Genomic DNA, 60,948 nt, shown 5'->3' on the forward strand with positions numbered 1-60,948 from the left:
ATAGAGAAGATGATGAGCCGAAATATATTTTTTTGTAGAAATGTTTACATATTCTAATTCCAATTTTTAGGTTCCAACCGATTTTGAACCGATTCTGATTGATTAGATTCGGAATCAATCTTTCTCATAGTACCTATGTTCAAACACAACCCGGCCAGCGTAAAAAGACAGGTGCATCCCCCTGGAAAGACGGAAAGGATCAGGGCTGTGTTGGTCTTTTCGTGCTGGATGTGTAAGGAAATAGTGTATTAAGCTCAACTAAAGAATCTGACTCTCCTCTCCAGTAACTTGGGATTCATTTTTATTTTTGAGTAAACTCAACCTAGACCCAGAGGAACTCGAGAATGGATCATCTGCACGTACCAACAGGTGAACGTACAAGTGAGAGCCAACCACCTGTCCTATTTTTTTCATTTATAATGGGAGGAGGGATTTATATGGAAATAAAATTAAAATGTGATTGGCTCTCACATGTACGTTCACCTGTTGGTACGTGCAGAAGAAACTCATGGCTCCTATAATAAACAAAACCAAGTTGGTTACTTGGTTTTGTAGCATTTCACAAAATTGAAGCTTGGTTAAATTTTGTTGACAAAGTAGTTTGGGTTGCTCTACCAAGATAAAACCTGTTTTACATACCACTCCTAATATATGGAGGCTAGTCAACAATTGTGTAATTGGTCAACAGTCCATGACCAAGTATGTAGGTTTTATCTATAGCTAATTGGCAGTTGCACCTAATCTGGATGTTTTTCAAGCCCGGAATCGAGATATGGTTCCGTCCCGGTAGATTTTAATCCGGAACAGATTGGAATCGGGCGAACTCGGTCCAGCATTGATAGAAATTGGCATAAAAGCACCCTAACTTCAGTTGGCCGACCAATTTCATCCTTCAGACTGTTAATTTCAGTTGTGAAGCTTTCTTTCGATAAATTCGTTGTCTACATACTATTATTTTGTTTATTAGATGATGTACATGTTTGCTGCATGGTGAATAATATATCCCTGTATTTTCGATCCCTGATTTTATAAATGAACCATATTAAATACATACTAAATTGCCTACGCATTTTTTAACACGGAATTTAAACTATTATTGATGTTTAGATCTGTTTAATATTCTGCTACATATGTTTACTTGGCAGGCCAGAGTTTGAATATAAGTCTTTTGAGTCCGTATATGGATTCTTTGGGGTCAGATTTTACAAATGGAGCAAATTTCGCAATTGTTGGTTCTTCTACCCTACCAAAATCAATTCCTTTTGCCTTAGATATTCAAGTTAGGCAATTCCTTCATTTCAAGGATCACTCACTCCAAATTACCTCTCCTCCTCAAGGTATGAATTTTCATCTACAGTCTACATTATCTATTCCTCCATCCACCCAGTAATTTCATCTATGTTGATGATATTATGATGTTCATGTTCATGGTTTCACCTTATAAAATTTTGATTTCCCCCTAGGTTGTTCAAGCTCCTTGGTTGATGATAAAGGTTTCCTAAATGCACTTTACATGATCGACATTGGACAAAATGATCTCTCCGATTCCTTCACTAAAAATTTAACCTATGAACAAGTCATCCAAAGAATCCCATCCATCCTTGCACAAATCAAATCTGCTGTTAAGGTGGGCTTTGATTCTGTTTAGCTGACATTTCTTTAGTGAGTTTCACATTCTTGTTCAACTCTTTATATGTGAAAATTGGTGTAGACTATTTATGATCAAGGTGGCAAGAATTTCTGGATCCATAATACTGGGCCGTTGGGCTGTCTTCCCCAAAAGCTATCATTAGTTAGCAAAACTATCGAAGATCTCGACAGATATGGATGTATACGCTCATACAACGATGCTGCAGAGGAGTTTAATCGAGGTCTGCGTGCTCTTTGTGAAGAAATGAGAACTGAAATGTTGAATGCCACCATTGTCTATGTAGACATGTATAGCATCAAGTATGATATCATTGCCAACTCTACCAAATATGGTAAGTCACTCTTTTCAATCCAGAACTCCATAGTTGTTTAAAATAGCAGAATTTTCCTCTGTTTCCCTCTCTTAGATAAATCATGTTTTTTCTTCTGCAGGTTTTGAGAATCCATTAATGGCGTGTTGTGGCTATGGTGGCCCTCCATACAACTACGACATTCGCTTAACATGTGGACAGAGTGGATGCCGTGTTTGTAATGAGGGAACACGCTTTGTAAGTTGGGATGGAACTCACTACACTGAAGCCGCCAACACCATGATCGCATCCAAAATATTGTCGACAGCTTATTCCACACCACAATTCAAATTCGACTTTTTTTGCCAAGCCTGACAATCCTTAGTCTATAACAGATATTTTTTCTCCAAGTAAACAATTTGTTCTACATCTTAACCATCATTCTTCAGTTTCCTGTGCTAAGTGTTTTCAGGATCATAGCTACGGGGAGGAAGAAGGATGAAAGCATTGTCATCACTTATGGTAGAATGGCTAGAAACCAATGTGCCATTGCCAGTTTGCTTTCTTTTTTGCCATTTTTTTTTACCTTAACTACATTTGAGGCAGAATGGATGCAAGCCCAGGTTGAAATTGCAGTTCCTGATACTTCGATTTTTGCAATGTGGTATGCCACAACTGTACTAATCTGAATTTTTGAGTAGGAAGTTATAGCAATGTGATGCAACATTTCTTCGGTCACTTGGTTTGGTATCAAATTAAAGGTCTTAATTCAGTCTTATGGCCCATCTTTATTACACATACTCAATTGTCAAGAATTGTTCAAAGACAGGACACAGCAAACACTGTCCTGTAATTATAGATTGAGGAAACTGAGGAATCAGATTCTAATGCAGTTCCTTCTGCAGATCACAGTTCTTGTATCTTATTGAGCCTGAGTTGGTGAATGCTCAGTTTTTCTCAGCTTTGAGTAGGAAGGAAGGCTACATACACAATTTTCCAATTAAATGATAAATTGCATGTCTTCCCAAGGCCACCAAAGACTATTGAAGATGCAATACCACATGCAAAGAAATGGTGGCCTTAAAGGGACACTAGAAAAGAGCTAAGCTGCATTAGTTCTGAAACTGCTGGAACTTTTCAGCTACGTGACAGACCAGGAAAGATCTTAATTGATTTAAAGGGGATGCTTTCAATGGAACAGCAAAGAGAAAGCCTCCATCACTTTAAGATATTGAATCTAATTTGGGTAGACTAGTACAAACTCAGCCTCATTGAACCTGACCAAGTTGAATGCATATTAAGTTACCCATTACACCACTCTTCAGTTTCTGACTGTGACTTGGTAGAAAAACTTAGATCACTCAAACACAGCTTCCAGACAGACATGTTTTGGGTATATCATCTCACTGTCTAGTTGCGAATTTTTCCTAATGGTTTGACAGTGTCATCTCTTTACAGTGGAACTGGTGGTGCAGAAGTTCTCTCTCTCTCTCTCTCTATATATATATATATATCTATATATATATATATAGACATAGATACTAATTTTTTATAACCAAAATTAAAGTGGTTAAAACTTAAAAATGAATTAGTTTTGAGCTTACTTAATTCCAGGATCTAGTTCATGAGATGTGAAAATCAGAGGAATGTCTTTCTTACTGTCATTGTTTCATTGTGTTGCTCACAATGTATTTGTTTAGCTTCAAAGAATCTGTGCCACTGCAAGGCCAGCCAGGTTAGTTGAGATGGGGGTCCTTTGTGGCGTGGCAGGGCTTCATGCCTGTGTGCTGGACTGCGTGCCCGGGTGCTCCCAGCCGTCGGATCTGCGCTGGACGCCCTGCCGCACCACAGAGGATCCGGGTCTGGTTAGTTGACTTTATGGGATGCCCATGTCTAAAGCATTGAAAAGTTATTGAAGAAAAGGATTGAGAGTAATTTGCTTCATTTAGTTATGGATGTGTTTTACTCTTGCCTTTGTGCTCTTATCCTGCCCCCAGTTTTGTTAATGTGATGCAGAATGTGGGCTTTGCCAGTGCAGAAATGAAAGTGTATAGTGAATGAACCAATAAATTGAGATATAGGACTCATCTTTAGAGTCCAACAAAATGTTTGTAGTGACTCCGAACAATAGGACAACCAATCACACAACCACGAACACTTTTTATTGCAATCACAACAAAAGACAACTACTCAAATAGACCCTACTAGTAGTTGTTGCATTCAACTATTGGGATACATTGAAACTCTAACAGTAGCGCTCAGAAAGTCAATGAAAAAACTACCAAAAGATTGGCAAAACAGTAAAATGCAAAAACACAAGGATGAGAGTGGAGAAAATATGGGAGCAAGAGATCATACAAAGATCATGTCCAACAACTAAATTTGTCATCTTTTTATACAGGGAAGGTGTCTCTTGGACTTACCTATTTAAAAGCCTCCATGAGAGGTGGTTTCCATATTTACTCACCCAGGTTTAAGAAATGATGATCAAACCAGGTCTAAGTCAGTCAGTTCAAGTTTTCATTGACTCAGTGTTTTTGCGCTAGTCATTTGAAACTTGCAGTAATTTTTTTATTATATCATATACTATCCATAGACCATGGTTCTAGTGCACGGTATCGGATCGGGTTTCGATCACCTGCAAAACTAGTACTATAATGATATAGTATCGACATGGATCGGTCGTATCAGACAAATTTGCCCTTGATTTGATTTCCTTTTAAACATGATTTTTTTTTTTTTTACTATTTTACCCTTTCTTCGTACTGTGTCACCGATACGGTATCAGGATCAGCGAGTAGCAAAACCAATACGTATCACCCTCGATGCGGACGATATGATACCGATACCTCAAACCATGTCATAGACCACAAGTTTGGTCTACAACTAAACAAAACCCTAGAATTTTTGTTCACTGTCTTTAATATAAAATAGGGGTGCCAAAAAAATCTAGACCGCCCCCTGCCCTGAGCCCGGACAGGGCCGGTCTGGGCCTGTATTTAATATAGGGCCGGGCTAGGTTTAGTATTTTCCTAACCCTGGCAAGGTCGGGTTGGGCCTGGGTTGAGGCCGTGGTGGCCCTTGGTGCAATTGATCAAGTGGTCACATGTTCGAGTCTAGAAACAACCTCTCTATAAAAAACATCAATTTTTTTTTTATAATTATACAATATATGTTGTTTTGTTATGTGGGCTGTGATTGAGCTTTGTTAATTCCACAACTCAATGCACCAAAATATTCAGGGTCAATCAGGGCCGGGCCAGGCTTGGGAAAACCATGCCAGGGTCTGGCTGAGTTAAGGGTACGCTTGGCCCTGGCAGGACCGGGCTGGGTTTGGGTTTAGATTAAGCCATTAAGGCTCCTAGGGTTGGGCTAGGATTTAGAGCAAGCCCGCCCAACCTAGACCGTTAACACCCCTATAATATTAGCCCTTTTTTCTTCTCACATGCAAAGCAATCATAATCTCACTCTCTCCTCCCTTGTAGAAGGAGAAGAAGAAAGATATTAAAAAGGGAAAAGGAACGCCACCCGGTGGTGCATTGTGGTGTGGACCTACGTCTAGACATAGGGGGGACGCGAAATAACCGGCGCACCCTTTGGACGTCGGTGCATTGATCATTTCGCACACCCTTATATTTGGGGTCAGGTGCCCGCCACAATACGTGACCGGGTGGTGTTCTTTCTCCCTATTAATAAAGTAAACAAATAAATGACTCGCTGTGACCAGATTTGACTCGTCCAAATCACCAGGTTTTGAAAAAGGTGAATCAAATAAAAAATTTCAACCATGGTTAGTAGTGCAACAACTAATGCTGTGTCAACTATGCTAGTAAACTAAATGTCAAATCTTCACATGAAAAACCTGCCTTCCCTCATCGACTTATAACAGCTACTAGTTAAAACACAACCTCCTAACCAGCTTCTTTAGTGTCTCTCCACCCTCTCCGCAGAACATAAATAAAGAGTTAATGAATAAACAAGTCAAAACATAAGCAATAAAAAAGATGAAAAAAAGTGAATCATACAATAAAATCATTAACTGCTCTGCAAGTGGATCCTTTATAAAGAGAAAGCAAGAAGCAATTTTCGACAAGGGAAGGTTAAGGACCTAATTCTGAACACACAGTCCATGTTTTCCCTCAGCCTGTGAGAGTGGGAAGTGGGGCTTGGGTTTGAGGTTGTGGGAAAGAATAACTTGTATATATCTCATGGTCTTATTATGATGGAAGACGCAATTGACTGATCTTATGGGCTCTCTATTGTAACTCCACATGGCATAGAGAGAGAGAGAGAGAGAGAACTTAAGATTGGGCCATGAAAGCCGTAAGGCTTTGGCCATCTTGGGTGGGGACTACCACTTAGTCAAAAGAGAGAGAGAGAGAGAGAGAGAGAGAGAGAGAGAGAGAGCACTTAGGGGTCGGATTGGGCCATGGAAAGCCGTAGGGCTCTGCCGGCCATCTTTGGTGGGGCCTGCCACTTGGTCAATGGTTTAGATTGTCAACAATTATTGAAGAAGCTTTACTAACTACTGCCTCTTCTTAATGACCGTTCGAGACCCTCTCAATGATATCAAGTAGGCATTTGAGTAAGCATTGTGCAAGACAAAATCATTTCACTCCACACTCTCTCTCTCTCTAAATTAAGTAAAAAAAACAAAAAGAAAGAGAGAGAAAAAACAAGGGTTCTACAGTCTTTAATCGGAAAATTATCACCTTCAGTTTCTTGCCCGGCCCAATTCCGTATGCATGTAATAAGAGGGGGAGGGGGGTGGACCCACTCGGGTAGAATGTTTGGGTAGGGATAGGGTGGTCATTACACTTCCTATTAGAGGAACTGAGGAACTGGGCGAACTGAGGAACTGGGCCGGACAGAAAACTGGAGGGGACAAAGATCCTAATGAGATTAGGGTATGTACATATTCTCTATCTTCAATTGCACTTTGCCTTTGATTGAGGAGGAAGAGACATTTCTATTGGTTGGAAATTAGATTTATTTTTTTATTTCAACAAAAATAGGAGGGCATAATCTTTGTTGTAATGGCAACCTTGTAAGTTTATCAAATCATTCCAAATATATAGGTTTTTAAAAGGTTTGAAAAAGGCAGATGATTTATACTTTTTAAGGATGTAAAGAAATAAATAAATATAGTTTCAATCCAATAATTCAAACTCTAGAATCATGACTTTTGTGGTATGGATTAAAGTGGTAGGTTTTGATATTTTTGCATATATGCATGTATATAAGTATATACTTTTGTTAGGATAAGTTATATACATATTCTCTATCAGTTGTTTCACTTTATATACTTTTTCATTTCTATTTATAAAGGTTGCTCAAGTCCTCAAAGGGGGGGGGGGGGGAGAAGATAGTGGGATGTTTGGTACACATTCTATTTGTGTATGTGTGTATACACATATACACTATAATTAATTTCTCTTTTTCATGTTTTTTTTTGTTAATTCTATGTGTTGATTAATTAGTGGCTTTATATCCCCTTCCCTACCAAAATTAGAAGAAAATAAGAAAAGAAAAAAGTTCTAATCAATCGACGTCATTGACATTTTTGTTAAGCGTGTGTTTAGAATATTACATAAATAACCTAATAAAAAAAATTCATAAAAAATCACCACTTGTTTAAGCATGTGTTTAGAATATCATAAAGTGCCTGATTAAAAAAAATTAATTAAAGCACCACTTGTTTTAGTGTGAATTACGCTTAAACTCGATAGTCTAAAGATCAAGTTATGTCAATTGCTTGATAATTACAAATCTCCATGAGAAGAAACCCCACAAAAAGTTTCATAGAATGAAATCAATGAATATTGTGACTAGCTAACAGTGCTAAAGAGAGGCTAATGACATCCTTAATGCTTTTTAATGGCTCTTCTCAATAGTACTATTACTACTACTACTACTACAAAGCTCTATTGTGGGTTTTCATTTGATCATTTCTTCTGTGGTTCCTCCTGTGTTTTTACCTGTTTTCTTCAGACCAGCTGGCTATGATGGCAATATTGGTGATGGTGATGATGGTGGACCTTTAGCTAAGTAGGAGTGGGGCCAAAATGGTGGTGGGTAGAAAAGATGAATAGATTGTGCTATTCTAAACTGAGCTACTGCATTAGTTAAGCCACAAAGCCACTAGATATGGTTGTCAGACAGAATAATTACACGTGGCATAAATGAATGGAGTGAGACCCACCATATTATGGGAATCACAAAAGGCAATTGGGATAAAAATTTTTTTTTTGGGTAATTTACATTGTAGGAACCTTAAATTTGACAATTTTAGTCACATAAAGGAGATATTTAGCTGTCAAAACTTGTAATCAAAATTGGCAACATGTAACTTATAATTTTACTTTTTTGCCTTTTTAGTATTGTGATTATTTTTCTTCCTTTTCCGTAAGGATAAAATCTATCATTTCACATGTGTTAAGAAAACAATGTCTAGAATGACGATTTATAGAAGAAAATGCAAAGTGAAAGAAAAACACACACGCACAAGACCAGATTTACGTGGTTCAACCCCAAGAAGGAAGGTTACGTCCACGGTCGAGCGATAGTTCTACAAATCCACTAATCTCTGAAGCAAAATACAACTCTCTCTCACATCTCTCAAAGAGATAACAACATATTACCAGATATGATGCCATTGACCCCCAAATCTCTCCCTTCACTCTTTGTAATTATTTGTAATATTTTCCATATCTGTACAGATCAGTGTTAGGTAAGATAACAGATCAGTGTTAGGTAGGATAACTTCAGTTTTGATTCTTTCCTTATATCATGGAGACAACCTCTCCATTGTAGTTTGTATATATTTACACATTTCTCTCAAATACAACACACACGGATCAATTCAAACATATCTTGAGCACTTTCTTTACATGGTATCAGCCTAAAAAACGATTCTGGTTCCCCTACTGCTCTCATCTCTCATCTCTAATGGCCACACCACCTGCTATTTCCGATCCTACTTCTCCATTCTTCCTCCACAATGCAGACCATCCAGGCACTCCTTTGGTCACTTAGCTTCTAAACGGAGATAACTTTCCCACTTGGAGCCGAGCCATTACTGTGGCCCTCCAAGCCAAGAATAAACTCGGATTTGTTAATGGAACCCTTCCCAAACCTGCTACTGGATCTGCAACCAGTGACGCTTGGGATCGATGCAATTCCATGGTCACTTCATGGCTCATCCATTCTACCACACCCTCCATTGCAAATAGCCTCCTCTAGATTACCACTGCTAGTGCAATCTGGAAGGAGCTTCATGACAGATTTTCTCAAAAAAATGCATCCAGATTGTTTGAAATTCGACGCTCCATCTCCAACCATTACCAAGGCACCGATTCCATCGCCTCCTTTTACACCACCTTGAAGGCATATTGTGATGAACTAGCATCATACCGACCACTGCCGGCATGTACATGTGGCGCTATGGCCACACTTCAAAGCTATGTAGACACTGATGCCCTCATGGATTTTCTCCAGGGCCTTAACGAATCCTTTTCTGCTGTGAGGAGTCAAATTCTCCTAATGGACCCTCTCCCTCCCATGCCAAAGGCTTACTCCCTCCTACTGCAAGAGGAGCGTCAGCGCTCGCTGCATACTGCGTGCACAACCCCACCTGATCAGATTGCTTTGGCATCTCAGCATAATGCAACTAAATCTGAATCCAAAGGATCCACTCGTCCACGTTACCACTGCACCCATTGTAACATGGATGGACATTCTAATTCTAGATGTTTTAAGCTTCACGGCTACCCACCGAATTGGACACCACGTTCCAGCGATGGCAGCAAGGGCAAAGCACGCCAACCTCACAACATTGCAACTTCTCGTCCACCTGCTGCTAATGCTTCACAGACCGGTGATTCATCATTTCCTAACTCAGCTTTCACAACCATCTCGGCTGAGCAAATACAACAACTTCTTTCTTTGCTGCCCACTGGTAATCCCCACCCTCTTGCCAACATCTCAGGTAATACCACCATCCCATCTCCTTCCCTTTGGATTATAGACACAGGCGCTACAGACCACATGGTCTCTGATATCCGTCTATTTTCCACCTCTCAGCCTTCCATGACACATTCTTCAATTCGATTGCCTAATGGCACAAGTGCCCCGGTTACTCATATTGGCATTGTGCCTATACTTTCCCATGTTTTGTTAACTGATGTGTTATTTGTCCCTTCATTTCGTTTTAATCTATTATCCATGAATCGTCTCACGGCTCAAACTAGTTATGTTCTTACTTTTCATCATGATTGCTGTTTTTTTCAGGACCAACAGACGAAGACGATTTTTGCAAAGGGTGAGAAAATAGGTGGTCGCTACTATTTGGCCTCTTCCATTCCCATAGCTTCGGCCATCACATCCTCTCCATTTGATTTATGGCACTGGCGCCTAGGCCATTGTTCTCCATCTCTTATGCCAACCTTAAGCAAATTAGACTCTAATGTTTCGTTTTCAAATAAGGGTGTTTGCACTATTTGTCCTGTTGTGAAACAAACAAGGCTTCCCTTTCCCTCTAGCATTATCTCAACTACAAATTGCTTTGAATTAATCCATGCCGATATGTGGGGACCTTATCATACCCCCTCTTTGTCTGGGGCGTGTTATTTTCTGACCATTGTGGATGATTATTCACGATCTACATGGGTATTTCTAATGAACCACAAATCAGAAACTTCATCTTTAATTCGTAATTTTTTTACAACCATAAAAACCCAATTCAATGTCACCATTCGTCAAATTAGTACCGATAATGCTAGAGAATTTTTTAATAATGATACATTCCATTTTTTCCAAAATCTAGGAGTTTTGCAACAGTCTAGCTGTGTTTCCACCCCACAACAAAATGGTGTTGTGGAGCGTAAACACCGCCACCTTCTAAATGTGGCCAGAGCTCTTCGATTTCAAACCAATTTACCCCTCAAATTTTGGGGGGATTGTGTCCCCACCGCCTGTTATTTAATCAATCGTTTACCAACCCCAGTTCTTCATGGCAAATCACCACATGAAATATTATTTCACAAAACCCCCAACCTATCCCATCTAAGAGTTTTTGGATGCCTTTGTTTTGCATGCAACACAAATGTCAAACACAAATTTGATCAAAGAGCTTTACCTGGCATATTTATTGGCTATCCACATGGCCAAAAAGGATACAAGATATATGACCTCTCCACCTATGTTACCTACGTCTCTCGCGACGTCGTTTTTCATGAAACAACCTTCCCATATCAATAGACTACTGAACCCACCACTCCAGATCACCACGTCCTACCCTTATCCGCCCCTGATTATGAAGACCCACCTTCACAAACACCCCCACCCATTGACAATGACTCACCAACACCAACTTCTCCCCCCCCCCTCAGCCACCACCTTCACCACCACCACCACCACCACCACCACCACCCCCCCCAACGCCCACCCCGCATCACCAAACCACCTGCTTACCTCAAAGATTATCACCTATCTCTCGCCCAAGCAAGTTGTTCTTCGCTCGTTGGCCCAGATACATCTCATCCACTTTCCCATTTCTTAGGTTATCATCGTTTCTCACCTAAGCACATGTCTTTTCTCACTGCTCTAACATCTTCCACTGAGCCTCACAGTTTCACCGAGGCAATGAAGCATTCCGAATGGCGAGAAGCAATGCACAATGAGATAGTTGCGCTTACCATCAATAATACATGGACCTTGGTTCCTTTGCCTCCTGGAAAGAAAGCCATTGGGTGTAAATGGGTCTACAAGATCAAGAGACAGGCGGATGGTTCTATCGAACATTACAAAACTTGTCTTGTTGCTAAGGGGTATTCGCAGATTGAGGGTGTCGATTATTATGATACATATGCTCCGGTGGCCAAACTTGTTACAGTTCGTGTTCTACTCACCATTGTTGTTGCTAAAAACTGGTCCCTACACCAATTGGACATCAATAATGCATTCTTACATGGGGACCTTTCAGAAGATGTATATATGCAGCCACCTCCAGGTTTTCATCGTAAGGGGGAGTCCACTGTTTGCAAATTGCAGCGCTCTATTTATGGTCTTAAACAGGCGTCACGTAATTGGTTTGCAAAATTATCCACTGCCCTATTGAGTTTCGATTTTTCACAATCACGGACTGAACACTCACTTTTTGCCTTAAAGCATCATTCCGACTCAGTATACGTACTAGTTTACGTCGATGACATCATCATCACTGGCTCTGACAAAGTTTTACTTCAGGACATCAAAAGCAAAATTTGTACACGCTTCCATACCAAGGACATTGGGCTGCTAAAATACTTCTTGGGCATCGAGGTTGCACGCTCAAAGAAAGGGCTCTATCTATGCCAAAGGAAGTATACTTTGGACATCCTCAATGACAGTGGACTCACTGGAGCTAGACCAACCGATTTTCCTATGGAGCAGAACCTCAAACTTTCAGACTCGTACTGGTACTATTCTCACTGATCCCACACCTTATCGCCGGTTAATTGGTCTCTTAATCTACCTTACTGTCATAAGGCTTGACATCGTACATACGGTCAACATATTAAGCCAATTTATGCACCAACCGAGACAGCCCCATCTCGAGGCGGCATATCGTTTACTTCGATACTTGAAAGGCACCCTTGGACAAGGACTTTTTTTTCATAGCCACAATGACCTGTAGCTGCAAGCTTTCTGTGACTCTGATTGGGCCAGTTGCCCGATGACTAGACGATCAATGACAGGTTATTGCATTCTCTTGGGGTCTAATCCTATATCTTGGAAGACAAAGAAACAGGCCACCGTATCTCGATCCTCTGCAGAAGCCGAATACCGTGCCATGGCCATGGCCACTTGTGAAATCAAATGGCTCTCATATCTCTTACAAGATCTTGGATTACACCCACCACAAGCGGTTCCCTTATATTGTGACAACCAGGCTGCCCTTCACATCGCAGCCAACCCAGTCTATCACGAACGAACCAAGCACATAGAGATAGACTGTCACGTTGTTCGTGAACAAATAGCTCAAGGACTGATTCACACTACAAAAATTGCCTCCACCGAACAACTGGCAGATTTATTTACCAACTCACTTGGTCGGGCCACTTTCTTGCATCTCACGTCCAAGCTGGGCATTCAGAATCTTCATGCTTCATCTTGAGGGGGAGTATTATAGGATATGATGCCATTGACCCCCAAATCTCTCCCTTCACTCTTTGTAATTATTTGTCATATTTTCCATATCTGTACAGATCAGTGTTAGGTAAGATAACAGATCAGTGTTAGGTAGGATAGCTTCAGTTTTGATTCTTTCCTTATATCATGGAGACAATCTCTCCATTGTAGCTTGTACATATTTACACATTTCTCTCAAATACAACACACACGGATCAGTTCAAACATATCTTGAGCACTTTCTTTACAAACATTATATAAGAAAACCCTAACCCCAGAAAGTAAAAAACTGTCCCCTTTTTGTAATCCACCCGGCTTGGACCTGAACTGAAATAGGTCGTAACTGGATTGAGATCAGACTTCACCAATAACAACATGTGTATTAAAAAATTATGCAAGACAATCACAATGATAAATCACTTTCAAATTATTTTGAAAACCCTTTTTCACACTTGACTTAAAAACCCTAACTTGGATGCCTCTAGATCATGGGACTCCACGGGGTTCGCAATTTATAATAAGAAGGATAATTTAGAAGATTGTGAATGTGACAAATCAAGTTGCCTGAATTAGAATAACAGACTAGACATACATTGACCAAACCGTTTCTGTTGCAATTTGTTCATATTATATTATTAATTTCAAATTATAAATGTATATATGCATGTGAAAGTGAAATCATTTCATTTCATTTGTAGGTTAAACACAATGAGTGATGATCAGTTTCTTCTGTTTAATTATGCATGGACTCCCCCCCCCCCCCCCAACCATATTCTAATTAACATGTGACATGCTATTTATCTTCCTCTTTAACTTTTATGATTTGGGTATGAAATTAGTTAAGGAATAAAAAGGTGTATGTGGGGAGGGTATATCCATAGAAGAATTAGTTTATCACCCTTTTCGCCTTTTGAGTTAAAAAAAAAAAAAATTTAATTTGCACATATGAGATTCATGGTATCTTTGACTATCAAAGTAATCTTTTATGACAATGGAGGTCATTTTCAACCTTAAAGAATAATTAATGGATCAGGAAACCATGGCTTGTCATTTTCCCCTCTAATTATTATTTTGAAATGTAATTTTTTTTCCTTTTTTTCTCAATTTGGGTCCTCTATGGTCGAGTTGCCTGATAGGACCCTATTGCCAAGACACAATAAGGCGGTAAATGATCGCCTTACTCCCCCACTCGGGCAAGGCACTCAGACAGGGGTAAGACGATCATTTACCACCTTGCTGTGTCTTGACAGTAGGATCTTATCGGGCAGCTCGACAGTAGAGGATCAGGGTCCATTTTTTCTTCCCATAATTAGGAAAAAAAAAAAGAAGAAGAAGACAAATGGAGCATGTAGGGTCATGATGCTATTGCCAGATAATACTCCCCTCTCCTCGGACAAACTTTTTATTTTATATAATTTTTTTATAAAAAAAATAAGCCGTAATTAGGGGAGCACATCAAGAGAAAATTATAAATCTTTTATTTTTGCACCTTGATTGTTCTTTTGATTTTAAAATAATTATCTTTATCAAGATATTATTTTTTAAATTTATTTACCGAAATAACTCAATCCTTTTTCGTAAGATGTGCGTGTAAATATGCCACTGAAATGAGTAAAGCTAAAGCAATTTAAGCACCTTCTTGCCTTTAGGCATAACCCACTCGATGTAATTAATATTTAAATCTAGCAAAAGGGGGGGGGGGGGGTGGAGAATTCTTGATTATTTAGGACTCATTATAATCCTATGCTATAGTAAATTTAGTTTTGTGTATATCCTCTCATTCTCTATGAAAAGTCTGATTTTTTGAGAGAGAGAGAGAGAGAGAGAGCTTTACTTTTAGATAAGTTGGTACTTTTTGAATGAAGGGTTTAGGGGGATCGAGTTTTCCTTTAGACACGGTGAATCTATTTACCGCGGGGATTCAGATGTGTACAGAAAGGTATTAAAAGGGTATTTTAGAAAACATACTAATACCTTATAAGGATTTGTGAACCCTATGATAATGGGGTGAACCTTCACCAAATAGTGAAGGAAAACTTTCTCCAAAGATTGATGTTATAATGTTTGACTTAAAATGTAGACACCTAATTTAATAATTTGAAAATGTTCCAAGCCTTTCTAAATGATAAAAAATTCAAACTAAGTCAAAAATTTCAGACTTAAAGTCTAAGAGGGAAGTAAGAGATCGATTGAGAGTGAACCAATAGAATAGATCCCACAGAGTCACAATAATGCTAGTTTGTTTGGACGCCATTGTTATTGAGCTCCGACCTCTTGAGTGTCTCTGAACCAATAACCATGCATGCACCAACCACGTCTGAGTTGAACATATCACTCGTCACTATTGTATTGAAAAAGATCAAAATAATTAAAAGCATTATCAAGTATTTATGTTGTATAAAACTATTTGTGCATGCATGCACTGAGAGTCTGAGATCGACTTGCTCTAATATCTTCATCATTTTTTTGTAGAAAACGAGAACCTAAAATAATACAAAAAAATTAAAAATCACAAATAAGCAATCACACAATATATACAAGGATTTACGTGTTTCGGCAAGATTATCTACATACACAATGAAATGAGCTCTCCTTCACTATCAATGGAGAATAGGGTTATAACCGTTCGTTTTCACACCCTTTTTTTTTTTTTTTTTGGATAACTAATTTATATTAAAAAAAAACCAAAAAGGAAAAATTAAATATACAAAAAAAAAAAAGCAACCACCTAGAACCCCTTTGAAACAGGCTTAAAGAGGGAAATGAGAGGCCCCTATAACAAAAACGAGACAGGCTACGCATCAACAAAAGTGTCAAAAACAAGGAAGTTATAACCGATAGTAGATACAAAAATCAGCATCTCTCTTAACCAATTTACAAAGTTTCTCTGGGAAGTCAACCGGGTTGAAGAATAGTCTCCACATCATCCGTAGGTAAGGAAGCAATATAATTTGCTGGTTGATTCACCTCTCTCATTAATTACAGAGAAAGAACCCTCGCTACAAATTTTTATAACAAACCCTATATACAAAAATTTATCGAAATACTCATATAATCCTAAAAAATTACCAATATAACCTCAAGGTCTTCTGCTCCTACGGCCTCTTAACGACCTGAATACAAGACATCAAACCCCCAACACCTTCATCACCATATATATATATATATATATATATATATAAAATTAAATCTGTATATTCATGGAATCATGCATGCATGGTGGAGGTTTAATAAGGGAATTAGAAAGATTCTCACCATCCCTCTTGACCAGCTGTGTTAGGTTCTTCATTGCAGTGGATTCTCATGATCAGTTCTAACTCTTCTTGGGAATCTCGAGAGAGAGAAAAAGCTTCATGAAAAATTTTCTTTATCAAATTTGCTTTGTTTTAAAGTTATTATAATTTGAGATCCAATGATCCAAGGTCGTGGCACATGTTTGTTACCACCAGTAGAACCTAAACTCAACTCAAGCTTTACGTAACCCGGCCATATATGCTTATCTGATCTTTCTGCTGGATTGATGACTCCATGGTGTATGGCACTGTCCCTATAGAACAGAGTCAAACCCTAATAATTTATCTGATATATATGGTCTCAAAATAATAATATTCATATTCCATAGAAGACAAATCTCTTGCATGCAAATTATATGGGAGCTTCTTCTCATTTGAGAATAGTTTTGTTTGGTTCATGGAAGGAATATGGTACCCTAGAAATTCAACTCTTTTTTTTTTTTAGTTATAAAATATATCAAAGACCTTCTATTATTATTATTATTATTATTATTTTTTGGGGCTAAATATTACTTATTTAATTTATTTTAGGAAACAATATTTTAGGTTTTAGTATATTATTTACACCAACTTCGGCATCATTACTTGAGGCTTAATTAGTAGGTCCCCTCACATGCTCATGTATAGTTGATATTTTAGGAATATATTCTTAAATCTTAAAGGGGGGGGAGGGATGGATATGCTGCTGGTGTATATTGGTATCTCATACATCAAGTCAATCGGGGCACATGAGGGAGTCCAATATAATTTGTATATTGGGAGCCCACATGGTTAGTGAGGAGAGAGGGAGTGTATGTGTGTCAGAGAGCTAGTGTGCATTACCGGCCAGCCGCGTGCATGTCATTTTTTTTTTATTCTTAGTAGTAAAATAGTATTTTTTGTATGCGCAAGTAAAGATTCCAATGTTAATGGCCCACTTTGATAAGATTATCAAGATGGCCCAAATATTTTCTACATGCTAGTTTTGATGTGACACAAATCTTGTAGACATGTAGACCTAAGATCCTCTACTCACACGTAAAATTTCAATTTAAACAAAGCTTGTCAAGTGGCAAAATAGGACTTTGAAAATTTTGACTATAAGAGAATATATAGTAGTGATCAAAGTATTGTAGACATGCATACGAAAATTCATGGGAATGCATATGCCAATACAAGCTAGAGAGAGGAATCAATTGAATAAAGCTATAAATTGGACCGAGTTTCCCTTCACCCATGGTCGAGAGAGAACCTCTTAATCTATGAGATTCTAACCTCTAATTGGATTGAGAAAAGATACTTCAAACTTCCACAACAGGAGTGGAAGATAATGATAACACTCACTATTCTAAGAATCCAATCAAAACGTAAAATAACTTTGGATGTAGAGATTCTCTCTTTCACACTTGATTGGTAATAAAAAACTTTCTACTATTTTAAAAAACAAAAAACCTTTTTTAACTTTAACTAAAAAGTATAAAATTTTAATTTATAACACTTCCAACACCTTATTATTGCACATTACTACCTTTTTCAAATTAAATTCGTGGTGATGACACACTGTTTGTTCACTTTACCAGTGGGAGGAGGAGATTCTTTCTTCAATCTCTACGGATGAAGGGAATTTCAATCCTTTTAAAGAAAGTATTAGTTATGTTGAAGAAGCTTATTATCCCAAAATGAAATATATAGGAGAAAGATTTACACGTTATTTCAAAATTCGGATCAGATTCAGTCGAATCGGTCTAATCGAATCAGAATATATAGGACAGCCCTGATCACATGTTGAATTCCATGCATATTACTTCATCTGCCCCACATATTTGTTGTATACACCAACTGTTTATATAAATTAATTAGGAATCTTTATTTTTCGTTTGGTCTGCGTGTAACATCGGCCGTTTTTTCTTGTAAAAATGCTTCTCTTATGTACTCTACATGACAACGTCTTAGATAAATGTTGAACATTGCATGTACATGCTACATGCACATACATGTAATAGAGCCACACTCATGTAATGTGTGTGTTGTGAGAGAGAAGCCAAACTCATGTATAAGAAAGAGAGACAGAGAGAGGTGGGATTAGCTTACTCTTTTTTATGGTGAAAAAAAGAAAAACCTTTAAACTAAAAACAAGAAAGTGGGGAGCAGTCTCTGTGGGGGAGCGTAGGGGCATGCACACACAGCAGCCAATGAGAACGTATTCTAGCATGTTGAGGGTTGGATTTTTTGCCTATCATGGGGGTAGGGCGGTCATTTTGTCCCCCACTATGTCTGGGTGTGGCCTGTGGTCCCCCCATAGAGACCATTTTCCCAACAAGAAAATACATCCAAAATGTTCTCTGAGAAATTGCCTCATAATTTATTTTTTCGAGCCCATATAGCTAACTTTATGAGCCCATCCAACAATTACCTTACTTTCTTTGTTAATATTTATGGAATTAAAAGAGCTGAAAAGAGTATTTACATTTATGGAAGGTTGTGCTTGACGCATTGGTCAAGTGCTCATTTACTGAATGCTTGGTCATGGGTTCAAGTCCTAGAAACAGCTTCTCTGAAAATAGAGGTAAGGTTGTGTACATTTGACCTTCCCCAGACCCTCTTAAACGCAAGAGCCTTGTGCACTGGATACGGCATTTTTTATCCAACAAATACTTCTATGGCATTGTTACCCAACAATTTTGCTCCACTAACACCTTGGGTAAAGCCCTCTGGTCTCGGCTTCTCCTGGAGATCTGCATACCCATATCAAGAATAGTTGAAACAAACATATTAATTACTACTGCCCATCCAACTTTGATTTGATTGGGTATCAAAACTTTCCCCAGAAATCACTAGTGGATGATATATAGTAGATCAGTGTAGAAGTATAAAGGAAGATATAATGCATTTGATTCTTTATCATCTAAATGTCAACTCTGCAGCCCATCTTGAAATGCATCTAAGAAAGAGATTTAGTGACTTACAACTGAAAATAGTTAGATTCCTTGATGACCAAAGGAAGTAGTAGGTAGTGGTGGCCGCCATGGTGTAAAAAAATAGTGAAAACTTGGAATCACCACTCACCAGTTAATTCCCCCCCTCCCCCCAACCCCTTCACTTAAGGGGAAGGCAAGTCACATCGAAATCAATAGCCATTAAAGGAATAATAATAAATAAATAAAAAATGCATGGTTCGAAGTTCTAAGTTAGAGTTCAGAACACCCTGGTATTGACGTATCCCACGTTTGATTCAATTATTTTAAGGGTTATACTATCAATTAATGGCATGAGCTGATTTGAGAGATAGTTTAATACTTCCCTTAACAATGATAATCAAATGAAAGTTCTTTTTTGTTCTTTAATAATTACAAGAACAATGGCCTATGAAAATTACAGAGCAGACTACCCAAAAGATAATCTAAAGAAAAAATGATACAGTGAAGAGCTAGCTGGGTTGTGGGTATTTCCTGCTTCCTGCTTCCTGCTTCCTGCTTCAGAGAGGATCAGACAACTAAATTATTAATTAAATTTTTTTTATAAAAATTTTGGGAAAAAGCAGAGTTACCAAAACTTGCCAAGTAGTCGCAGAAACCAATCACAGAGAAGATTCCAGAAGATTTGTCCCTTGGCCCCCTTTAATTTAAAGGTGACTCTCCATTGTTCTCTCTCTCTCGTTTTTTTAAACCCTAAAAAGCTCCAAATACATGAGCTGGTAAGTAGTGTAAATGTAAACCCTTATGTGTTATGTGATTGTCTGATACTACATTATTGCTGCTTTGATGTTTGACCCATCTCTTTTATCCTTTTTTTGATTTGTCGTAACCTTTTTTTTTTTTTTAGCTTTTTGGGGTTTTCATTCCAAATTTTTTTATGTAGTTTATCAAGGTATGTACTGTGTATTTGTAATTTTGTATCAGTGTTCTTCCTTTAAACAATCCAAAAATAATATAGTAACAATTGCACAGGTATTTAATTATGAATGTTTTGCTGTGGAGCACTGAGACTCTGAGGTTTTACTCTAATTTCTGCTGAGTATTGACCCACACGGCCACATTGCCACTCCTCATTAAATCCTACTGTCCCCCTTTTTCAACCCTTTTGTGGCTTTATATATATTTGCAGTTCCCTCTCACACCTTCTCTATGCTCACATTGCTTGCAAAGAAGTGATTCAATTCAAGCAAAAGTGCTGCCTTGTTTCCTGGCCAAACCCAAACTGTATTCTGTAGTGTTTGCCACTGACTTCTCTCTCTTGGACTGAATCATGTAATGAATTCTAGTATATTTGATGTTTGCTTGTGTTTCTGAGTACAAATCTGGTTTATCCTTTCCATCTGGGTACCTGGGTCATGTGAATCTTCCTGAACTTTAACTGATACCATCACTCTTTAGTTTCTTCTTTCACTTGAATCAATGGTTAGACGTTAGATCCCTTCTCTTAAAAGTTTCAGCATTCAGATAGTTTTTCTGCCACACTCAACTCATGTAACTCATGTGAATGTTAGATTTGCAATCTCTGTGGTGACATCCATAAGGACTATTTCTTGGTCCTCTCTGTTTGTTCTAGTCTCCTTCCTCTTTAAAACCCAATAAACCATTTCTCTGAGTTACACAAAACCATGGAGGAGACCTTTATACCATTCCGAGGAATCAAGAATGATCTTCATGGTAGGTTGATGTGCTACAGGGAAGACTGGACGGGAGGTTTAAAGGCAGGCTTCAGGTATACATCTACTTCTTCTTGCCTTCTTTCTTTTAATTTTATAGGCTTCTTGTTATTGGTGAATTTTAATATTAAGTAGAGATCTTATCTATTTTTTTGTTATCCTAAAGGATTTTGGCTCCCACCTTGTACATATTCTTCGCTTCTGCAATCCCAGTTATTTCATTCGGTGAACAATTGGAGAGAAATACGGGTGGGTACCTTAAATAAATCCTTGCTCTAATTGGCTTTCGTCTCTGCTGGTCAACTTCTTATGAATTATGATTTCAAGCAAGAGTTTTTGGGAGTTTATCACTCAGAAACTCTACTTGTTTGTTGCAGATGGGGTTCTGACAACGGTTCAAACATTAGCATCTACTGCATTGTGTGGAATTATACACTCTATTATTGGAGGTCAACCTTTGCTGATTCTAGGAGTTGCCGAGCCAACTGTGCTTATGTACACATTCATGTTTAACTTCGCAAAAGATAGACCTGATTTGGGGCCAAAGCTTTTCCTAGCATGGACTGGATGGTAAACTGTTTAATCCTGTTTTACAGAGTAAAATGACACTATGGTTTTGATAGATCTGATTTGAGTCTTAGGTAGCCATCTGAATGTGCAGGGTATGTGTGTGGACTGCGATCCTTCTGTTCTTGCTGTCTATTCTAGGAGCTTGCTCCATTATCAATAGGTTTACTCGATTGGCGGGAGAACTCTTTGGTCTGCTAATTGCAATGCTCTTCATGCAGCAAGCCATCAAAGTAATGCAATAATTCTTAACTCTTTTCATTTTACTGTCTTTGGTTTATGTTTGAAAGTTTTAGTAGAAACTAGCCTTCCTTTTACCTTACACAATTGGTATTTTGAGTCGAGCTAAACTTGATTTTATCTAGACTTATCCGACTATTTAGATTGTTGCTGTACATTTTAATTAGTAATTTGCAGTGCCTTTAAACCACTCTCTCTTCTTAATAGCAGAATTTGTCAATTCTAACATTTGAGTTGTGAATGGGGTACTCTAGGGACTTGTGGAAGAGTTTCGCATACCCAAAAGTGCGAACCCAAAGTTAATAGAATTTCTACCTTCTTGGAGATTTGCGAATGGGATGTTTGCCTTAGTATTATCATTTGGCCTTCTGCTTACTGCATTAAGAAGCCGGAAAGCACGGTCATGGCGATACGGATCTGGTATGTCTATCAGAATTTAGAATATCTTTGATCCTTAAGTGTAGTCATAGTGACTTAGCTGTTCTGTGCTTTTATTTAGAAGGGGAGAAAATAACCATTCTACTCAATTGCCACCTAAAACTCAAATCCTACAAGACTTTTGTGCTTAAAAATCAGTTAGCTTTCTAAGAAACATATCTTTTATGTGGAAATTTTGAACTTGAGTCCTTTCACAGGTTCGCTTCGAGGTTTCGTAGCAGATTATGGTGTTCCATTGATGGTTTTAGTCTGGACTGCCGTTTCCTACATACCAGCTGGCAGCGTTCCCCCAAGGATTCCTCGGCGGCTTTCCAGCCCAGATCCATGGTCACCTAGTGCATATGAGAATTGGACTGTCGTTAAGGCATGTTTTATGTTCATTTTTTTATTTCTGTTTCGGAAGTAAATAATTTTACTACAGATAGCTAGGTACATGTTCTCTTACCAGGTACTAATATGACTGATATTTAATTGATCAAACTGACAGGACATGCTAGATGTGCCCGTTCTTTACATAGTCGGAGCTTTTATTCCAGCCACGATGATTGCGGTGCTGTACTATTTTGACCATAGTGTAGCATCTCAACTGGCTCAGCAGAAAGAATTCAATTTGAGGAAGCCAGCTTCTTTTCATTATGATTTACTTCTTTTGGGGTTCATGGTATGAAAATCTCTCTCATTGCATGCTTTCATTTCTTACACACTGTTGTTTCTTATTTTGTGATACATGGATGATAGGTCATATTATGTGGTCTTCTTGGAATCCCTCCATCAAATGGTGTCATCCCACAATCTCCAATGCATACAAAGAGTTTAGCTACACTCAAGCACCAGGTAAGTCATCTAGAACCACCTCTATGGAATTCACACACAGATAAGGCCTATTAGATTGTTGAGGATCCTTGAGCTTACCCATCAGTCATGGTTGATCCAGTAATTCAATTAAATGTTACTTGATGTTCTCAGAATTCTTTTTTGACTGGATTTGCCTGAACTTGAGTCTCTGATGGATATTTTCCATACTAAGTTCAACTCAACACAGCCTTATTGCAAATATATTGGGGTTCAGCTACATAGATCCTGTTTTGCTGTTCCTTTCAAATTATTTCTTCTTTACAGTATTATTCTTTTATACTGTTGTTCACAATTACTTGTCTTACAATAAAATCTGTGTATTTTCAGTTGCTACGCAACCGTCTTGTGGCAACAGCACGCAAAATTATGGGTAAGAATGCAAGCTTGGGGCAGTTATATGGAGGTATGCAAGAGGCTTATCAACAGATGCAGACTCCATTGATCTACCAGCAGCCAGCAGCCACAGTATGTCTGGATGTCTTTGGTTTTGAGTTCCATTAACTATAAATTTGCTGTTTTTTTTTTTTCTTCTTTTCTCTCGAAGCAATGGGTAAAAATGGTTGAAAACTTGACAAATCAACTGACGACTCTCTAAGTCGAGTCATTTTTTAGACGGTACATCCAGAGAGTGATTAGTAGCTAGGTTTGGAAACTACCCTGTCCAAGCCATGTTATCCTGAGTTAATTTACTTGTAGTGGTGGTCACTAGGCAAGTCAACAGTGACAACCTGCACATGGTATTTCTTTTTACGGTTAAGGCTTTTGTGACCTGGCCTGAAACATGAGTTTCTTGATCAGGGACTAAAGGAACTGAAGGAGTCTACAATTCAATTGGCTTCAAGCATGGGAAATATTGATGCTCCAGTTGATGAGACAGTATTTGATGTTGAGAAGGACATTGATGATCTTCTGCCTATTGAGGTCAAAGAACAGAGGCTTAGCAACTTGCTTCAATCTTTGATGGTGGGAGGCTGTGTTGCAGCCATGCCTTTTCTTAAAATGATTCCGACTTCAGTACTTTGGGGCTACTTTGCCTTCATGGCTATTGAAAGTTTACCTGGCAACCAATTCTGGGAGAGGATCCTATTGCTCTTCACTGCTCCAAGCAGAAGATACAAGTATCTCCTTAGTCACTTATCTTCATTTTTTATTTATCATTTCCATAGCACCTCCCCCCCCCCCCCCCTGGGTTTGTAAAGAAAATAACTAAATCATGCTTTTGCAGAGTGCTTGAGGAGTGCCATGCTACTTTCGTGGAGACTGTTCCTTTCACGACGATTGCATTTTTTACTCTTTTCCAGACAGCATACTTGCTCATTTGTTTTGGTATTACATGGATTCCAATTGCTGGGCTCCTGTTCCCTTTAATGATCATGCTTTTGGTTCCTGTAAGACAGTATATACTGCCCAAGTTTTTCAAAGGGGCATTCCTTTCAGATTTAGATGCCGCAGAATATGAAGAAGCACCACCAGCTTTAACAATGAACCTAGCAACTGTAAGTTTTCTTGTTTTATGCTCAAAGTCAGGAAAACTCAAATTTATTAATCTTTTACGTCCTATATTTCGATATTTTTGTACATATATTGCTATAAGCAATTAAGATACATATTTGCAACTAGTTACCTGCTTAGGAACTATGATCCTATTATCCCAGAGTTTATGAATAATCTCAAACTGATTTACATTATTAAGATGTTCCTGTGCTCAATTTAACTTATGCTCTTGCATTGTTGGAATGATGTTAGCAGGAGGGAGAGATGGTTGTAAGAGCCTCTTTTGCAGAGGAAGAACTTCTAGATGACCTCATTACTCGGAGCCGAGGTGAGATAAAGCATATATACAGTCCAAAATTAACAAGTTCCACAGCAACTCCAGCAAAAGATCCCAAGAGCATTCAAAGCCCTCGGATCTCAAACACGGCATATAGCCCTCGTATAAGTGAACTGAGAGGGGATAAAAGCCCCCAGCTTAGTGGGAGAGGGCCCAACAGTCCAAGGACTGGAGAAGCAAAGCCATCTACTTTGGGACAGAGTGCTCGGAACTCAACTTCAAATTAGAAAGTATCAATATTATGACACATAGATATATAGGTTGTTTGTGGTGGTCTTTCTTTTTTTTTTTTCGTGTGTATTTGGTGTGGACTGACTTTCATGTAAAATCTTTTGCCTTCTTCTCCTATCAACCCAAAAAAGAATTTTAAGTATAGAATCATAGCAATAATACAAATGTGGGTTTTTCTGCTGCATCCATTTTGTTTATGAAACTTTGTTGTGTTAAAAGGCTGTTGCTAGTTGGTTTGTAGAGCAAGGAAAAATGGAAAAGAAAAAGTGAGAGTATCTTATGAGCAAAGACAAAATATTGATGAGTTCATAAAATTTTAGAGGACAATGACATGCACAAATGTGCAGATCAGTATACCATGAGTCATGAAGTAAATGTCTCATTTAGATGGTGACTTGTCTTTCTAACTGAACCACAACATTTTTGTTTCAGTTCAACTGATGTGTCCTGTCATGGCTACTTTATCAAGATATGAATGCTAACCATGACTCAGTGAGTCTACATATGTTGCATTTCAACTTGCTAGATAACAAGGCAGAAGAAGTGGCTTAATTATATGGCTCTTTCTCTGTAAATTGTACAACCCATGTGTTTGCATAGAAACCCTAAGTTCTTGTCATTTTGTGAGTTTTGACATGCATCAAATTATGATGACACCATCTTCTTAATCAATACATCACTAACACAGAGTTTGTTATGTTGTTTCCTTCATCTACATGTACAAAGATTGGAACTTTTCTTGGCATTAAGATTTGAGAGTATCCATAAATTGATAATCTTAAGAAGATTGGAAGGCAGAAAATACAAACTGATAATGGATTTGATGATACCCGTACCTTCTACAACGACAACAACAACAACTTAGTCTTATCCTAACTAAATAGGGCCAGTGCCCTCCAATCGGCTCTATTCGAAGTCATACTTGATATAAGGCCTAAGCTATGCTGTCTTTCCTCACCAAATCTCCTAGGGTAATTTTAGGTCTACCTTTGGCTCTTTTGGTTCTTTCAATCTAAGTCAAATCACTCCTCCGTACTGGAGCATCCAAAGGCCTCCATTGAACATGGCCATGCATTCTTTACTTTATCTTTCCTAGTTTTGCCACTCATCCATCTCAACATCCCCATCTCCTATACTAAGCTTATCTATATGATGCCTCTTAACTGCCCAACATTTCGCACCATAAATCATAGCCGGTTGTATGACTGTCCTATAAAGTTCCCCTTCAAGTTTTAAAGGAATACGTCAATCACACAACACTTTGGATGCACCTCCACTTCATCCATCCTGTTTTAATTCTCTGTGACACATCATCCTCTATACACACCATATAATTCGTCTTTATTCTACTTATCTTACAACCTTTTGTTTTATCTCATTCACCAAAACAATATCATCAACAAAAAAGAACACACCAAGGAACCTCATCTTGAATGTCTCTGGTTAAATCATCCATGATAAGTGCAAACAAATAAGTGTTTAAAGCTGATCCTTGATGTAAACCGCTTGTAATTGGGAATTCATTACCTTGACACCTATAGTTCTTACACTAGTCACCACACCATCTTACATATATTCAAACTGACTTTTTCTGAGAACGAATTGCGTTTGTGTTTGCTGGACAGAGCAGAAGCAACTTACTGTATTGCTATGAGCACAGCTAAGCTGACCTCTTGGTTCAGCCAACCCATACCCTTCCACATGTTTTATAAATATGAGGATGAAATGGGTCTGAGATGTTTCAAGAACACTGTAAGATAATTGTGTATTATACAATATTATAATGAAATAGGTCTGAGATGTTTCAATAACAACTGTAAGATAAATTTTCCTTTCTTTCCCTTTTTCTTTTTTTTTTTTTGGGGGGGGGAGGGGAGGGGGGTGTTGGGGGGCTTAATAATTGCATCTAACTGTATAGAATGGATATAGTTATCCCCAAGAAAGTTATTTCTTTATCAATGAGAAGAGAAAATGTATGATAAAGAATATTCTTCTAAGGACCTCAAGATCCATGGAGATCTCATTGAACTAAGATTAATCATAGCACCCCCCAAGAAAGAAAAGATGACATAATCCTTGGATTCCCATTATCTAAATCCACATTCAAGCATTACTAGGCTAGGTCATTGTGGAAGCCCAGGGACATGTCACTCTAGGAGTAGAGATCATAGGGTACTTGTTCTCAACAATTGTGTCTTTTGGCTGAGGTTTATCCACATGGAAATCCACTCATCAGAAGCCCCAAAAAAAAAAAAATCAATGCATGAAATGTCAAATGATGTAATATGTTGCAGAAAGGGGACTGGAAGAACCAAAAAATGAGTTAGGTTGAGAGAGCTGTAAAAGAAAGTAAGAGTAGCAGCTATCATTCTTTTAGTTCAACCATCCAGACATGGAAAGGGTGAAGCAATTAGGTATAATTAAGTATGAGATTCTCAATTGCAGAGGAATGTGGGTGTCCTGGTAGGGTAGTTCTCATACCATTGACTTTAATACTTAGTGGGAACTGTAGGGTCACCTTAGGTAATGATTTCAAGTATCTATGTCTTTGATTTTTCTTTGAAATTCTTTTTGTTTGGTTCAGTGCATGTAAACTCACTCATTACGAAGAGACTATCAAACTTTGTGATGGGACAATTCTCTTTAATGGTGACTATGGCCTTGTGTGGAATGTGATCCATAAGTTTATAAACTTTGTAAGTGCACACTTGCTTGCTTCTCTTATCAGGTCTTAAGATTGGAAGGTTTGAAAAAGGGCCCCTCCACAGAAAGGCTAGTTTGTAAATTAACCCATTACACATAAGACAATCTAATCTAAATAGAGAGGACAGGATAACATATAACCAATGCTGCATGAGTGTTGCATGGCAGGATGACCCTACAGCTACAAGGCATGTAGCAGAGTAAGTTGGATGAGGTTAACCCAACCTGTTTTTTTTCTCTTGGGCTGGGCTAAGAGTTCCAGAATGTGGGCTGGGTTATTTGAGCATTGGGTTCCGCCGGCACCAGCCAAATTGTGTTGTTACATGCCACACCAATGGTAGTGCAAAGAATATCATCCACGTGTGGCCCACGTTTCATTATAGGTGAGGGTGCGTGTTAGAATCTGTACTCTAGCATCGTGTACTTTTTCCCTATTTGGGTGTTGGGGTTCACCACGCCTAAACTTGGTTCCTTAGCAACCATACCCTCAATAACCATCACATGGTAGTTCAGATTGATGGAAATTTTATGGACAAAGAGCTAAGGGTCCCTGCTCACATGTCAAGTTGTAGTAGGCTAAATAGCAAAACAAAGCATTGGAAAATCGGGGACTACCAAGAGGATGCATAGACATACATGAGAGGGTATTACTTATATATGGAAGGGTACATTGAGTCAAAGCAGGGGAAAAAGAATCAATGTGGGCCCCACATCTCATTATATGTGAGGGTATTGAAAAATCGGGGAATACCAAGATGATGCATGGACATACATGAGAGGGTATTACCTATATATGGAAGGGTACATTAAGTTTGGGTCTGAAGTTTGGCACGTGGACAATCCACGTCATTCCCTAGATATTATTAGTTGGCAGAATTGCCACATCATTTTCCATGTGGCAAAAGTACACTACTATAGTGTTAATAATGAAATCAAGTCAGAGTAAACCTTTTACTTAACCATGGAAGAGAAAAGAAGCTTATGATGTGTGCAGATTCCTGCACATGCCTTCTCACATCCCACTCATGGGCACCACACTCTTTTCTCATTAAATGCTCCTACTGGACAATTCGATCACCCATCCCCTCATTGGTGAGAAACTGCACTCTAAGTGTGGTAGTGATCCCTCTCCCATTACTTAATTACTTGCATAGTACATTTATGTAATACATATAAGGGAGAATGTTCTCTGTGCAGCAGCGCAACTTGCGCCCAGGCACATGGGCAGCCTGTGCATGGGGGGTAGGGTGGTCATTACGCCCACCCCCATGTGCCTGGGTGCAGGCTGCGTTGAGGCACAGAGAACAACGTCCCTACATATTATTACTTTTCATATGATTTTTTATGCATTATCTTTGGGGAAAAGAACGTTGCTAGGCTGTGTAGCATACACTAGTGCCTCCCTTTGTCTATCTTTTTCCTTCTCCTATTGAATGACATATCTACCCCTTATTATGGATTGAGAGAATGGACATAGGGAAGCGCTATGCTACACAGCCAGACATTGAGCTCAATCCGATTATATTTTTATGCACTTTGTGTAAATATATTAAAGAATATTATTTATAAGAGTATACAATTATAGCTCAAAATAACATAATGGAAGCATTATAATAATATTCAAAGAGAAAAAGGCTGGGCACACCGCCGGGAGGCTTGTACCCGCTCTATCTATATATTTCTTTCTTCCTTTGAAATGACTCCCCTACTCGTCCTGTATAATGCCCCATCCCGCACTCCCACTGGTGCTGCCCGCTAGCTTACCACATGCGGACAGTGTGCCTATCCCTCTCACAATTCAAAGTGTATATTCTCCCACCTCTAAAGAGGATGACAGTCCCATCCCCTGTTTTCACAGGGCCGTTTTTTCAAATCCAAATTAGTTAGGAGCCCATCCTATATGGCATGTTTAAGTTTAGGAAACCTAAGCCCAATGCTGGCTACTCTGGGTTTGGGCTTAGGATATATTATATTATATATAGATACTTGGGGCCTTGGGCCAGGCTGGATGGTCGTAAGCTATACCGTCATAGCGTAACCACTTCTCCAACCTCTAAGGTTATGTTTGGAAGCAACGAAAGAAAAGAAACTTCTTTACAACTTACAAGTATAGCCTGCTGAGTGCTGCCTGCCTAGATGGCCTTAAATTTCAGTGTTTGGGATGAGAAAAAAATGTTGACTTTAGACAGCAATAGTTAAAACAAAATGTCAACTAAAATAAGAGACTACATTACATGGTCAAGTTGTCAATTTAGGCTATGTTTGGTTGCAAGGGGAACTAAAGGAAAGGAAAGTGAAAATTTTCAAACCTTAAAAAGAAACTTTTGTAATAGTTACCCTATGTGATTGTATAAAATATTTAAATTTCATACCATATTTAATAATGATACATTTTACATGTAATTTTTATTTTACTTTTTAAACCAAAGGGAATTGAATGCAAAGTAAAGTGAAATTTAATAACCAAATATAGAATGATTTGGAGCAAGTGATATACTCACATGAGATAATGATTACAAAAATTTCCTATTTAAGTTTAAAAATTTCACTTCTCTTCCCTTTAATTAAAAAATCAAAGGTTTTTTTTTTTTTTTTTGGATTAAAAAAAAGGGCTGATGTTTTGTTTTCTTTTTTTTTTTTTTGGAGACAGGAGGGGTATCCGACTTTAAGCCGACTAAATCCCCCCTGGTCTCGTACATGACCCCCACGCCACGCACGAACCCGGAGCTTCTGGGCCCTAATGAGCCTTAGGCGGGTGGCCCCAAGAAATTATGTAGCAGCGAAAGTTTGATCATGAGACCTCGCTTCCTGAGGCAGAGTCTCATGTCCCCTCCAAGCCAGCTGCACTAACCCCTTGAGGTTAGGGCTGATGTTTTTTGTGTTGCAACATAGCCTGCGATCCTATGCTTAGACACATAGGCCTGCCATTCAGGGGGGGCAGGGTGATCAGTTCGCCCACCCCCATGTTTCTGGGCGCAACCTACACCCCCAGCACAGAGAACATTTGACCTAAAAAAAATGCTGATTCCCAAAATCCATTTTGGAATATATCATCAATACATTTAGATTTTTATTTTGAAAGGGTATTTTCTTAGATGAACAAAATAAGAAAAAAATTATAAACCAACTAAGTTTGCAAATTCAAAGTATCAAACAAAGTCAAATCGTTGTAGATTGGAATGTGAGCTACCTTAAAGGGCCGTTAAAAGACCCCTAAAGTTTTAGGTGCAAAGAATTCTTTGTAAACATAGATAAACATGAGAAGAGAACTTGTAACCACACACAGGTGTGAGGAAAAGAACTTATAATCCTTTTCTACATTGTTAGCGAAATTGTTCTCGGCGGACAATAGGCATCTTACCGAATCACGTATAGATTTTGTTTTCTTCATCACACATAAGATTTTCATTTGTCCAAAAATATTCCCATTTCTTCTTCTCTCGTATAATCTGATGTGAGCCATTACATCGTCATATTGAATAGGTTCTACTCGTAGAAACTGTCCCTTAGATCCAAAACTCAAAAACCCTAGAATCAGGATCAATCATGACCGATTTCGATTTTTGAAAACAGATCAATCATGATTGATTCCGATCTGACTAACCTGATTTGTCCGATCCGATTCCGATTTTTTAAAACCATGATTGTGATTATTGGTAATCTGAAATAGGTTAGAAGTTAACCACTTCCATATTCCATCCTCTTTCTGTGAGTTTTACAACTTAGAAGAGTAGTAGTAAAGATTAATAAAAGAGAAATAATAAAAAAAAAGTTGTGATTAACACCTCTAACCTACATTCCTACTCCCTACAGTAATACACAGATCGAGGAGGTTCGGTTACAGGGCAAGTTGTAGATTCAATCTGACTCCTTGATCTTCTTCTTCTTCTTCTTCTTTTTCTTTGTGATTTTTTTTCTGCTTCTTCCTCATAATGTTGTCATCTCCTTCACGATTACAACTAGAGCGGATTAAAGAAGGGGTTTTGAATTCAATCTGCTCTGCAAAATCTTCCCTTTTAAAAGAGGGAACCCAGAGGGACTTACCAGATTTCTTCTCCGCCTCCTTATCTTTCTTCTTTGTGTCATTGTTGAGTTCCCGTTTACGAGCACTATCACGAACATCTCGAAAGCTTCTGATCAGAGCGAAGAACCTCTCTATCTTCTCTTCTTCATCTTCTTCTTCTGCTGATTCTAATTCCTTTTTGACATCTTTCTCTTCCTTATTCATTTCTTCCAATTCGATAAGGATTCAGGAATGCTGCAATGGTTGTTGTCTTCGTTGTTCACATTTGCCTTCCATTTTAAAGCTCTGCTTAGATTCTTTTCCTGTACCGGCATGGAATTTTTGAATTTGAATCGGTCTTTTCACGACTCCTCTGTGAGACACCGGGTTCAAATGAATGAAATGACAAAATTAGCTCGCCAACGAACCACCTACCCTATATGACTCCCTCAGTCCCTCTCTCCTAGAAAGTCATTAGTTGGAATTGATTATGGGTATTTTGGTCAAAGAAGAGAGATATCGAGCAACCATGCCGGAGGAGGATGATGAGGATGTCAGGGACTAACGTCATCATCCTCACGTCCTTCAACCTGACGTGTATTAGATGACGTCACTCCACACTATCTTTTCCGTGATTCACATCTTTTAAGGAATAAGAAATAGTTATTAATAGTTGGTCGAATCATATGGCGAGAGAAGGTATCCAAGGGTGTTTGTGGAAATATAAAAAGTAGACTTACCGTGTCATTAAAATGGGGCCAGGATTCCCATGCTGCGGTATAGGGAATCTTAATCTTTCATGTTACATCAATCAGGATGTGAGAATAATAAGGGCCCACAACTCGGTAAAGTCACGGAGTATAGAGAAAAAATATGGACGAGAGCAGATATATAATTATGTGAGAGAACTTCGGTGTGGTGATTATGGAATTAAGTAGGGGTGTCAATTCTAAGCTAGTATCGGTTGGACTCACTTATCCTGGCCGGTGAAAGCTCAAAATCGATCCGACATGTTAATTAAATGTGTTAAGCTAGGGTCCGATAGGCGTTTGATCGATTGTTTGATACGTTTAAGAACCGATGCATTCAAGTATGTTTATGGATTGTTTGATTTATTTTACTGTGAAATTGCTGGGTAAAAATTAAATAGAGCACATAATTAAGACCATTTCTATTGTTCAAAATGTCATCATATATATGTCCATTGAGATTGAGATTGAGGGTCATAGAGCTTCAAATAATTTTACTACAAAGAATTGAATCCTCATTAAGAGCTATATATATGGACTAAACTTGTATTTCCCGATTATAGCCGATTTAGTATGAGCTTGTTTATAGGCACATCTAGCCTGTTTATAACCCATTTAGTACAAGCCCAATTATAGACCACTACCCGATTGACCATTTATAAATGAGACCATGCCTAACCTATGACGACTGATTACTTAAACGAGTCAGTCACGGTGCAAGATCCTAAAATAGGGAGAGCGATTAGACCCGAGCAGAACCAGTTTGGACGGACCAATTAGCACCCTTAGAATTAAGTATTGATATCAGATCGGTTGTATAGACTGATCTATATAAGTATTGATCTCGGCTGACATTGATTTATGGTCTATCCCACATTGGTGGAACAATTTTTATAAAGAGAAAATTATTCAAAACAATTTTATTTTATCGAAACTGATACCAATATTAATAACCATGTTGGGGATATTTTACCATGTTAAAATTCTTGAATTTCATTTGAAGTTTAAAATCATAAGTCTTCACTATGCAAGATCTTGGTCAACACACTGTGTGGCAATGCTATCGATATATAACTAGTTGCGCTTGGGCCTACCTACTTGTAGTAAACCTAGCTAAGGATGTAAATGATAGTCAAAAACCCGTACTCGATTAGTGTTCATATCCATTTAGGAATTCATATTTGAAATTTTGGTTTCTGGAAACTATTTGAACGGTTTACAGAAATATCTAAATCCGTTCGAAATCTATATTTTTCAGTTCATTGAATCCCGTGCTGATGGAAGTGCTACACAACCAAACAACAATCTCTTATCCTAATGATAATGAGATATATATATATTTTTTTGGTAAGACAATGATAATGAGATATGAATTAGGGTATCTTGGGAACTTCATAGTTCATACAATGTGGACTAATAATACCATCTGGTAAATAGATTGCTCCAGATAAAAAATATTCCTTTCTAATTGACTGACTCAGAAAACTTTTCTCCAAAATATTATTTAGTATTTTGATTTTTGACCCGTTCGATAGATAAGCAATATATTAAATCCGGTAGTCCATGTTAACAGAGTGGTCCACCCTATAGAGCTAAATCCACTATGAGCATTAGACAATGGACTCATAGCCAAAATCATTCTCAATATGGGCTAACCGAGAAATCCCTCAAGCATGAAGCTGGTCCAGGCCATTCTTTGGGCAGTGTTGCATGGGCCAGATGTCCTTAGGTTTAAAACTGGACCAGACCACGTACTAAAAAGAGGCTGGTTCATGTTTTAACATTTTGCTCCGGTTCTGGGTGGTCTTTCAGTGGTCGGTCCGGTTTAAAAACCAGAATATATATATATCCTTGGTTTCATATGCTCTAGGAACAAGAAAAATTCTAAAGAGAATGCTTAATCACCCTGAAATGCCTTTGTATTGGATCATGGCAATCCCAAATCAACTCTACCAAACCATCATATTTTCTTCTCTAAGCACTTTCTTTTATTCCCAAAGTTGTTGATGATGGTTTGGGTCAGATTGGCAGTTTGAGCCCAATACAAAGTTCTGGTTCTAGGATGCAAGGTCGGCCTAATCTTTTGGTGAGTTTGGACCGCCGGGTTCGGGTTGAGCCGGCCCAAGTTGTAAAATATGGAGTAATTCTATCATCTCCCACCCCACAGACTCACGCTCCTTTAGGTTCTTTAAATTCCATAGGTGACATAGTTACCGAGATCAATGCATTCAATTATGTCTCTCCTAGAAGTTTGTTAGCTACCTCTCATTTTGTTCTAGGATTCTTCTTAATCGTGAGTCATTTGTGACATGCGGTGAGGGCCTGTGTGACTGCAACAAGATTTGAAGAAGGAATTGATCGTGATTTTGAACCTGTCACTAATGGTGACATCGATAATTATTGATCTATACAATTAAAAAATGATTATTTTATTGGGATTAGTTCGAGGACGCATTGATACCATGAACTAAAACCTTGAGTACACTAAGTGGGAAAAATTTTCCCATACAAAAGATACAAAACAGAGATGTAAATTGATCAAATATGGATCAGATATGATCAGATACAAATATCCCTGAACGAATATAGATGCGAATCAAATTCAGATTTTTGACTATCCATTTACATTCATGATTTGTGTAACCTAGACCTTCCACCAGATATAATTTGCTCTCATCCATGTCTCTCAATTCTCTTAAATTTTTTCCTCGTTCTCTAGACCTTGTCAAATCTTCAAGAACCCTAGATTAATAGTTATCTACATTTGTTGATATCTATTCAAATCTGAATAGATTTTTTTCCGAATTATCCAAATTTGAATACCCGCCCACCAGGATAAATATATCCTAGATACAATATAGTTTAAAATCCAGAAGGAAATTACAATGTACTTTGTAGTGATTAGATTCTCTCTGTCGATTCCTTCATCTTTTAAATAACTTTGCGCAGCCTTCCTTCCATCCACATTCATGTGAGACTCTTCTTCTGTTTTTTTTTTTCCTATTTTTTTTTTCTACACAGAACACTACAAATGAAATCGATCTCTTTTTCCTTTTTTCTTTTCTTTTCTTTATTATAGATTGTTTACCCCTTCTTCTCTTTTTGTCAGTAGCGCAGAAAAATACCCATCATCAAAGATGGAACCCCACCAGACCTTACCACTTCTTTAGGGATTTTCTTCCTTTCTACTGACTTGATTAACCAGTCTCTTCTGCTTTTCATCACAATTCAGAACTTTTCTTCTTTCTTGCTGTTCATTTCGTCATTCTTCAAGTTTAACAATCATTAAAGATGAAGATGGAAGATTTTGGAAAAAACCCAACAGTTTAAATTACATGTAAGACAAGCAAGGACGCGTCATCAGTGGAAAAAGCTGAAAAGGGAATCCATGGAGGAGACCATCTATGGATATAAGGAATTAACTAAGTACTGACTCATTAGATTCCTTGTTTGGGTCGCTTTTAGGAATTTTGCCCGTGCACCGGCCCTCACTCACTCACTGAGCTTTCACAGAGCACGAACTCAAAGCTTACTCCCCCTTCCACCAACCCCTATGGCATCATATCACTATCACAGAAATAGAATAGAAGCTGTTTGTGAAATTGCGCGTGACAATGGAAAGAAGGAGAAGGAGAAGGAGAAGAGAGAGAACTCAGGTAAGAAACCAATAGCCGTCCTCCACTTACGATTTACGACTTACGAAACATCCTCACTGACTTTCATGAATTAATTATTCTCTTCTTATGCCTTCTCTTCCTGTTAATGGGTTACTTTTCTCGTTTTCTATTCTTTCCTTTCTTCAATTCATGATGGTTATTTATTCATTTGGCAAGTGAAGCAATTGTTTACTACTTTTTTTTAATGGAACAGAAGGAACGATAAAGGTAAACAACTGTAGTTTTTGCCTATTTGTGGAGACCCTATACACACAGAGATGTTATCGTTCCTCTGATAATTACAAATTATAAACCAATTGCAAACTGTTGCCAATGCTACCCAAATTTGGAAACTGCTCTTCCTTCGCTGCAAATGGAATCTTAATGGAACTAGCAAAACATTGATGGAAAATGCCCATCTCCCGAAAGAAGCTTAAATAGCTAAAACTCAAAAGACCCTTGTATTGGGATCCTCAATTTCGATTCAACCAACCTCGATTAAACTGTTTCTGCATGCATTTCGAATCTTTATCAAATGTATGATTACAGTCTTGATTGGTCCGGTTGTTTTGTTATTAAGAATGTCAGACTGTCGGTTTGGTCCAGTTTTTTCATATATTGGTTCGATCCAATTTTGGGTCAATGAGGAGTTTGTTTTACAAAAGCCAAATTGAGTCGGTTTCGGTCTGTTATCAATTTCTTTTAATGACCCCTTAGCGGCTCGGTCTTGTTTTTTCATATATTTTAAAATGTAAAAAGTAATGATTGTAATCATTTTTTTTTTCTGTTTTTTATATGAATACCAAACCGATAAGGAATTCAATCAATGGTTTGGTCCGGTCATTTTCGATCAATTCAATGGTCTGGTCTCATTTTGACACATTTGTTATAACTTATAAGTAAAGTTCTCTTCACCCACAATGAAGAGATTCACTTGTCTTTATTGCTGTTGAATGGGACTCTTAAGGGACAGTGTTGGACTTAGTACAATAAGAGAGGGAAATTTATGACCCTCGATTGTCCTCACCATAGGTGAAGCTAGAAGCTATCTCCAAAATCACTCATTGGGTGAATGTTACACCACTCATAAGTTATAGTAAAGAGAGACTAAACTATTGATTTGATTCATCTACAGCTTTTCTTGTGCATTATACATATTTAAATCTGCTTTTCATCATCTAATATAATATGATGATTCAGCATTGCTCGAAGTCATTCTGCGGGATCGATCTTGGCATGCCCTCTAACAAGCAGTAGACAGGTGGAATTGTAAGTGTCTGTGAATCTCCATATGCATTCCAACAAAATGGGTCCAACACAATTTCCCCTTGGGATGGAAGAAGCTCCACATCTGACAATGTTATGTTGGTGCAAGGGACTGGATCACTGCAGGCAAAATGAATTGGGGGACTTCGCACATCGTAAGTTCCTTTAATGTTTGTGTATGAGATGTCTGAAACAAAGACTGCTGATGTTGCATTACTGCATGCTTTGGTGAGGCAGTAGAACTGGTCAATTATGATTGGATTCCTCACAGTATCCATGTGAACATTGTTGAAGGTCACCTGAGATACAGAACCTGATCCTCCTTGCCATGTCTTGATCCTAACTCCATTGTCTGAAAGCTTTATGACAGAATTTGTGACTGTGATGTTGGAGACGCAAGCCCTTGAGTTGTGGTTGCCTAGACTACCAATGCTGAAGATAGGAAACAGGGAATAAGCCAGTTACTTAGGAAATTGTTTTATCTTAATTTTAACTTCTTATTCATCCAACAAACTAAATAGAAAAAATACCTGATTCCATGACCTGGTCCACATGTGATGTTGTTTATATCTACATTATAACAACCAGTTCCGATCGAAACACAATCATCACCTACAGGAAGTTTCAATTGGTATAAGAAGTTGAGTCTGGTAAATGGACAGAATGGGAAGATCAAGGAACCTGTGTAGTGTTCATACCATTGGAGATGACTGAATTATATATCTCCACAGAGTCTGTGTTCTCTATGTGAATTCCATCAGTGTTGGGACTTAGAGGGGGCGACTTTATGGTGATTCCATCTATATGGACACTCCTGCAACCATCAAATCTAAAGTGGAACTGGGGGCTGTTCTGGATTCTAAGCCCCTTTACAGTCAAATTGGAACTCATGAAGAATCTTATGGCCTGCAATCAGAAACAGTAACTACTTAGCCAATGCAATACTTGAAAAAGAGAAATTATTAGAATGCATTGGGGATCCAAGTGGGCTTACAACAGGGCTATCACAAGGTCCTGGCGATGTCGTTCCATTTATTCCCTGTTTCGTTAATAAATATAATAGAGAATCAACAAGAGTTTTCAAAACTATAATTCAAGAGAGTTTATCAAGAACTTTGCTCAGCTGCATAGATTTGGTTCTACCTTGTGAGGTTTGCAGGGAAGATTCCACCACTTCTCTCCTCTTCCCTCAATGAGGCCACCTCCTTGCAATGCCATTCCATTTATTCTGTAGAAGACTAGCCACTGGCGTTTGTTACTTTGTGGCCAGGAGTCAGGTCCATCAGGTGGCATAAGGGTCCCATCAATCTTCTCAGATTATAGAAAGTACCAAGGTCAGAATTTTGTTCTGTTAATTAGAAGATACAAATAAAAACCTGAAGTTGACCAGAACCACAGAATTAAACCACATTACCTGAAACACTAAGTTGTTTTGGCATGGACCAGTGAAAATTGTGGACTGTATCATGAATGAGTAGCCCTTTGGAACTAGAAGCATCGCTGATTCTACTTGACAAGCCTCATCCCATGCCATCTTGAAAGCCTGTGTGTCATCTGTAATGCCATCCCCAACAGCACCAAATGATAGTACATCAAAAATGCCAGTAGAATTAGTGGAGTTCCCATCAGAAATTGGGCTAGCAGGCTCTGGTGCTAAAGCAGGGGGTTGCGAAATTTGGGACGTTCGGTGGCTGTGCTTGTGTTGTGTATGGTTATGCAGTCTAGCTTGGGTAGATAGGAAGAAGAAACAGATGGAAGTGCAGAAGACTAAAAAGAACACTCTGGGGAATTCCATTGCTTGGTTGAAGTAGTTCTGACCAGGAAACAAATGCAACAAGGAGTGATAAGCTAACTTATAGAACCAGCTCCCACAATCCTATGGTTGGTCTCTTACAGTAGCTAAGCAAGATAGTACTGTCAAAATTCCAGGAATCTAAGTTTGGATTTGGTCAGGGTTTGTCACTATTCCGCAGCTAAAACAAGGGGATGTAGAATCAAAACAAGTCACCTACGTCTCAGGAAGTCGATTTAAAACTACTTCCTTTGGATATGTTGTGACCACTGTAAGCACTACAACAACTTGCAAGAGATGAACTGAGTCAGCTCAAGAAAGGTACAGAATAAACAAGGTTGAAGCCACTTATATAGCTCTGAGCAAACTGCTAGTGGAAGCTCTTTCCCGCTAATCTGCACCTTCTAATATTTTTTTAATCATTTGTTCAATGGTGGAACCGACCAATTCCATTTAGGAATGTCCCTTTTTTGAGAATGTGGAATCTGCATGCGACCGTTGTTGTGGAAAAAGGTAAGATTGAATAAGGCAAGATCAGATAGGTTGTAGATGATGATCCTCCCACCCCACCCCCCCCCCTCCCACCCCCACCCCCACCCCCACCCCATGTTCTGCCCCACAACTTTCATTTTCTTTGGTCCCAAATCTATAGTTCTTTCAACACAGTACTGTAGTAATCAAATGCTTCTTTGTTCCCAGTTTCAGACTTTCAATCTGATAACAGACCCATGATGCAGAATCAACAATGGCAATTGGGTGGCATAGAAATCAAGACTCAAGAGAATCAATCTGAAAACTCAGGTAAGCATTTGAATCAAACAATCCAATGACTACAGGAGTTGAATACAAATATCAATTTCTATCACTGTAGCTAATTTTGTAACTAATATGATTGGTTCTAGCTGGATTAAAATTTTGTTTGTTTTGTTCAATGAAACTTCATTTACCAGAAAAACAAAAAAAAAACTAATAACAATGCAGGTGGGGATGTATTAATTTTAGTATTAGATTAAAACAGAGGAAATATGTTTGGTTTGGTAGTTGAAATGTTCAATTTTTCTAGTTTGAACAAAGCCCTACTAGACATTCTAAAAAGGTTGGTACTTTTAACTTTCTGTTGGCATGTAAGCATGGACGTGGATAACCCACTTTGAAAGATAAATGCTTATGGAAGTTTTTAATTTACCGACCAAAAATCCTTTTGTGGTCAGGCTCGCCTTGAGTTTCTTCTAGTGCCCACTTCAGATCTCTTTTTGTCTGAAATGGGTTTTACCTGGTTTTTATGTATTGGTTCTCATCCATTGGAGTGAGGTTTTTTAGACTCTTTAGTTGAGTTGGATAAGATAAATGATTTTGGAGAGAGAAAGTAAAGCAAGTAATTGGAGGATTAAGGGTGTAGGTGCATAGAATCTCGAAACTTCTTCTAACCTGTGAGAGGATTGGACTAAAGCCATTAAGGTCCCTTAACAATCAAGCAGTTCTAAATGTGTTTGTCCTCTTTCTTCAAAGTTGGAAGAACACTGAAGAAGAGTTATGGAAGATAGCTCTAAAATATTACCGACATATTGAAATGTTCTCTTATTTTCATGGTACCCAAGAACCTTATGGCCATCTTTCCTATTTCATTAGTTCAAAAATCTAAAAACTGTTCAAATTAATGGTCCCTGCAGCCCTGCATTCATATTCGATGGTTATCAAACCCAAGGATTCTTTGGTCTTGGATCCTTGGTAAGATAGCTTGTAAGTTGCAGCCAGTGAACCCGAACCGGAAAACCAGGGTTTTAGTTCACGGTATCGGAGCGGGTATCGGCCAGTTCTCTAACCGATATCATATCCAATACGTATCAGTCTATGTCGGCCATATTTTCCCTCAAAGTTATCAATATAGTATCACTGATCCAGTATTGGCTAGGTGCCGACATTGGTGTCGGCCGAGACCGATGCGGATCAGCTGATACAATACTGATTCCATAAAACCCTAGTGACCACTGTTAATTTAAAGTCACTCATATAGGATAGTCTCACATCCACCCATTCTGCACTCCTTTTTTGGTCCCAAAAGACAAAGTTGTAAACTTAAAAGATACACAATTCAATGGATAGAGTCAACGTGTATATACGTACAGTATCATCTTTATCACATACAACCTATATGTATGTATGTACCCATTGTACTGTAGCATAATTATGTTGAACGGACCAGAGACGAATCGTTATCACCTCCAATTCCTGCCCGCTCCAATTCCCTCCAATCCCTCACATAGGAGCGGAAATGACCACCTTACCCACTGCCCGAACACACTGCCCAAGGTGGGGTAGGGTGGTCATTTCTGCTCCTATGTGAGGGATTGGAGGGAATTGGAGGGGGCAGCGAATTGGAGGTGATAAAATATAGACCAGAGACATGGAGTGGTGTAATCCTAAAATATTTTAAGGGAAAATAAATTAAAGGAAAAAGAATGCTACCTGGTAGCATGGCTCTCACGCCCTGACACAAGAGTGGACGAGAATACCATACTACGCCCTTACACCTCATGAAATAAAAATCACATTTATGTTGATGCACTTGTGTTCACTATCATTGCCCCCGTGCTGGATCAAACAGTGATTTCTTGCCCATATTTTTATAGATTTCATTTTAGATTTTGAGAAAAGAATGATAACTGGTCGCATGGCCCTTGCGTCTAGACACAATAGGTGTGCAATGATCGCCCCACCCCATGGAAAGATGGAAATTCCATCCCCCAAGATGCTTATATGCATGATCTCATTGGTTGCTGCACTGATGCAGGGGCCACGCGACCAGGTAGTTCTCTTGCCCTTAGTTTTTTTCTATCATTTAACAATTTTTTATTGTACATAAGTAACATTTGAACTAAGGGTGTTGATTTGTTTGATCTAGTTTTATCTACTGCGTTGACCCGAAACAAAACCATTTAGGATGTTTTCAGTTTCGGTCTAGTTTCTTATCGTCTTTTTGTTATCGATTTGTGAAAGGGCTATTATCGATTTGGTCCGGTCTGGTTTCAAGTTTACGCCAATACATAATGGGAAAATCTTGGTTTTTTTGTGTATTCGGTTTCTTATCAGGTTGTTATCAGTCAGTTCTCGTTTTTTTTTGTTTAAATCAGATTCTGTCAGTCTAATTTGTTCTACCAGTTGCATAAAACTTGAACCTGAAACCAAACCTTGTCGGTTTGGTTCAATTCAGTCTGGGCTGAACCAGTCTTTTTGGTTGGTCCTAACATTTCAGGCTGAACATTGACACCCTTAATTTGAACATAATTGAATGAGAATAAGAATTAAGTGGTACGAGGGTGGAGTCTCTGGTTTGTGCGAAGTGTACCAATGATTATTAAGATAGATACCCTCTTTATTTTCAGAAAACATTTAGAATTTAATATATATATATATATATATATATATATATATATTAATCATTATATAATTTTGTATTAATTAATTTTCAACAAATCCTATAAAATATTTTATAAGAAAACAAATGCAGCCTAAGTGCATTATTCACTTGCGGGGCAGCACCCAAGCTGACATACCCACAATTTCATCCATTTTACAAATATCCCATGACCAGTTCTGCTTCCTCCCATAAGTCAACCAGTCAGAGAAGGCAATAGCCACAATAGATGTATAGTATGATATTCACTGAAGCATTTTCAAAAGATTAGGAGTAACATTTTGAAAAAAACCACCTAATTTCTAGAAAACCAAAGGAAAGAGAAGGCACTAGCCACAATATAGACCACATCTCTAATCTGAGCTTTAGACAGAGAGGCAATTAGATCATTAAACAAATGAAGTGATGAAATGTGACCAAACACCAAAAAAAAAAAATAAAAAAAAAATCAATCCTCATACCCAAAAGGTTCTGCTGCCTAAATATAAACTCACAAGATAATGAACATGCCCATCAAACTCTTGCATTTTTTTTTTTACCCCCAAAAAAAGTAATAATAAAAAATAAAAAAATAAAAAAACTCTTGCTCTTTTTTACATGTCTTTTCATATGGGAAAGAGAGAGATAGACTCATGGGAGTGCGTCAGTAGACTATAATCCTAACAGAGTTCTTTTCCCCAATATATATTCTTAAATTTTGACCATGTTCTCTATTAGGGATGTAAATGGATAATCGAAATCCGAATCCGAATCTGCATCCGTGTCCGTTTAGGGGCATCCGTATTCGTTTAGAGATATCCGGGAAATAATCCGAATACTCCGATTAAAATCTGTCCGAAAAAAAATCCGAATACTTAATAATAAAAAATTAAATAAATAATGATTTTGACGGTTTTTGAAGATTCAATAGGTTCTAGAATATGATGAAAAGAGAATCATGATCTAAGAGATATGGATTGAGAGTGAATTGTATCCACTAGGAGGAGGAAGGTCCGGGTTACACAAAGCAGAGATGTAAATGGATGGTCAAAAATCCGAATCCGATCCGCATCCGAATCCATTTAGAGGTATCCGAATTCGGTCAAGGAATATCCGACTCCGATCACATCCGATCCGTATCCGATCCGAATCCGATCCGTTTACATCCCTATTCTCAATGCTTAAAAATACATTAATCAAGCAAATGTTGCAATGAGTATCATTACCATCTCTAGTTTTACTTCCCCGCTTCCATGCTTCACCAATCAGCATGGGGGAATCTCCTACACCACACTAATCAGTATATAGGAAGCGGTTTCGAATTAGGACCCGCAAGGTCATGTGCGAGGACATGTAAAAGAATCCCTGCACTATACCCTTTACTTAATACAGGTTAAACTACATCTAACTTTTTTATTTCCAAACCATGGTTTTCTTGTAAATTATGCAAACTAACCTTTGGCAGATTCTTATATGTTATTCTCAATCTTCAGTATTCTGGATTTAAAATGTTTGTACTGCTTTTGGGAGTAATGCTTTTGATATCCCTTTCGTACATCATTCTGATTGTTAATTAAGATTTACATATTTATCTACCAAGTCAGAGAGGGAAAATTAAAATATTTATGGCCTTGATGCTGAAAGGCCATCTAGTTTAATAAATAATTAACCACAAGAATAAAGCCAAAGTTAAAGCGTTTACATGATTTGAGGGATGATATATATGCTTAATAGTATTATTACTGTTGGTGCACATTGAAGACACCATCTCTTTTGACTGATTATCAATCATATTCTTGTGGATATCTTAAACTATGATCTTTTCTACAATATTTCAATGCTACAGCATGAATACTGTAGAGGAATAGTCTTATGTACATTCCACCAAGGAATCTGCCATGTGATTAGATGAAGAAGGCTTGGGTTTTATGGGTAAGTTAAGACCTAAGGTTCCTTACTCACATGTCAAGTTTGAGTCTGATAGAACGGATCACATCACAGTAAAACTTTGAAATTCTATAAAAAAATAAAAATTTTGAAGAATGGTTGAATCGACTGGAAGGTGTTTGGATTGGCCAATGTTAGGTTTCACCATCAAATTCAATTATTTATCCTTTCATGTCATAGCATATCCTCTCATGTATGCACCCCCCCCCCTCAGTAGTTCCATGCATCTTCTTCGTACTTCTAAATATTTTGTCGTGACCAACTCCATTTAGGTTAAACTTGACTTCTTCTGTGTGTGCAGAGGACCTTGAGGTCTATATGTTCCCAAAATTTAGTTCTATCTGAGCAGCCATGCAAAGTGGACATGATTGGATGCATTTCTATCCAGCATGGTGACGAGAGGCTGTTCCATTCACAAAAGATGCAAATACTAAAAGAAGGAAAAGGATTGCATGTGACTTACACACCAAACAACAATTTTTTGTTCATATTTTTATAAATTTCATTTTATATTTTTGGAAAAAGAACACTAATTGGTCGCATGGCCCTTGCAGGCATAAGGGTGGCGTGAAATGACCGTCCCACCCTATGGATAGGCGGAAATCCCATCCCCCAAGAGAATGATCAAATGATCCACACATGATAATCTTGGGAGAGAATGGACTAAAGAGCTGCAAGAACTAATATGAGATTAACCAATCAATGGGAAGACCCACAAGGTCCTCAGAATGAGAAAAAACATTGGAATGAGATATATGGTATGATATAAACTGAAGCATTTTCAAACGATTAGGAGTAACATTAGAAAACCAAAGGAAAGAGAAGGCAATAGCAACAATAGAGAGCACATCTTTAATATGAGCTTTAGTTAAACAAATGAAGTTATGAAATTTGCCAAAAAAAAAAAATAAAATTCAATCATCATACCCAAAGGTTCTGTTTCCTAAATATGTTTACTAAACTCACAAGATAACAAAACATGTCAATCAAACTCTTGCCCATTTTTTACACGTCACAAAGAGTATCTATAAGCTTAAAATATAATAGGCAAGAGATCTCTACTTGATCGCATGGTCTCTACACAAGCGTCTGGGTCAATAGGGGAACACGTCTGGGTATCTACCCAAGGGGCAGAGGCGTCATTTCACAGTATCCTGTGAGAGAACGTAAGACAGACCACCAAGTGGAGATCTTTTTCCCAATATAATAATATATGGGGAATCAGTTTTCTATCTGAGAGTGTGGCCTACGCTGGCACTCTCTCTCCTCGAAACAAGGGGGCAGATGTGTCTTTTCATATGGGGAAGAGAAGGATAGACTCATGGGAGTGCTAGCGTAGGCTACAATCCCAGACAGAGTTCTTTTTCCCTAATACATTTTCTTAAATTTTGATCATGTTCTCGATGCTTAAAAACAAATCAATCAAGCAAATGTTGAAAAACGAGTATCATTACCATCTCTAGTTTTACTTCCCCACTTCCATGTTTCACCAATCAGCATGGGGGAATCTCTTACACCACACCAATCAGTAAATAGGAAGCAGTTTCGAATAAGGACCCGTAAGGTCATGTGAGAAGGCATGGAAAAGAATCTCTGCACTGTTCCCTTTACTTAATACAGGTTTAAACTACATCTAACCTTTTGGTTTCCAAACCATGGTTTTCTTGTAAATTATGCAAACTAACCTTTGGCAGATTGTTATATGTTATTCTCAATCTTCAGTATTCTGGATTTAAAATGTTTGTACTGCTTTTGGGAGTAAGGCTTTTGATATCCCTTTTGTTAATTAAGATTTATATATTTATCTACCAAGTCAGAGAGGGAAAATTAAAATATTTATGGCCTTGGTGCTGAAAGGCCTTCTAGGTTAATAAATAATTAACCACAAGAATAAAGCCAAAGTTAAAAGCTTTTACATGATTTGAGGGATGATATATATGCTTAATAGTATTATTACTGTTGGAGCACATTGAAGACACCATCTCTGTTGAGTGGTTGTCAATCATATCCTTGTGGATATCTTTAACTATGATCTTTTCTACAATATTTCAAATGCTACAACATGAATAATGTAGAGGAATAATCTTATGTACATTCCACCAAGGAATCTGCCATGTGATTAGATGAAGAAGGCCTGGGTTTTGTGGGTAAGTTAAGACTTAAGGTTCCTTACTCACATGTCATGTTTGAGTCTGATAGAACTAATCACATCACAGTAAAACTTTGAAAATCTATCAAAAAGTCAAAATTTTGATGAATGGTTAAAACAACTGGAAGGTGTTTGGATTGGCCAATGTTAGGTTTCACCATCAAAATCAATTATTTATCCTTTCATGTCATAGCATATCCTCTCATGTATGTACCCCCTCAGTAGTTTCATGCATCTTCTTCATACTTCTAAATATTTTGTCGTGGCCAACTCCATTTAGGTTAAACTTGACTTCTATGTGTGCAGAAGACCTTGAGGTCTATATGTTCCCAAAATTTAGTTCTATCTGAGCAGCCATGCAAAGTGGACATGATTGGATGCATTTCTACCCAGCATGGTGATGAGAGGTTGTTCCATTCAGAAAGGATGCAAATACTAAAAGAAGGAAAATGATTGCATGTGGATGACTTAACCAATCCCATGGATAGGAGGAAACTATAAAATGTTATTTTAGAAAAGGAGAGGGTTTTTCAAGACGACTGTGTGAGGAGAAATCTGCATGGCTCAACAATGGCAATGCAGAGAATACTATCATCGACATGGAGTCCACACGGGTTAAAACAGGAAGAGGTTATTTAGAAAAGGAGAACACTTTTTAAGACGCTAGTGTGGGGGAGAAATTTGTATGCCATAGCAATGGTAGTGCAGAGAATGATATCATCCACATCGGGCCCACATGGGTTAGAGAGAGAGAGGATTGAACATTGGAATCTACACTCCATCATTGTGTGCTTCTTTATTCCTTTTAGAAATTACAAGACAGGAAAATCAGATAATGTTGATCTAACTTCTATCCCCGGTGGAGCAGCTAAATGCCACCTTAATCACCTTTGTTTTGGAAATGGAGGCAATGCGTCCTCCAAATCATTTCTCAACAAGTTAGGAATGCAATGGAACGCCTACCTAATATCACACCCAGTGGAGCAACTTGAAGCCGTTCCAATTATTTGTTTAATCATATGTTACTATGTTTATCGAATTCACTTTTTCTTCTACATCTTTAAACAAAGAGGGATATTTTGTAGACACCCCATTTTTATAACTCCAAAGACATGCATGATAAACCATATCTTTGACTAAGACTTTGACTTTCATCTAATGAGTAGTCTCAAAGAAGAACATTCTATAGACACCTTATATTTGTCACTTCGCATGAATTGAAGAGTCATATCTTTGATTGAATCTTTGATTTTTGTTTACTAAATCGTATCAATCAAAGATGGATATTCTGTAGACACCTCATTTTTTGTTATTCTAAATGACATACATGACGACAATGAACAAGATCCCCAGATCCCCATAGATATGGTTAAGTTTCTGGAATAACTTTAGGATCTCTTGCGCCTCTAGCTATATTTAGATGTGAGAATAGGTAGGCGTGCGTTTCTTAATCCTTTTAAGAAATCAATCTTACAACCAATTTATTTACACTAGATACCCTTTTGTACAATTTGATATGATTGGGTGAGTCACTCGCATGTGATGTGATCACTGCCCCTAGAACAAAAAAAAAAAGATAACATGGAACGGAAGGACAAGAAACAAGTGACTAGTAAAGTTGCGAGAGTAACCACCCATAAAGCAAAAGTTGCATTTCCCAATGCAGCACGTATGCTAAGGAGGCATTTGATTACAACAGTTAAATGCACTAACCTTTCTACCTACAACTATATACATCTACTCGTATCATAGAGTTGAACCAGATATGCCTGATTACCCCAAAAAAAACATTAAAAATAAATAAATAAATAAAAAACCAGACATGCCAAGCCATATAAAATACATAATAACTACATTACATTCACTTAAGAGATGAAGGAAAAGAGAAGTACACTGATACCACCAACATGAGTTCGAAATGAAAACGGCAGATCTATCCCCAGTCTACAAAGGGAAGAGGTGGATAACCACCCTCTGGAGGTGGTCTTAGTGACGGAGGTAAATTACCAAATGAAATTCCCATTGCATCTCCAACCACATTCCCTGTGTATCACAACAAAGAAAATTTTTCCAGAACCAAAATAAACAACAAATCAATATTTTAAAAGAACCCTTATGGGGTATTTAAAGATACAAATCCAATGCAAACAAGAAATTAAATAATAGAGAAGGTGCTAATAGCTTCCTCTGTAGAGCCTGCAGAAGTTGTCATTCGCAGACCTAGGATTGAATCATCCCACCTTCACCTTGCATGAAATGCACTTTAGCATCTTGCTAGAGTACCAGACTACCACGTATCGTATGACCCACAAAGATAAACAGTTATGTTAAGTACTGGACCCCCCCCCCCCCATGACCTACTTCGGAACTGAAGCTGGGTTTAGGCCAATTCCAAGCTCTCAAGCAAGCCAGTGTTGGGCTAGCCAGGCTTAGGCTCAATTCTGGGCTGAAGTTGAGTCTGGGTTTGGTTATCCTTATCCCCTTATTGACACCTAAGCTATCTTAAGTATCTAAAACTTCTTTATAATATGCTGTTTTTGTTCTTAGGTATTTACCCATCAGAAAAAAAAGAGGGAAGGAGGAGGGAATCTAAAACTGCAACACAAAATAAGCCTAAATCCTCCCCTGCCTCTCTCTTTCAACCTAATAGGGGCATGCAATCTGTAGCTTTCTCAGTTACCAACCAAGAATGTTAAGTTCATGATTGTGCCCGACACCTTAGTGATCAAGGAGGAGAATGTTCTGGTTTTTGAATGAGCTGGTAATCTAAAATTACCTGTCATAGAGCTTCCACCTGTAAGTTGAGTTCCCAAAATAGCTGGTAAATGAACATTTTCGGTGAAGTTTGCTGCTAAAAAAGGGAACAAATTATATATTAACCAGAAAACCTCATTTGCTTTGCCTCAAATGAAGGCATCATCACATGCCACGATTTGTCAAACAAAATGAGTAAATAACAATGTATATCTTTTTTCAGTTAATTTCCGCTTTGATCCACATGTACACAATTAATTGAAACAAGAGATTTTATAACGCTTCAGACAAAGAATAAGAAATAATTAGAATTAGTTTGGATTAGAGATCAATAAACAGTTTACTGAAATAATTTACTAAATTGGAGCAGCACTTACCTGGTATGCCTTGAATATTTGGATTCTGAATATTTTTCTTTGGATGAAAATATTTACAGGAATCCCCATAATGGCATAAACCCTACAGAACATGACAAGCAAAAAATGTGAAAATAACAATTCAAGCAAATTTTCTGACCCAAAAATTTGAATTCTTTTCTTTTTCTTCATACATTTACACAATAAGCTGAGACAAATTAGGGATATCTGGTTCTACAGACATGCCAAAAACCTAGCATTAAAGTCTAGTTCAGAAATCTGGACCTCAATCCCATTACCCAAATGGGCAACTTGGTAGACTGCAGTCAGGACGTCATTGGTTGAGCTAGAACATCTGAACATTCTTCCCAAGTTTCTAGTTCCCCACCCCACCCCCCCCCCCACCCCCCAAAAAAAAAAAAATAATAATAATAATAACACACAGTTACACATTTGAAAATAAATGAGCTAGAACATCTGAACATTCACAAGTAACATAGAAGGGAAGAAGCTCATGAATGACCAATTGACAGCAGAACAAAGTTAAAGTCCTCAACTGAATAAATAAATGATTGCATAAGACCAAATAAAGAGGGGGGAAGGAAGATTTTTCCCCCCTATCCCTACGAATCCCATAGTGATAGAAGTTTCAATAAAAAAAGGAAAAACATTCTCTTAGAAACATGTTCATGCTACTATACAGTTGTTCCTTTCTCCAAATGAAAAATCAGCAGGTATCATCTTCCAGTCATGCCCTTAGTCTCCATTTGTTTCAATGGAAAATATTTAACAGGAATTGTCTTAAGAGTAAAAGTAATTATACAGATATAAGAAAGACAGAAACTATCTCATTGAAATTTATAAATATTGGAAAACAACTACCAATTTGTTTCTTTAGATATTGTAAAAAAAAACGAGTGAATATATCTCAATCAGGGATCAACTGCCACCCATGGATGCCACTCCACCATCATATGGCTGGCCTCTTTTTCCTATACCAACCATGACCAACTATGCTTCCTTGTCATGTACCCAAAAAAAAAAAAAGTCAAAATGGCACAAAGTACAACTGTACAACTAAAATTGATTTTCCAGAAAATAATTTTCAAGTGAAACAAATGGAGCATTGGAGAAATGAATAGTAGGTCTACAATAATACAGAAATGAGTCGCAAATATCCAAACTCAAAAGGCCAGAATGCAGGCTTCCCTTTTTGGAGAAATTTGCCTGACAATTACCCCGGTGAAGTGATAATCAAGAAAAAGAGAAAAAATGCAATGAAATGAAAATAAGTTTATATCTAAAAATTGACTTTCCAGGAAATATTTCTGGTGAAGCAAATGAAGCCATCAAAAAATTGAATTAGTCCTACTTAAATTGACGTAACGTTTCTGTGACCTATCCAAACTACTCTATTACAATGGAGAAGGTGCATTTCATGCATTGCTTGGACTAGAAAGTATGTAATGCATAAAATTGGTAGTAGATCATTTTAACATCCATTGCACACCATGGAGCAGTTGGTCATGAAGATTTCCTACTATATATACACTTTGCCACAGAGGACAGGTGGAGTGAGATTCCCTACAACGGGAAAAAAAATGAATTATCTGCCAGAGAGGTCATGTTTAGCCTCTGAGTAACAAACTCTGAGCAATTGGTCATGAAGTTTATTTGACATATGATTGGACTGTAATATAGGATGGATGAAGTGGACGGATGTGCCTGGACTGTTGTGCGATTAGAGTATTCCTTTAAAACTTAAATGAAATTTTTACAGGGCAGTCATACGACCGGCTATGATGTATGGTGCGGAATGTTGGTCAGTTAAGAAGCATCATATAGATAAACTCATTGTAGCGGAGATGAGGATGTTGACATGGATGAGTGGCAAAACTAGGAAGGATAAAGTAAGGAATGATCATATTAGAGCTGATTTAGGAGTAGCTTCGATACATGATAAGCTATTAGAAAGTCATTTGAGGCGGCATGGCCATGTTCAACGGATGCCTTTGGATGCCCCAGTACGGAGGAGTGATTTGATTCAGATTGAAAGAACTAAAAGAGCAAGGGGCATACCTAAATTGACCTTAGGAGAAGTGGTGAGGAAAGATCTGCATGGCGATTAGAGGGCAAGGATCCATGTAGCCGACCCCATTTAGTTGGGATAAGGCTGAGTTGTTATTGTTGTTGTAGTATTGGACTGCAATATCACCATCACTGTTATTTAGCATTTTCGGGGGGAAAAAAAAGTTTTATGACAAACAGAATGGTCAGTATGTCATCAAACTATTCTGCTTTTCAAGGTACTAATCATCAAGGTGTAATCGATTGATAACTGATCCAGATTGTCGCACATGGGTAGGCCATGTCCACTCATATGGGTTGAAGGCAATAGTATATAATCATAAAACTAATTTTCAGGTCCCAATCATACAAGTGATTGGCATTCTCAAAAATCAAATCTTAACAATATGGAATGACCAATTAATGGAGCAGCCCTAGGATATCCAAAAAAATTCCTTCCACTTCAGGGAATGTTATGGTAAGCTCTGAGCTTCATATGATCACCTATATTGTTAAGGGAAATATAACCCTAAAGAGGATGTCCAATTATGTCTCCCTAAGCTACCATACTTAACTGGATTATGTAAATCTCCAATTTCAATGATACACAAAGAAACCTACACAACAGTCTTAAGAAGCAGATAAAGGCACTGTGCAACTTCCAGTTCTACAGAAAAAAAAACAAAAACAAAAAATTCATGGGCATACCGTCCTCAGGAAACGGTTGCAGACTCCTTTTCCGAAGCCCTCCAATTGATTGTGATTTGGATCTGGAACGAGCGAGCAACGCGTGACCGAGGGAATTCAGAATAAAATAAAACTACTTTCAGAACGATAATGGGGAAAAACCACACCAAGTATAACCGAATAAGGAAAAGAATTACTAACCTCTCAAGCGGTCGTACCAGAGAGCTTTCGCTCTTTGGTGTTGTACGCCTTGGAGATGGCGTTTTCTAGCTGACGGCGTATCTTGAAATTGTTTGTCACAGTAGTCGCAGTAGTACTTCGTCAACGGCATTATTTGCTGTTCTTCCTTCTCTTCCTTTCCTCACCATTAAAGATCTTTTCCGGAAGTTGGGAGAAGGAAACCCAAAGATAGAGGCTCTGTAACGAGTTACTACTACTTCTACGATTCGGGTAATAATCCTCTCCAATTCTTAAATTTTTTTTGGAAAATATTTTTACATCACCAACGAGAATCTCTTAATCCAAAGTAGTTTTATGTTATGAATGGATTCTTTTTTTTTTTGGGTAGAAAAAGGTCTATATATTAACGCGTGGCCAACGCAAGGTATCCGAATTATATAATTTCGATAACCAAGGAGTGGAACAAAGCCAAGATGTCCGGCATGCAACAAACAAGGCTTTCCGAGCCAGGGAGTCAGCAACCCTGTTAATCTCCCTAGAAATATGACTGAAAGAACAGGAAGAAAAAGACACCGCTAGGTCCTTGATGTCCTGAACAATGCTAATGATCTCCACAGGAGGAGAAAGATGGCCAGAGAGACAAAGGCACAGCTCCCGGTTATCGCTCTCCACCTCCAGAACAGTAACGCCTTCCTCAATACACTGCAGCAGCCCAGCTCTCACCGCTATGGCCTCGCTCATAAGGATAGAAACTTTGGAAATAGGCTTGGACACCGCAAAAATCAGTACACCATTGCAGTCTCTTAGCGCAAGACCCACCCCTCCTTTATCCTCAGTAATGGAAGCATCAACATTCAGCTTATAAACTGTAGGAGCGGGAGGCTTCCAAAACTGAATATGCTGGGGCCCTTTAGGGGCAAGGACGGGACCCGAGTGGTGGGAGGAAAGGGTCCTGAACTCCTGGAACTCAGTTTCAGCCTGTCTGCTCACCTCTACAGGATTCAAATGCATACCACCGAAAAGAACCTCATTTCAAGCCCTCCATAAAGACCAACAGATCTACGCAGCTAGCCCGAATGTGTCATTACCCAGACTCTTATTGGAAGAGATGAGGGAGCTCCAACCCTGAATAGCTTTAGAGAGTTGTGGCTCTACAGATGGAGGGCGGAAAGACAAGGAAGAAGCAAACCATACTGCACAAACGAAGGGGCAGTCGAGGAGAATGTGATCCGTGTCTTCCAACTTGCCACAGCGGCTGCACTGGGGATCAATAGGGATGTTTCTCTTAGAAAGACCTTCCCCAGAAGCCAACCCGTTGGAGCATGCCCTCCACAAGAAGTTCCTGATCTTCGGTTGGACCTTGCATGCCCAAACTCAATTATGAATGGACTCTTAAAACGGAAAATATCATCATTAAAATAAGGATAATTTACACATACCACCCCTGAGGTTTACTAAAAGTATAATTTTACCCCCCAATTTTAGATAATTCTGCGTATCCCCTGAGGTTTACAAACATTAACAAATATACCCATTCTGTCAGTTCATGACTGACAACGTTAAAAATATATTGTGAACTCATAGAATTGCCCTCTATAAAAAAAAAAAAACTTGTGACTCATCATTTCCAAAATCGATTGGGGGAAGATGAGTTGCAGGTAGGGGGGTGTCAATACCCAACCCGAACCGATGAAATCGGCCCGAACTAGCCCAAACGAGCCTTGACCACACCGGACCGAACTCTTAATGGTTCGGTTCGGTTTGTGGATCCAGAAAGGCAAACGGTTTGGTTTGGTTTGGGCCAGCCCGGCGGTGCACCGGTAGCCCGAACCGTTAGGCCCAAACCCAAACCGAACCGACCTAACCCGATAAATGAGTAAATCAGTAAATGCCTAATGCCCCATTGCCCCCTAAATGTGTTGTGATAGTTTCTCACTTTATCTCATATCCTTTGTTAGTGATTACCCAACCAATTGTATCCATAGGCCATAGGACATAGGATACAAAGATGCATTGTATTTGAAATATTTTATGTACTTAAAAGAGAAAGAGAAGAAAAATTAGCACTAACCGGACCTTACTAGTTATATAAAATCGGTGCCAAACCGAATCCAAACCGATATCAACCCGTTATCATAAACCAAAACCGACACGAAACCAAACCGCACCGAAATCGAATATTTCTTAATGGTTTGGTTTCGGTTTCTATAAAAGTCACACCGAAACAAAAAAGCCCGAACCGAAACTGGCCCGAACCGGCCCGTTGACACCCCTAGTTGTAGGTATGGAACCAACTACCAATACCCTTTTTGTGTCGGGCTTCTATAATCAAAACCCGGAAACCCAACTCACGCAGGAAAAGATCCGTCCCTACCCTCGCAAATGGGAGACGAGTGTCATGACCAGAATCACAAAACTCACCGTCACTCCCCCACCCCCGCCTACAAAATCCTTCACTCAGCTCCGGCACTCATATTCAGTGTCGGCGGCTACACCGGAAACTTCTTCCATGACTTCAATGATGGGTTCATCCCCCTCTTCGTTACCTCCTGCTTCATCTCATCTAATCAGGACGTCATCCTTGTCGTTTCCCATTGCGATGATTGGTGGCTCAATAAATACACTAAGCTACTTCGGCAATTCAGCCGCCACCCAATCGTCAATCTCAATAGCACCACCGATACCCACTACTTCCCATCGGCCACGGTGGGGCTTATATCTCAAGGTTTCATGACTATTGAGTCCTAGACAGCCTAAACAACTAAACATTCCCGAGAACTAACCTGTAAATCGACCAAGCTCTTTAGTGAACTTTAAAGTCTGAAATGCCAAGTCTCTAGTGGGAGAAAGAATGAGAGCCCTAACCCCACCTTGAGGGACATGCTGCTTTAACTGCTCGAGCATAGGTGCAAGGAAAGCGGCAGTCTTACCAGAGCCAGTCCTGGCCATGGCAACAGCGTCATCATCGGCGAGTATGAGTGGTATGGTCTTCCACTGTATGGGCGTGGGGAGCTTGTGACCCTTGCGTTTGATGCCTCAGAAGACATTAGGGCATAGGCCCAAAGATTCGAATCCCCCAGACTTGGCTTTCTTCTTCTGCTTCTCCCTTCTTTTCAGTTCTGCTTTGGAGCTAACACGAATATTTTCTTCCTCCGCCATGAGCAAGATTGGATGACTTCTGCTTGAATCGTGCAATGGGCGGCAAGGGCTTGATGGCTTGAGTTCAATGGGCAGTTATGCAATAAAGATATAAATCTGCTCCATTGCTCTGAATCCGCCACAGGGCTTGGGTAGACTCTGCTCCAAATCACTCCGGATCCTTCGCTCGCCGTGCCACTGTTTCGGTTTCCATGGTGTTCCCATACCTACAACTCATCTTCCCCAATAGATTTTGGGGAAGATGAGTTGCAGGTTTGTTTTTTTTTCTTCCTCTTCTTGTAAGGGCAATTATGTCAGTTCACAACATATTTTTAACGTTGTTAGTCATGAATTGCTGGAATGGGTGCATTTGTTAATGTTTGTATACCTCAGGGGGGAACGTAGAATTATTCAAAACTAGTGGGTAAAATTATACTTCCGTTAAACCTCAGGGGTGGTATGTGTAAATTACCCTTAAAATAATCCTCTCCAATTCCTAGAATTGTACAGTGCCGTAGTTAGGAGTAGAGATGTCAACACCTGGCAGCTCAGAAAATAATCCTCTCCAATTCCTAGAATTGTGCAGTGCCGTAGTTAGGAGTGGAGATGTCGACACATGGCAGCTCAAACATCCAATGGTGCCAAACTCCAGAAGAAAGAAAAACAAACGGAAGTCAGTGAGCTCGGACCGTTGATGTCCGAGCTGTTAGGTATCGACATCTCCACCTCGAACTGCTGCACCGAACACTTTTAGGAATTAGAGAGGATTATTTTTCGAAAAATATGGGGTTGAAGTTAATGGTGATATTCTTTGTTTTAAGAGTCCATTCATAACATAAAACTACTTTGGATTAAGAGATTCTCTCTGCACCATTGGTGATGTGGAAAATTGTTCTTAAAAAATATTATAAAAAAGAGACCATCGAACCATTAGTGGTTTGACAATTGGCAATCCAATGGTTCATGAATTATTTTTTGTAAAGCAAGTTACAAATTTATAAAATAAAAATGCAAAAATATCATTATATTCCATACCATTAGGGACAAAAATTGTTTTCATGATCCATTTTTGCCCTACAATCCATTTTGAGCGACGTGATCAATTGATCTATAAATCAGTCACGTGTTAAATTTCATATTTAAATTCAGTAAAATATCCTTCCATGTATGTTCACTCATTTTTATATTTTCCAAACATCCGTATATGTCTATGCATCCTGCTCCCGTAGTCCTTAGATTTTTTCAAAATTTTATTTTAGGAGTGCTGTTTTCTGGGTGGGACACAGGGGTCACGCTGCACGCTCCAGCCAATGAGAGCGCAAGTGATGGCACAAAAGGGGGCAGAATTTCCACCATACATGCCTTACATGGGGTTCATGGAGGTCATTCTGCCCCATTTGTGTGTGGGCGTGGGCCCTATGTCTCACGCAGAAAGCATTCTCCCTTTATTTTATTAGAAACATCCAGTACTTGAGCTGATACTTTGACATCCTTGGGGCTTTTGTCTACAGGTACATCTTTGGGGTTTTCACCCAAAAACAAATTATTGACGAGTATAAAAATCAAAGTATTGATGTGGTTTGTGGTGTTAGTTGGATTCTAGCTTTATGCTAAGAAGAATGTGTATGTAGAAGATAAAAAAAAAAGGGTGTATCCGGTGCACGAGGCTCCCGCCACTATGGGGTCTGGGGAGGGTCATAATGTACGTACGCAGTCTTACCCCTATTGTTGCAAAGTCTGTTTCTAGACTCGAACCCATGACCACTTGGTCACAATAGAAGAGGTCTTGAATATTCACGTTCTAATTGCATTCATTTTGGCACTAATCCAACCACATTATAATGGGGACCAGTTAGTGTTAGAATGAATTGTGTTCCAGGTTAAAGTTTAGTGGTAATTTGGTCTGCAGATTTGAGTTGAGGAAAGGGTTAGTTGAATCATTGGTTAAATTAAGCTACCTTTGGTATGCATTTTCAGAATAGATTCTGTATCTAAAACTTATTCTGGAACCCAATTCTTTTCTATTTTTTTCCGCTTCAGAATGCGTTCTAGACTCAGAATCTATTCAAGAATGGATACCAAATACAACCTTAGTGAAAATTTAGTATCTAAAAGAAACAGGAAGAGAAAATTACCTGATTATACAAGTAAAAAACTTTACTGGAATAGCATATAACACAGAAATCTAAATCATTCCCATATTTATAAATCATCATCCAGTAAATTTCAACAGTAATACAATAATGGAGGGAATGAAAGAAATAACACCCATTTCTACTACATCTCATCACACAATAAGGGAAATAAACCCTAAAAGGGATGGAGGCTGAAGTCACAAAGAGGACTCATTACAACAAATATGGCCCCTTGGACTTCATATTCTGTACAGTATAATAGTCCATGTGGTAGTGTTCCTAATTTAAAACCCATAAACTACCCTAGCAACCATAAATTGAAGCATCAGAGAGGGATTGAGGATCCCCATCTTGTAAGCAAGTAATGGGAGGGATAGTGAGTGTTTCTTGTGTTCCATAAGCATTCCAACAGAAGGGATCATCTACCAGCTCTCCCTCTGCAGGAAAAAGCTCAACCTCAGAGAGTGATATATTGGTGCATGCTACTGTGTCACTACAAGCAAAATGTATGGGTGGGGTTCTCACATCATAAGTTCCCTTAATATTCTTATAGGAAACATCTGTGACATACACTGCTGAGGTCTGGTTTAGGCAAGCTTTTGTCAAACAGTAGTATTGATCAACAATGATGCAATTCCTCACATTCTCCATCTCTATGTTCTCAAATGCTATGCTTGATACAGAGCCCGTTCCACCTTGCCATGTCTTGATCCTAACTCCATTGTCCGAGTCCTTTATAAACACATTTTGAACCGTAATGTTTGAGACGCATGCGTGTGTGTTATGCACACCAAGGCTCCCAATGCTGCAAACAATTAAGGATACTTCTCTCAGTTAGGCTGCGTTAGGTATGCATTCTCGAAATAGATTATGGGTTTAGAACGCATTCTGAAATCCGATTCTTCTCTATTTTCTCGCTTAAGAATTTTTTTCAAAAAGAAAAGATGGAGGAAGATAGATACCTTATCCCATGACCATGCTCACAAGTGACATTATCAATTAGGACAGCTGAACAACCTGGTCCAATCGAGATACAATCATCCCCTGTTCAACATAATTAGACTAACTTAGGATGTATAGTTGAGATTAACCGATTTGTAAAACCGGAAATCCAATCTATGTGGAGCGATCCTTCTATGTTACCATTGGCTATGTCAGATTCGAATATGGCAACAGACTTTGTGTTCTCAATATGAATCCCATCTGTGTTAGGACTAAGTGCAGGGGAAGATATAGATAGCTGTTCAATCAACACTCCTTCACATCCATCAAATTTCATGTGAAATTGGGGACTATTTTGGATCCGTAGTGTATTAACCATCAAATTTGAGCTCAAGAAGAACCGAATTAACTGGAAAACCCAAAACAATAAATTCTGATGAGGAACAAATCTTCTTGAATTTGATGAAAAATGAAGAACTCAAAATTAGATTTTGGATGGAACACTCACAGCAGGACTGTCACATGGTCCAGGTAATGTTGATCCATTAGGGCCCTGCAAGGAATTTCAGTAACAGTAAGTATATTACTCCTGCAAAACAAATATAATATGAACAAGAACTGTAATAGGATACCCTGTGAGGTTTGCATGGAAGCTCCCACCACTTCTGTCCATTTCCATCAATGGTTCCTCTTCCTGTGAGAGTCATCCCATCAACTCTATAGAAAACTAACCATTGTTTATTGCTATCAGATTTTGGCCAGCAATCTGGTCCATCCGGCGCTATTAGAACTCCGTCAACCTTATTGCAGTCAAAATTTTCCATTTTAAGTGATTGAAAAATAAGATGAAAGAAAGAAAAATGCAATAACAAGCAATCAATCTGGTTAATTAGTTACTACCTGAAACACAAAGCCTGGCTTGCATGGACCTGAGAAAATTGTGGAAGTGATTGTGAAAACATAATCAGAAGGGGCAAGAAGAATGCCAGATTCAACTGCACAAGCTGCTTTCCAAGCTTCCCTGAATGCAGCAGTGTCATCTGTAGTACCATCTCCTACTGCCCCAAAAGATGTTACATCAAAAACACAAGGTTCTGAGGTGGGATTCCCAGGATCATTTGGCTCTGGAGGATTAGAAGGAGAATTAGAAGGGGATTGAGAAACTGGGCTTCCCTTGTCTATGCCTTTGTTTTTCTGTTTTTTGTGAAAATGAGTTCTTCCTTCCACATTGCTTGAATTGGATATTAAAAGAGCCAGGGAGACCCAAATAGCAAACAACCCATGAACAAGTGCCATAGAAGGTGTTACCTGAAGTCTTCAACAAGCAATTGTAAATAATTTAGTCTCTAAACTTCAAGAACTACTATCCACTTTGGTGGAAAACACAGTAAGATCACTGAAAATGATGGGGAGAGTTAACTTTCAAAGCTGTTAATTAATGAGACTATACAAAATCTTTAAAAAGAGAGTTCAACATTGAGGGCTCTCAAGGTAACTAGCTTTCATAGATATTTGGTTGGGTTTGAACTAAAGAATGTAACTTAACATGAAAATCTCACCTTGACCTGCAACAAATTTGGGGACTGTTGTTTGTAGCCAAGTCCAGTTTGGGAGCTTTTATTTGCCTTTGTGGGCAATCAAACTTTGTAGTCATAAAGTAAGCTGTCCCCAAGAAGATTATACATATAATTTATAGGAAAAGTTTGCCTACACCTATGGCTGAAGGGTGTGCGATGCCCTCTCCCAGCCATCAGAAGGCTGCGGTTAAGGGATCGTGGCTGAAGGAAAACTTGATCCTAATTTATAATTCAATTCTATGAGAGCGCAGGATTCACATGT

General features: G+C 38.5%; 6 protein-coding genes across 9 annotated transcripts in view; 2 read left to right on the top strand and 4 right to left on the bottom strand.

Moving 5' to 3' along the window:
- The window catches only part of LOC122670516 (GDSL esterase/lipase At1g09390-like), a 4,141-nt gene extending 1,818 nt beyond the window's left edge, over positions 1 to 2,323 (top strand). Inside the window, exons 2-5 of the mRNA XM_043867424.1 lie at positions 1,146 to 1,337; positions 1,464 to 1,627; positions 1,712 to 1,982; positions 2,083 to 2,323. Of these exons, the coding sequence (XP_043723359.1) occupies positions 1,146 to 1,337; positions 1,464 to 1,627; positions 1,712 to 1,982; positions 2,083 to 2,315 (860 nt within the window). The 3' untranslated portion in view covers positions 2,316 to 2,323. The remainder of the gene's footprint in view (positions 1 to 1,145; positions 1,338 to 1,463; positions 1,628 to 1,711; positions 1,983 to 2,082) is intronic.
- An 18,259-nt stretch (positions 2,324 to 20,582) lies between these two features.
- Positions 20,583 to 25,379, top strand: LOC122671762 (probable boron transporter 2). 3 transcript variants are annotated; one of them, XM_043869177.1, is made up of 12 exons: positions 20,583 to 21,085; positions 21,196 to 21,278; positions 21,407 to 21,599; positions 21,691 to 21,829; positions 22,091 to 22,256; positions 22,472 to 22,638; positions 22,762 to 22,935; positions 23,013 to 23,108; positions 23,457 to 23,597; positions 23,928 to 24,247; positions 24,355 to 24,625; positions 24,879 to 25,379. In XM_043869177.1, the coding sequence occupies exons 1-12, from the start codon at positions 20,982 to 20,984 to the stop codon at positions 25,185 to 25,187; spliced, it is 2,163 nt and encodes a 720-aa protein (XP_043725112.1). In that variant the 5' UTR covers positions 20,583 to 20,981; the 3' UTR covers positions 25,188 to 25,379. The 3 variants fall into 3 exon arrangements, with proteins under 3 accessions (XP_043725112.1, XP_043725113.1, XP_043725114.1); XM_043869178.1 differs by having other exon boundaries at positions 23,457 to 23,594; XM_043869179.1 differs by having other exon boundaries at positions 23,457 to 23,590; positions 23,924 to 24,247.
- A 6,297-nt stretch (positions 25,380 to 31,676) lies between these two features.
- Positions 31,677 to 32,157, bottom strand: LOC122672810 (protein NIM1-INTERACTING 1). Its single transcript, XM_043870305.1, has one exon. The coding sequence runs from the start codon at positions 32,120 to 32,122 to the stop codon at positions 31,733 to 31,735; it is 390 nt and encodes a 129-aa protein (XP_043726240.1). The 5' UTR covers positions 32,123 to 32,157; the 3' UTR covers positions 31,677 to 31,732.
- Positions 32,158 to 37,404: 5,247 nt separating this feature from the next.
- Positions 37,405 to 39,514, bottom strand: LOC122670517 (polygalacturonase At1g48100-like). The gene is made up of 6 exons (XM_043867425.1): positions 38,983 to 39,514; positions 38,712 to 38,876; positions 38,563 to 38,607; positions 38,267 to 38,474; positions 38,099 to 38,180; positions 37,405 to 38,000 (listed from the first exon to the last, which is right to left on the bottom strand). The coding sequence occupies exons 1-6, from the start codon at positions 39,361 to 39,363 to the stop codon at positions 37,499 to 37,501; spliced, it is 1,383 nt and encodes a 460-aa protein (XP_043723360.1). The 5' UTR covers positions 39,364 to 39,514; the 3' UTR covers positions 37,405 to 37,498.
- Positions 39,515 to 48,690: 9,176 nt separating this feature from the next.
- LOC122670640 (zinc finger CCCH domain-containing protein 3) lies at positions 48,691 to 53,124 on the bottom strand. 2 transcript variants are annotated; one of them, XM_043867587.1, is made up of 5 exons: positions 52,916 to 53,124; positions 52,736 to 52,797; positions 49,982 to 50,063; positions 49,627 to 49,698; positions 48,691 to 48,893 (listed from the first exon to the last, which is right to left on the bottom strand). In XM_043867587.1, exons 1-5 carry the CDS (start codon positions 53,043 to 53,045, stop codon positions 48,784 to 48,786), a joined length of 456 nt encoding a protein of 151 aa, XP_043723522.1. In that variant the 5' UTR covers positions 53,046 to 53,124; the 3' UTR covers positions 48,691 to 48,783. The 2 variants fall into 2 exon arrangements, with proteins under 2 accessions (XP_043723522.1, XP_043723521.1); XM_043867586.1 differs by having other exon boundaries at positions 49,627 to 49,701; positions 52,916 to 53,123.
- A 5,085-nt stretch (positions 53,125 to 58,209) lies between these two features.
- LOC122672769 (polygalacturonase At1g48100-like) lies at positions 58,210 to 60,579 on the bottom strand. Its single transcript, XM_043870258.1, has 6 exons — positions 60,010 to 60,579; positions 59,742 to 59,909; positions 59,618 to 59,662; positions 59,311 to 59,518; positions 59,130 to 59,211; positions 58,210 to 58,972 (listed from the first exon to the last, which is right to left on the bottom strand). The coding sequence occupies exons 1-6, from the start codon at positions 60,403 to 60,405 to the stop codon at positions 58,471 to 58,473; spliced, it is 1,401 nt and encodes a 466-aa protein (XP_043726193.1). The 5' UTR covers positions 60,406 to 60,579; the 3' UTR covers positions 58,210 to 58,470.
- Between the last annotated feature and the right edge of the window lie 369 nt (positions 60,580 to 60,948).

Source organism: Telopea speciosissima, chromosome 8 (genome assembly GCF_018873765.1).
Source record: "Telopea speciosissima isolate NSW1024214 ecotype Mountain lineage chromosome 8, Tspe_v1, whole genome shotgun sequence".
Classification (NCBI taxonomy): Eukaryota; Viridiplantae; Streptophyta; class Magnoliopsida; order Proteales; family Proteaceae; genus Telopea; species Telopea speciosissima.

Bases quoted from the DNA above. Each gene is read 5' to 3' on its own strand.
- LOC122671762 (XM_043869177.1), top strand. From the start codon at position 20,982: ATGGAGGAGACCTTTATACCATTCCGAGGAATCAAGAATGATCTTCAT. The intron at 21,086-21,195 runs GTATACATCTAC...GTTATCCTAAAG, and splicing joins GGTTTAAAGGCAGGCTTCAG to GATTTTGGCTCCCACCTTGT. The intron at 21,830-22,090 runs GTAATGCAATAA...GGGGTACTCTAG, and splicing joins TCATGCAGCAAGCCATCAAA to GGACTTGTGGAAGAGTTTCG.
- LOC122672810 (XM_043870305.1), bottom strand. From the start codon at position 32,122: ATGAATAAGGAAGAGAAAGATGTCAAAAAGGAATTAGAATCAGCAGAA.
- LOC122670517 (XM_043867425.1), bottom strand. From the start codon at position 39,363: ATGGAATTCCCCAGAGTGTTCTTTTTAGTCTTCTGCACTTCCATCTGT. The intron at 38,608-38,711 runs GTAGAACCAAAT...TTAACGAAACAG, and splicing joins TTCCCTGCAAACCTCACAAG to GGAATAAATGGAACGACATC. The intron at 38,001-38,098 runs GTATTTTTTCTA...TCCTATCTTCAG, and splicing joins GGACCAGGTCATGGAATCAG to CATTGGTAGTCTAGGCAACC.
- LOC122670640 (XM_043867586.1), bottom strand. From the start codon at position 53,045: ATGCCGTTGACGAAGTACTACTGCGACTACTGTGACAAACAATTTCAA. The intron at 50,064-52,735 runs GTATGCCCATGA...CATGTTCTGTAG, and splicing joins GCAACCGTTTCCTGAGGACG to GGTTTATGCCATTATGGGGA. The intron at 48,894-49,626 runs GTAATTTTAGAT...TGTGATACACAG, and splicing joins AGGTGGAAGCTCTATGACAG to GGAATGTGGTTGGAGATGCA.
- LOC122672769 (XM_043870258.1), bottom strand. From the start codon at position 60,405: ATGGCACTTGTTCATGGGTTGTTTGCTATTTGGGTCTCCCTGGCTCTT. The intron at 59,519-59,617 runs GTGAGTGTTCCA...TGGGTTTTCCAG, and splicing joins GACCATGTGACAGTCCTGCT to TTAATTCGGTTCTTCTTGAG. The intron at 59,212-59,310 runs GTAACATAGAAG...TATGTTGAACAG, and splicing joins CGAATCTGACATAGCCAATG to GGGATGATTGTATCTCGATT.